Source organism: Cucumis melo, chromosome 2 (genome assembly GCF_025177605.1).
Source record: "Cucumis melo cultivar AY chromosome 2, USDA_Cmelo_AY_1.0, whole genome shotgun sequence".
Lineage (NCBI taxonomy): Eukaryota > Viridiplantae > Streptophyta > Magnoliopsida > Cucurbitales > Cucurbitaceae > Cucumis > Cucumis melo.
Genome location: NC_066858.1, coordinates 12,837,189 through 12,909,277, shown reverse-complemented (window position 1 = coordinate 12,909,277; position 72,089 = coordinate 12,837,189). Strand labels below are relative to the sequence as shown.

General features: G+C 32.8%; 2 protein-coding genes and 2 long non-coding RNA genes across 6 annotated transcripts; 2 read left to right on the top strand and 2 right to left on the bottom strand.

Moving 5' to 3' along the window:
* Nucleotides 1-7,299: 7,299 nt before the first annotated feature.
* On the top strand, nucleotides 7,300-9,556 carry LOC103487288 (exocyst complex component EXO70B1-like). Its single transcript, XM_008445561.3, has one exon. It carries the CDS (start codon nucleotides 7,407-7,409, stop codon nucleotides 9,363-9,365), a length of 1,959 nt encoding a protein of 652 aa, XP_008443783.1. The 5' UTR covers nucleotides 7,300-7,406; the 3' UTR covers nucleotides 9,366-9,556.
* An 18,045-nt stretch (nucleotides 9,557-27,601) lies between these two features.
* LOC103487287 (SNF1-related protein kinase regulatory subunit gamma-1-like) lies at nucleotides 27,602-30,137 on the bottom strand. The gene is made up of 6 exons (XM_008445560.3): nucleotides 29,794-30,137; nucleotides 29,507-29,679; nucleotides 29,028-29,198; nucleotides 28,671-28,946; nucleotides 28,436-28,596; nucleotides 27,602-28,232 (listed from the first exon to the last, which is right to left on the bottom strand). The coding sequence occupies exons 1-6, from the start codon at nucleotides 29,963-29,965 to the stop codon at nucleotides 27,935-27,937; spliced, it is 1,251 nt and encodes a 416-aa protein (XP_008443782.1). The 5' UTR covers nucleotides 29,966-30,137; the 3' UTR covers nucleotides 27,602-27,934.
* A 2,867-nt stretch (nucleotides 30,138-33,004) lies between these two features.
* Nucleotides 33,005-49,271, bottom strand: LOC107990651 (uncharacterized). The gene is made up of 3 exons (XR_007819052.1): nucleotides 49,109-49,271; nucleotides 47,848-47,941; nucleotides 33,005-33,323 (listed from the first exon to the last, which is right to left on the bottom strand). It is a non-coding gene; the product is annotated as an uncharacterized LOC107990651 (long non-coding RNA).
* LOC107992286 (uncharacterized) lies at nucleotides 36,368-39,928 on the top strand. 3 transcript variants are annotated; one of them, XR_007819051.1, is made up of 7 exons: nucleotides 36,368-36,814; nucleotides 36,894-37,102; nucleotides 38,014-38,184; nucleotides 38,273-38,474; nucleotides 38,567-38,669; nucleotides 39,327-39,461; nucleotides 39,626-39,928. It is a non-coding gene; the product is annotated as an uncharacterized LOC107992286 (long non-coding RNA). The 3 variants fall into 3 exon arrangements; XR_007819050.1 differs by having other exon boundaries at nucleotides 36,369-36,560; nucleotides 36,639-37,102; XR_007819049.1 differs by having other exon boundaries at nucleotides 36,378-37,102.
* Nucleotides 49,272-72,089: the final 22,818 nt, after the last annotated feature.

Genomic DNA, 72,089 nt, shown 5'->3' with positions numbered 1-72,089 from the left:
AATTTCAAAAGAACCACATAGAACGACGATCATAAAGGGAAAGCTCCATAAAATAAGATTTCAAACAATGGTGAAGAAATATGCTACCGATGGGACATCAATTTCTCTGGTGTTTTGGATGAAGTGTTGGACGATCAATATTTGATGGGACGATGTGTTTGGTTATTTAAGTGTAGGTGGTTTAACACCGATAACAACAAAAGCCAAAAAACACAAGTGGAATTAAGGTACAAATCAATCAACACGTCTCATTTTTGGTATGCCGAGAAACCGATCATTCTTGCAATGCAGGCACATCAAGTATTTTACCTAGAGGATCTAAAAAATGGTACCAATTGGAAAGTTGTCCAAGTGGTCTGGAATAAGTGTATATAAGATGTGTTTGAAGTAAAGGATGTTGAGAATGAGCAACTGAATGTACTGGAAATTGTTGTTAGACATCGTGTGATGAACCCATTGAGGATGTCACTCTGTGCAGGCTTGATGTTGATCCTACGGTGGTTGAAAGATTGATTGTGCGTCAAGTCGCTGATGACTTCATAGACGATGATGATGAACAATTGCCACACCAAAGCGGATCAAACGACGACAAATGATAATGGCGAATCACGTTCCCACATATTTCAATATTTTATACATTGAAATCGATCAGGTACTCGTATTTGTTTAATTAATGTTTGTTTTTATGTCCATAGATACTATGTCATCATTCCCGAGTGATTTCAAGGAGAAAGATGCTCTGTTTCTCAAGTTCGATGACAAGTTCAACAACATGGGAGAATCGTCCTCAGTGGGCGATAATTCAGGTGAGTCTCGGTACTTTGATGATAATTGCAAACATCTAGATTAGTTTTAATTTGTTTATGATAGTATTTTGTTTTCTTCAATAGATGGGCCTCAACCTTCTTTGACTCCTAGGAGACGTCAACAGTCTCAAAACTTGGAGTTAGAGAGGTACGTTTATAAGCATGGTAAGATTTTGATTACCATAGCCCCAAGAGCGGAGAAGCCAATATCTTCATATGCTGTTCGGTTCAGGAACACCATTTCTAGTCTGTTACCTTAAGTGGACTGATGTTGAATGAGAAAATATTGAGGTGGTCAAGGGAGTTCTACAGATAACTTCAATAAACAATTTGTTTTCATTTTAAACATACATAAGTATAAACCAAGCTAATGTGTGGGTTCTGTACTTTGCTGCACTATTTCGTGCTTGATTTCAACGATCAAGCACTTACTATATTTGTTGAGCATCAAATGCTCACATCTTTCAAGGAGTTTAGAGACAACTCTCATAAACATTTCAAAAAGTACAGTGACCCTGAACAAGCATGTGCCAACCTACCACACAGATTGGTGGGACGTTTGGAAGATTGACACTTCTTATGCGATCACTATTTGAGTCGTGCATTTCATATGAGATTTACATATTGCAATAATACATTATTTCATTTAATATTTTGTATGCGTGTATAACTTTAACAAATGTTTCCATGCAGGAGCAATCATGGTCGAACAAGGCTGCTATACAAAAGCAACCTTACAATCATAATAGCAGATCCAAGTCATTTCTACAACGATAGCATGAGGTCATTAAAGAACGAGGTCAGCCAGTCGACCATGCGGAGTTATTCAGAGAAACATATGCTTGGAGTGGTCGATTTGTTTCGAGGGCCTGCCGTAGATGCGCATGTAAATTTATGCGGTACTTTTGTCTTATTTTGTACTTTTATTTATGCCTTCATAACTTAATTACAAAATTTGTTAAAGAATTAAATTTTGGAACTCCAATCTGGCCCACCCCAAAGGATTCTTAGCCACTCTCTGGGGACGAGATATGTGAGATTGTTTTAAGTAGACGATCGAGATACTTAAAATGTCTTGGTTGGGGATTAAGCCCATATCCCGTAAGAGTTGTGCTAGCAGTTCTTAAACCTCATTTTCGCAATCTAGGGAGGTCGAAGAAGCTAAAGTCCGAATTAAGTAGCAAAGACTCGAGCTTGAAAAAGATGAACACATGATTCAAGAACAGAGAAGGACGTCAGAGCTGCATACATAACAAATGGAAGAAATGAAGAAGATGACTGGAGAAATGAGTCGGACACAGAGGAGATCGTGAGCACTTGGGGTACGTATTTTTCAACTTTAAGTTGTTTACTTTGCATTATTTACAAATATATATCTAAATTTACTTTTGTATCATTGCAGGTGTGGACTTGATGTAATATGGCGTGGGCGATCATTAGGAGATGAATGTACCTTTTCTTTTCTATGTAATATTTATTTGAAACATTCTTAGACAATTAATCATAATATATTTATTTTTGATTTGGTATTTTATATAGGGGTCATTTAAAAATATAACAAAGCAGCAAAATATTTACACTGTATAGATTACTTTCAAAAATGGAAAAAGCTCACAGGTCCATAAAGGAAAATATAAAAAATTGCCCCTGTCAACAATGCCGTCAACATGATCGTTTAGATTTGACTATTGTTTGATAGACAATTGTTTAGATTTGATCGTTTAGATTTGGACAGCCAAATTACGATTTTTTTTCAAGATTCTTTGTACATGATCGTTTAATTTGGTTACACGATCGTTTAGCTTTGGTACACGGTCGTTTAGATTTGGGTAGTCAAATCTAAACGATCTTTTTCAAGATTCTTTGGTGAATGATTGTTTAGATTTGATCATTTAGATTTGGACAGCCAAATCACGATTTTTTTTCAAGATTCTTTGTACACGATCGTTTAATTTGGTTACACGATTGTTTAGATTTGGTACACGATCGTTTCGATTTGGGTAGTCAAATCTAAACGATTTTTTTCAAGATTCTTTGGTGAATGATTGTTTAGATTTGGCTAAACAATTTTTTCAAGATTTTTTTGGTACACGATTATTTAGATTTGACTACATAATCATTTATTTTTTTGTACATGATCGTTTAGCTTTGGCTACCTAAATCTAAACGATTTTTTAAAGATTCTTCAGCACACGATCGTTTAGATTTGACTATTTTTGGTAAACGATCGTTTAGATTTGGCTACCAAAATCTAAACGACATTTTTTAAAGATCTTTTATATTTAATACACGATCTTAAACAACTAAATAACAGTTTGAAAAAAAAAAAACATATCTTTTATATTTGGTACAATTGAATCAAATAACAGTTTGGAAAAAAATAAAAAGAGATAGAGAAGAAAGACGAAGGAAAGACAAAAAGAGGAAGAGAGGAAAGACGATGGGAAGAAAAATATAGCAAGAAAGACGATGACAAGAAAGGGCAAACCTAAAATATTTAAAAAAATGATCACCTTCATGGGCTTTTTCATTTTGTTACATGGACCGTAAATATTTTATCGGTTTGTTATATTTATGAAAATTTCCCTTTTATATAATTATTTAGTAATTATTTGCTTATTTTTTACAATTTTATTCAATTTAATCGAATTGGAACAAAAAAAAATATAGATTGAAAAAAAAAGCAAAATTCAATAAATAAAAAAGATATATTTAAAATATCTACCAACGTACCCAAAGCGTCCGAATCGATGCCCTTCCCCCGACATGTTCTTGAATACGATGAGAGAAGCCTTTTCTCGACGCCTAAAGGGGACGTTGGCGGTTGCCTATTGCCGACGTATAGACGTCATGTTAGGGGTGAGGTTATGTCGATGTTTTATCATCGTCGGCAAAATCAATGTCGACAGAAGGGTTATCTTAATGCCTACTGGTTGCATGTCAGGAATGGGTCCCCCGACGCGTTTCTATCAACATTCTTCCCGACGTGATAATGTACGTTGGAAGAGCCTTCTCCGATGCTGTTTCTAATCTTCGTCGACGCATGCCGACATCAGGAAAACTCCGACTTGTTATAGTGAAACATCGAACACTCATGACATATGTCAAGCAAATATGGTCTCTTAGTGGCCATGTAATGCCACATCCTACTTGCCAAATTCCTATAAATAGTGGCATTTGGTGGAGTTGTAAGAAGTACATACATTGGAGAGAATTCCATGGAAGAGGAAGAAATTCCATGAAAGAGGAAGAAAGTAGGGAAATTTTAAAGATTTTCCTAATTTTCTTTAATTTCTAATTTATTAATTTATATGTTATATTTTATTATTTTAATATTAAATTTTCTCGATTTTCGTATTTCGGTTGGGTTTCGTTTTCAAAACATTAGTTACATATGTTTCGTTTTCACAACATTAGTTACCTAATAAATTTTTATATTTTGATTGTGCCTTATTTTTACAACATTAGTTGCATAGTAAATTTTTACTGAACTATCATTCAAGCTGCATAAACATTAGGGTTTAGGGTTTAGGGTTTAGGGAAAATAATAGAGATATTAAGGGTGAATATTTATCGGCGGTGGATGATATACTTCAGTTTTCTTTTCTTTCTTTTTCTTGGTGTAAAGTTTTCAAATCACATTCGTGTGGGTATAGTTAATGGAAACATAACTAATTGGTCTACTTTAAATTTCTCTTTTTGGTTAACCAACCACAATAATAATCAATAAAACTTTTTTTTTTATATCTTTTTATCTTTTCTTTTTTCTTTTGTAAAAGATTAGACAATAACTAAAGAGCCCCTTTTCACATCATAAATTTATATAGTGGTACACATATACCACTGTATTGTTCATGAATCACATGTAACTTTGTTTTTTTCTTTACAAAAGGAAAGTTTGATTGTTTGAATGCAATCCCCAATCTCCATATCCCTCCTATTAATCAACGCTACAATATTAATAATTAATAAAATCAGTATGTTTCAATTATGTTTCTATCCATTTATCTTTTATGAGAATTGATGTAAGATTCATGAAACTAAGAAACAATTCCACAAAATTCTAAAATTTTTTCTTTTCCGATAAAAAAACATTTCTTTTCATTTAAAATCTTATCGACTTACAAAAAAGTGCGGCTGCTTAATAATTATCAGTTATAGTCATAAGTTCGATAGAGACAAATAAAATATCAAAATAGTTAAAAAATTCGAAAATTTTCATTTTTTTTCCGGAAAAAAGACACATTTGTTTCATTTTGCTATACTTACCGACGGTTTCTTATAGTCAATAATTAATGACATAAAAACAATTGTCATGAATTGCAAAAAACACCGAAAGATGTTCATTTTTTCTGCCAAAAATGTATGAAATGAGTTTTTATAACTCATTTTTCACTTCACCAATATTGGCTAGTATTTATGGATCATGAAAGGTAAATTTTGCATTTTGCACCGAAAATAATAGAGATATTAAGGGTGCAAACAAAATATCTTCATTGATATTAGACATTTCGAAAGATTTAAAAAACAAAAGTCAATATGGTAGGTTTAGTTTAGTTTTTTTTTGTTATAATTTTAACCAAATCAAACCAAAGTGGATTTGATCTATTCATCCGTTTGAGGAATTTGTTGATAATTAATTAGTCTAAAGTTGATTTCATTTCATAACTAGTTATTATTAACCCACAAATCGAGGTATACAAATATAAAAGTTTTATGTTATATTCAAATTTGATAGTTTTTCAAATAATATTGACAAATAAAAAAAAATAAAATATTAGAGATTTATTAATTTAAATTGAATTAAAACTTGGTACAAAGTTACTGAGTATACAACCAAGTCTTATATTATTTCGATAAAGAAAACCCAACAGGCATATAACTGAAGGACAATATTTTTTACGATGCAAGAGATATTTTAGGTGAAAATTAAAGCAAAACTAATGCATACATATATCTAAAACGAACGAATATAAACTCTCTTACTCTAGACGACCTACCATCTTTATTATTAGGTAAATCTTGGTATTGATATTTACTGTTTTTGTTTTCTCACTTTCTTTATGTTTTATTTGCATAACAATTCCTAACAAATGGTATCATAGTTGTATCATGACTTAGGTATATTTTTTAATGCAAGAAGAGGATCAAACTTGCAACTTTTTAGAAAAATGTTATCTCAATTACCATTAAGCTAAACACATTTCTCTAGTGGAGATAAATTAAAGTAATTTTCTCTAAGTTTGAGATGTATAATATAATACGTTGATTTAGTCGTATCAAAATTCACAAATTATTAAAAAGGGACAAATCACTCATCTACTAATCATTTTTTTTAAAGTCATTTTAACAATTCAAAAGAAAAAACTATAAAAACTTTTCAAGGTCAAAGTGAATTTTTCTCAGTAAGGTGTACTTCTAAGTTTACAATGAAAATTACAACATCTTTAAATTTAAATTACATAATCAAAATGAGTGTAGTTCAACCATAATTAATATAACTTTTCTTTATAGAAGTTAGTCCAAATGAGTTTAATTCAACAATAATTAGAATAACTTTTTTCTATAGAACTTCGTGTTATTAAAAGTTCATACAAATTGTTTTTTTCATACAAATTTTGGTGTGGGTGAGTGAGTAAAGAATATTTCCCATATTTAGGGTGACCCTCTCATTTGTTTATGTTTTTGTGAATGAACCTTCCAATTTCCATAATAGGGAAGTGGTCAAAGAAAGAAAGAAAGTTCCCTCCCTATGAAGCAAAAGGATAGAATAATTAACAAACAATTTTGTTCAATTAATCAAGATACCAATCACTTTACTCGATTCATTCTTCTCCTACAAGTGGAATTAGAATTGAATTTGTCACCCTTTAAGTCAAATGGAATTATTATGGTCTTAACCATACTCGAATGGATAAAACATCTCCATATATCTATTAATTTAAGGTTGTGGTGCTTCACCATTAAAAAAAAAGAAGTAATTAAAGTTTCATTTAATAGTTATAATTTTATTCATATTTTTAAAATTTATGTTTATTTCCTAGTTTGTTTCTATGATTTAGACAATAGAGATACATAAAGGAAGGACTGAAAACAAATTGGACTATACTCAAAACCGATTATTTATTTATTTATTTTTTAAATGAAGAACATGGACACATATGTAATGATGGGAAAATAGTGATGGTAATGATGTGTAGAGTTACATCTCATAAATGTTGAGAACAATGGGCAAATCTACCTCATTTTTCCACTTGCCTTTTTCTATTTCTTTCATTTCACCATTTCTTGTTTCTCCTGGTTTATTTGTTTCTTATTTTGCCTTTTCACGTTTTCTCACAACTATTTCTCTCGTTGTCTCTATCTCTAATTCTCCTAATTTGATCCAAAAGTGGATTTTGCTATAACCTTTTTTTTTTTTTTTTTTATAAGATTTATATGGAAGAAGAAATTAAAGGTGAGAGAAGTTAAAGAAAATAAAAATAAATAAATGGATGACTAAGCAGGGAAAAGAGGAAAGAAACCCGAAAGGAAGATGCTTTGTCTCACTCCACAATTTTAGTATTTATCACTCCCAAACAACCTTCCTTTCCCCCAAAAATGGCTGCCACTAACACCAATGTCTCCGGCTACGACGAAGATCGGGTCTTGGCCACCGCTCAACAGATCGTTAAGAGCCTCAATACCCCTAAAGAAGTTCGTGAGGATATGCTCTTCATTCTCTCCACTTTTGATAATCGTCTTTCCAGTATTGGTACTATGATCAACAATGACGACTCCAACGTCAAGAACTCTAGGTTAGACGCCGCCGAGAAGGTGATTCTACGTTGGGACCCTAGTTCCGATCAGTCTAGACGGTCGTTTAATTGGGAAGATTCGCCGGAGGAGGCGGCTGAATATTTATCGGCGGTGGATGATATACTTCAGTTACTAGAAGAGCTTTCAATTGGTTCCGAATCAACCGACATCGTAGATCGAGCAGAAAATTTGATCCAAATGGCAATGTGCCAGCTCGAGAGCGAATTTCGCCATATCCTAATTCAGAGCACGATCCCTCTTGACGCCGAGCGGCTTTATGGTTCGATCCGAAGAGTTCATCTCTCATTTGCGTCTCATTACAGTGAAATTGACGACGAATTCGAGAGTTTTGGCGAGGAAACTCGTAGTTCCGGGCGATTTCATGAGCGAGGTGCGACAATTGGAGAAGATTCTTGGGTCGATTTGATCCATCCTGATGCCGCTGTTGATCTTTCGGAGATTGCGGATCGTATGATTCGCTCTGGCTACGAAAAGGAATGTGTTCAAGTCTATAGCACTGTTCGTCGTGATGCTTTAGATGAGTGCTTGATGATTCTTGGCGTCGAACGCCTCAGCATTGAGGAGGTTCAAAAAAGTGATTGGAAATTCTTAGATGAGAAGATGAAGAAATGGATTCAGGCTGTCAAGATTACAGTTCGGTTGATTTTGGAAGGTGAGAAGAGGCTGTATGATCAGATTTTCAATGGCGCCAATGAATCCAAGGAGGTTTGTTTTAATGAAACAGCAAAAGGGTGTGTAATGCAGTTGTTGACTTTTGGTGAGGCAGTGGCTATTGGGAAGAGGTCACCGGAGAAGTTGTTCCGAATCTTGGATATGTACGACGCTTTAGCCGGTGTTTTGCGCGACTTGGAAGCCATGGTTTCTGATGAGTTTTTGATCAGTGAAGCACATGGTGTATTGTGTGGACTGGGTGAAGCAGCCTTAGGGACATTTGTTGAGTTTGAGAATGCCATTGAAAGCGAAAATTCGAAGAAAGCAATGCAAAACGCCGAGATTCACCCACTTGTTCGATATGTAATGAATTACGTTAGATTGTTGGTTGATTACAGTAAGACAATGAACTCTCTTTTAGAAGATGAGGAAGTACAAGGCTCGCCAAACAAGAGGGATAACGTCGATAATCTGCAATTGGAAAGTACGTCGTCGCCTTTAGCTCGTAGATTATTAATGCTATTATCGTCTTTGGAATCAAATCTTATGGAAAAAGCCAAGCTCTATGAGGATGTTGCAATGCAGTTCATATTTCTAATGAACAATATACTGTACATAGTGAAAAAAGTGAAAGATTCTGAGCTTGCCCAACTGCTTGGCGATAACTGGCTTCGCAGGCATAGCGGCCAAATTCGCCAATACGAAACGAGTTACCTTAGGGCTTCTTGGAGCAAAGTTTTGTCATTCTTAAAAGATGAAGGTATTGGTGGCAGCACAAGCAATGCCTCAAAGGTAGCATTGAAGGAAAAGTTCAAGAATTTCAATGCAAGTTTTGAGGAAATATGTAGGGTTCAAACAGCTTGGAAGGTATCAGATGCTCAACTCCGCGATGAGCTGATAATATCCGTTTCGGAGAAGGTGATTCCAGCGTATCGCTCCTTCTTAGGAAGGTTTAAAAATCAATTAGAGAGCGGAAGGCATTCGGGGAAGTACATAAAGTACACGCCAGATGATTTAGAGAACTCTCTATCAGATTTGTTTGAAGGATCACCTGTTGTATCACATCATTTGAGAAGAAAGGGTACTTGAACTGAAAGAAATCCAGAACTTAAACTGTTTGATGGTGAGCTTTTGATATATATATTTTTTCTCTTTTACTAATGTTATAGGCTCATGATATTGTAAAGATGATGATCTTACTTACTTAATTTTGTTCATACACTGTATAATACATTACCGATGTTGTATACAATAGATTGTGTATCTTAATTTGAGTTCAAGTAATGTTATGGACATAATACCAACCAACTGGCTTGCTGGACGGTCTTTTCCCCAATTTTTTTCTCTTGTTTGAGCGGTTGTACGTCTTCCTCTTCTTTGGAAGAATTAGTATTTTGTTTTTGGGTTCCGATATTTCGGAGTAGATCTCCCCTGCTATAAATCATTGAGGAGAGGAGGGTGGTTGTAGTGATTACTGGTTAGTTGGTTTTACGAATTTTTTTTCTTTCAAAAACCCCTCCGCCACCCCGACTCGCCAAATCTATTACAAAGAAGAAGCAAGAGTCTAATCTATAAAGCTGTTGGCTGCAAAATAATGCAATACTTTTGTTATCATTTTTCTACTCAAGTTAGGGAGCATCTTGGCCCCTAAATTGGCAGAAAACTTGAATTTTCTCCATTGCAGCTGATAGGTTCATTGCATTATTGTTCGATCATGGCTTTGTCACAAGATTGGTACGATGTAGCGAACATGTGCTAGGACTTAGATTCAACCATCAGATTGTCTGTGTTTAAACTCTAAAGTAGTTTCTTCGTTTCTTCTTTATCAAAGAATCAGTGAAATTTTGGTAGGAGCTAAATCTAAAAAGTATATAATGTAGAAAGTTATTTTGTTTGGGTGAGGGTGAAAGTTTCTCCCAAGGTTTTTTAGGTGTTGCGAGTTCCATCCATATTTTGCTTGTGGTGGGCCTTTGATTTTCAACCCAACAACCGTCCAAGTTCCCCACTCCCATTAAGCTCGGGAACAAGTGAGTGCATTCAGTTACACACAACTAGCTAGCTAACAAGGCAATTCATTTGGTCAGATGAAGCATCAACAACTCTATTATTATTCAATGACAGGCTTTTCCAGTCCCATCATTTGATTTTGGAAGGTCAACTACCTCAGGTTTCTTTCAACATAATGTTCCTCTCATAACCCTTGACCTTGAATGTTAGGTGTGTGCATTGATCGGTCGACGTTGGTCTTGAAATGGTCGACAATGCAAATCGGCTGACAACATGGAAGGTGCCTGTGATTCGATCTTGTATTTTCGACGAACGAAAAAAAACAAGTGAAGAGGAGAATAGGGAAACGTGGAAAGGAAAATAAGGAGGGAAGAATGAAAACAAAACAAAACAATGAGATTGATAAGAAAACAATGAAGAAAAGGAAGAAAAAGAGATATAGTGAAATGAAAGAAGAAAAGAAAAGGAGAGAGAGAAGATGGAAAAAACGAAGTTTCATGAGATGGGAGAGAGGGGGAAATGAGAGACAGAAGGCAAAAAGGAAATAAATATTATTAATATAAACAATATAGACAAAACGAATATTAAAGGCGAAGTGCAAAACATAACTATTTAATTCACTACTATAAAAGGGCCTTTCTTGAAGTTTTTTTTTTTCTTAGAAAAAGATGTCAAGAAAAGGGTGATTTCAAAGATAAAATGTCGAGAATTTTTATGAAAAAGTGGAGGTAGGTCAATTTTCAGATTTCTTGATGTTTATTAAACATCAAGGAATATCTATTAAATTCTTGATGATTTAATGTTTATAAATTCGATGTTCTTGACATTTTCTAAACGTAAAGTAATATGTACTTTTTCGAATATCTTAAAAATTCTTGACGTTTTAAAACATCAAGAATTTTTATAAAAAGGTTGAAGGAAGTTATTTTTTCGAATTTCTTGATGTTTTTTAAATGTAAAGTAAGATCATTTTTCTTTACGTTTTAAAAACGTCAAGTGCTAGTAAATATATATATATATATATATATATAAAAGAAAATATTGGGTTAATTCCTTCAAAGCCCTAGACGTGTCTCTGCCCCGTTCAAAAACGTCAAGTTCCACCTCTTTGAAGATCCCTCACTTCTGCCGTGTTCACTGTCCGTCCGTCCACGTTCACGTTGCGTTCCACCTCTCTGAAAACACGTACCAGATCCTTCACTTTTCGTTCATCCATCCGCGTTCACCGCCGCCCTCTCCGACTCTCTCCCTGTCGCCGTCTTCGACTCTCTCCCTCTCACCCTGTCAACATCTCTCTCAGCTTCCTCTTAATTTTAATCTTTTGTAAAGTGTTGAACCTAGTTTGTAACTCTTGAAAACTATTATTGAGTTTTTATTAGGTCTTGCACCAATATCTAATTAATCTACTGTAGTGATTAAGCTACCAAGCAAGTAATTGATGTTTGGTTAGTGACAAGACTTGTTGTAATTTCGTTATTCGTGACAATACCTTGTTGTATTTAGTTCTTTTGTAAAAATATATTATGAAGGTTTAGTTTATATTTTGCTTGTATTTGTCCCTTTAGGAAAATTCGATTGATTTCGTGTTCTTAGTTTCTTTGTAAAAACGACGTTATCTATGTTATTGTTATATATGAAAGTACTTATTTATATGTGTACTAGTTTTGTGTTGAAATAGAACTAGTTGATGAAAATTATGTGTAACAACAAGTTCAATCGACAATATAAAAGTTTGTAATTTATTCTAATATGCAGGCATTAGTCTTTTTTTTATGAGGCATTTAAAAACCATCAAGAGTATGAGAGCACAATACAGGAACAAAAATATAATTGAATTACATTTAAAAAAAATTCGAAACATGCTTGACAATTTTTAAATGTCATAAAAAATATATTCTTGATGATTTTAAAATGTCATAAACAATTGCATTCTCGATGGTTTTTCAATGTCATAAACAATCAATTTTTTGACGGTTATTAAATGTCATGAACACTTATACTCTGACGGTTTTTAAATTTCATAAACACTCATATTTTTGACGATTTTTAAATGTCATGAACACTCATACTCTTGACGATTTTAAACTATCTTGAATACTCACTCTTGAAGGTTTTTAACTATCATGAAATTTTGTATACTTGACGTTTATAAAACCTCAACCTTCATTATTCTTGACTTTTTTTATCAACCGTCAAGAACTTCGACTTTCTTGAAACTAGCTTTAATGATGATTCTAAAACCGTCAAGAATAATAATTATTGACAGTTTAAAAACATCAAGAGAGTCTGTTTTTGTAGTAATTGCAAGAAAATCATTTGCCAAAATTTTGGTGTGAAGATCATTTGACATGTCTTGTCACGCCCTGTTCCAAGTTCGCTCTATGTGATGGAATGTAAACGCGACCGCCTAGATATTCTACTCAAGATTCCCCATGTTTAACAAAATAATCGCAAGAAACTTAACGTGAAATGAAGATTCATGAATTTTATTGATAATTCAAAGACAACCCATACTTTTAATACATCGGGCACAAAACTAATATACAAGACGCAACATGACTTGAACTTTTCTTGCCTAGCTACTACATGCTATGCGAGTAAACAATAGCCACTACCAAAACGATGTGATTGAGGAGGCACAGTAGGCAATCAAGACTGCAAGTTCAATGGGGGAGGGGGAAATAAGACAAAACATTTGAAGGATTAGACAAGCATGTCTAGTGAGTGTGATCTTTTCATCAAGAATTTTGAAATAATTGTTTGCTGAAACACGTGACGTGGTAAAATACAAAATAACCATTCTTCTGTTTATCACATTGTATGCCTTTCGCATACTAAGAGTAATCTCGCAGATTCATTCTGCACAATCAATTACGTTTTAGTGTACCCTCTCCTTGGCTCAAGCGTTCACCACATTTTTTTGCCAAGTTGTAGGCATGCGGAGAGGTCTCGATGCACCGACGAGTATCATCATTTCTTTCATGCATAATGCGTCTTCCTATGCCAGATCACACAACAAGCAATAGGGCATCCCACACCAAATCACACAGCAAGTGTGAGACATCTCATACCAGATCACATAGAAGGTATGAGACACATCCTATATCAAATCACATAGCAAGCATGAGGCATCCTATCAAAGATCACACAATATGAATAGAGCATTCTATTCCAGATCACATAGCAAGAATAGAGCATCTTATTTTAGATCACACAGCAAGAATAAGACATCTTATTCCATATCACACAGCAAGAATAAGGCATCGTATCACGAGGATCTTACTTTAATTTAACAGCTCTTGAGTATTTTTGTCAGTCATCATCGTTTCAAGTCATAACGTCAATATTAATTTCCATGCTTTTAAGAACATGCAACACAAAACTCCAAGATGATGCTTTATTTATGAGATTGTTCGCAACTACTTCTTTATCGTTCATAAATTACTTATGTTTTAAAAGTAGAAAAATAAGATGGAAATCATATGGTTCATGGTTTCAAAGAATATATGAGGAGTTCTAACATATTTTAGAAAATCCTTTTCTTTTGTTTGAAAACATTTGATAAAGAGAACCACTCACAGTCACAGTCACAGTTGGCCGGCTTCTTAGGCCAAAGTCTTCCGTACTCCTCTCAGAGTCTTTATCGGATATGATCTCGTTCCTCATCTTGCATTCGTGAAAACTTCCCTAGTTTCTTCTTTTACAATTTTAGGGTAAAAGCAGCTTCAAATGACCTGAGTTCCTTGATTTAAAGATCTCTTCGATGAGTTTTTTCATACCGAAATGATTTCTCTAACAGGCTACGGGGAGTGTCACAATCTCAAAATGTCACGTGCTTCTAACAACATCTTATCATGAACTCAGATTGGACGATTGGGTCAGATCAATCACCGACCTACTGACCTTTGAATCACATCACTAATATTCTCGTTGAAGTAGCTCAATCTATCTATTTGTTGGCCACGTAACCTTTTCTGCGTAGAGATCTTTTGTCACATAATCCTTCCTTAAGTCGTGGGGCCTTTATCGCATTGGGTTAGGCAATTAGGGTCTTACATGTCTATTGATGGTGAAAATAAAAAAGGAGTGATAACTATGTTATATACAATGTTATGACATTCTACAAAACAATTACTAGAAATAATGGAGTGATGAATGCACATATGAAATTGGTAACCCAGTTTATTGTAAATCACCTACATTTGGAGGCAATGTGCCTAGGAAAGATAACTTCACCAATAAAAAAGATATGTGATTACACAGTAATACTCATATGTAATGATTACACAATTATAGTGACTCCCAAACATCTCTATCACTTAACAACATATTTAAGCTCCCCTAAGTTTGAGACTCCATGTCTTGGTGACTTAGATCCTCTAAGACAGAGACACTCCCTCTCTAGAAGACTCAAGCTCCCTGCAAGTTGTGAGACTTGTTCATTCCCACTTGTATTGTATCTTTCTTTTTAAAAAGAAAGTACCCTTTACTCAATTAGCTTAGGTTCTCCATAAGCTTGAGAACCACTTCTCAAATAAAATTTGGTTAAAGAAGATGCAAGTAACTTCAAGTATATGTATTCGAACAAAACAACTCTTTCACCTTCCTCCAATAGTGATTGAACACTCAGAATAGTTATCACAAAGTTGCTGTTCAAAACATAACGACCAACCCTAGCTAAAGGCCTAAGTGTCTTTTAAATAAGCTCATGGAAGATATAACGAGCAAATCTAGCTTTGATAGCAATCACATACTAAATAGTTAAGAGACAACCAATAAGAAAAGTATTTTGGAGGATCAATATTTCTATATAACATTCTTATTTTAGAAACCACCAATTCAATGACATTTCTACTAACATCTAAAGAAGCAACGATAAATAGTGTCAATCTCATAATTTCTAACACCAATGATGTAGGTGTATTTCTTGAGGACATGTGGCAAAAAGGTGTGTTTAAAATTTTATTTAAAGAAATAACATCTAAAGCTTAGAAAATATAGTAGAAAAGGGAAGATAAAATTACAAAAAGGAAAGACAAGCCTGCAAGGATAATGAAAATCGTGGGTACTCGAGGAATGGAGGAAGATTGTTGAAGGAATATGTAGAAGAAATGGCTGAAATCTTGGTCAGTTTTCATGAAATTTTTCTTTAAAAAAAAGAAGAAAAAAAAGAAAGGTCCAAGAACATATATTAGGGATCTTCAGTTTGATTTGGAAATTTTCATGTGCTTGTAAAAGATTCTTGGTGTTTCAAGAATTGAGTTTTCATAGAACTTCCACTACAAGAAAAGTTACCTTCTATGACATTTCATTACAAGAAAAATGGAGAGGAGATAAGAAGCAATTGTCATAATATGTCAAAATGCGCGTTTTTGGCTGAAAAAGACGTTTTCAGAAATTATTTTCCGTGACAGTTATTTACTGTAATAAAAGGTTCTAGGTTTTATTAAATTAATTTATGAAAATAAAAATCCCCAAATCTATTAAATTAATTGATTAAAAATTAAAAATCCCTAATTTTTCAATTCCTTCCATTTGTGGCCGCGTCTTCCTCAACATATCATCTCCTTCCCAAATTAATCGCCTTCTTCGACGTCCGGCTTTCCTCAGTTCAATTTCTTTCACTCCGATTTTCTTCCTCTCCGTCCGATTTTCTTGCCCCCAGTTTATCTTCCGGCCTGATATTCTTCCGTCCCGATTTATCGTTGCCCACATTTGATTTCTCTTCTGCCCACGGTCGGACGGACTTCCGTTGATCGTCCATCTTCCGCTAACCGTGTGTCTTCCGCAAATGGTTCAACGTTTGCCAACTTTTCCGCCTCCGCCCATGCTTCAACGTCTGCTCAATCTTCTGCCAACAGCTGGTGAGTTTTCAACCCCTCCCACTCTATCTCACTAATGAAGTCATTTTACATTAGCATATTTAGGTATATTTTCTTTGAATTGTAAATTGTCAATGTCCGTTTAATTGTTGTTTGGGCTGAAAATTGACCATATTTGACCATTGAGATGCAAATTGTCAATGTCCTTCAAAGTGTGTAGTTTGTATGCAATATTTGACCATTGAGATGCAAAAAGAAAATGGAATTGCTTACGTTGAGATAACCATCCATATGATTTCACATCTTTTGTTCGAATGACTTTACTAACTTACCTTTTCTTTTCAAGTACAATTGATTTCACATCTTTTGTGGAATGACTTTACTAACTTATCTTGCTCTAAACAACCAAGCACAGGTCTCATTATCATTATCACTTATTATCTTTACGAATTTGGTTTGAAGATATATAGAATTTACATTAATTTGATATGTTGCCTATTAAATTTAGCTTATTTAAGGTCACTAAATTCCTCATAATGCAACATCATTATTAATGCAATCATTATTTTGTGTGCTCTTCTATCTTGTAGTGGGTTCTATATGAAAATTGTGTATAATAGGATGTGGTTATTGATACTCTTCCTTGAGTTGTCATCCATCTCTTTTGTAACCCAGGTTTGTTTAGAGGGCAATTATAGAAGATTTGGTGTGTAATATCTACAAAATGGACAAATCATGGATGATGGAAAATAGGATGTCTAGAGAATATGATGTAGGAGTTGAAAGTTTTATTCAATTTGGTTTGTCTCATGCCAAAGGTTCTAATTCGATAAGATGTCCATGTCTAAATTGCGGGAATCATTTACTTAAGGATGTCTCAATAGTTCGATATCATTTGTATGCCAATGGAATTGATAAAAGTTACAATATATGGTTCTGGCATGGTGAAGATTTGAACTCAGAGACCGTTAGCAGTAAAATAGAAAATAGAGTCGATGAAAAATATGAACACGATGATTTGTTTAATACAGTAAACATGTTTCAATCCACTCATGACGAATTTTGTAATAGATCCAATACATTTGATACTATGTTTGATGATGAAAAGAAACCTTTATATCCAGGATGTAAGAAATTCACGAAGTTGTCAGCTCTTGTGAGACTGTACAACTTAAAGGTTAGATATGGTTGGAGTAACACTAGCTTCTTTGAGTTGTTGTCCATAATAAGTGATCTCCTACCTAACAACAACGAAATACCAACTTCTTTATACGAAGCAAAGAAAACACTAAGTGCCTTAGGACTGAGTTACCAAAAAATTGATGCATGTCCTAATGATTGTTGTTTATATAGAAAAGAGTATGCAAACTCGACAAAATGTCTTAAGTGTGGTTTGTCAAGGTGGAAGATCAATAAAAACTCAACAAAGGAAAACGGTGAAGTGGCTGCCAAGTAGATGTGGTATTTTCCAATAGTTCCAAGATTTATAAGAATGTTTAAGAACTTAGAGAATGCTAAGAACTTGCGTTGTCATGTGATGGATAGAAAAGTCAATGGTATTATGAGACATCCGGTTGACACTCCATCATGGAGGTTGATAGATCACATGTGGCCAACATTTGGGTCAGAAGCAAGAAATCTTCGTTTAGGTTTGTCGACTGATGGAATTAACCCATTTGGAGATTTATCGTCGAACTATAGTTGTTGGTCAGTTATTACTACAATATACAATCTTCCACCATGGTTGTGTATGAGAAGGAAACATTTGATGTTGACAATGTTAATATCAGGTCCGAAGCAACCAGGATATGATATCAACACCTATTTAGCACCCTTAATTGATGATCTCAAAATTTAATGGGAAGAAGGGGTTCGGTGTTTTGATGCGTATAAAGAAGAATATTTCACTTTGCGAACCGTCTTATTGTGGACTGTCAATGATTTTTCTGCATACGGTAATTTATGTGGTTGTAGTGTCAAAGGTTTTAAGGCTTGTCCAATATGTAGAGAAGAGACTACTTCAATTAGACTACAACATGGAAAAAAATGTATATATGGGACACAAGAAATATTTGCCAAGACATCATCCTTATAGATTACAGAAAAAGAATTTTGATGGTAAGCAAGAACATGGAAATCCTCCACAGCCCTTGTCAGGAGATGCCATCTACTTTAAACTCAAAGAAATGATATTTTCCTGTGGGAAGAAGTGTGGCAAGATAATAACGAAGGTGGCAATGACTATTGGAAAAGAAGACCAGACTTATTCGAACTACCATATTGGAAGAACTTGCATGTACGACATTGTCAGGACGTAATGTATATTGAGAAGAATGTATGCATGAATATAGTAGAAACATTGCTTAATATACCAGACAAAAGTAAAGATGGGATGAATAGTAGACTTGATCTAGTGGAGATGAATATAAGACAAGAATTGACACAAATGGTGACAGGTAATAGAACTTACATACCTGCAACATGTTATATATTGTCAAGAGAAGAGAAGTATCGATTTTGTAAGACTTTGTCTGAAATTAAAGTTCTAGAAGGATATTTTGTCACATATTTTTGTGTTCGACCTACCATGGAAAATAAAGTGCTGGAGGAAAATACAGCTGTCATGTTCAATATCAATGAGGTAAGGTTATCTTAGAAATTACTAAAATGCAATTTTTGAAGTTCTTCAAATTATCTCCATTGATTTAATATCTGTAACTTGAATACACTTTTTGCTAAGATGAGACACTCTGTTTTACTTGCCATACGCTAAAAGTTGTTCTCAGCCTTCTACTTCAAATCCCAACACTTGATAATCCATTTTCATTTAAAAGGTTGGTTTTCTCTCCTTTTGTACTTTGTGCTAGTGCATCATTCGATCAATTTTTTTTACTTTTAGCTATTAATATTCTTGTAGGTGTTTTAGCTTTGAGTTTTGTTAAGTATGTGGGCTGAATTTGGTGTTTGCGATTATGTGTTCTTGAAGTGTGTATGTAATTAGATAAGTTTGTGGGCTGAATTTGGTGTTTGCGCTTATGTGTTGTTGAAGTGTGTATGTAATTTAGCTAAGTATATTGTTGATCATGAAGTGTTGTTAAAGTGTGTATGTAATTTAGCTTAGTTTGTGGGCTGAATTTAGTTAAGCTTAGAAGTTATTATTCTTAAAGTGTGTATGTGCTCTATGTTGTTGAAGTGTGTTGTTGATCATGAAGTGTTGTTGAAGTGTTTTGTTGAATTTGAAGTGTTGTTGATAAAAAAGTGTTGTTGAAGTGTGTACGTAATTTAGCTAAGTATGTGCTCTATGTTGTTGAAGTGTGTATGTAATTTAACTAAGTATGTGCTATATGTTGTTGAAGTGTGTTGTTGATCATGAAGTGTTGTTGAAGTGCGTTGTTGATAAAAAAGTGTTGTTGAAGTGTGTTGTTGAATTTGAAGTGTTCTTGAAAAGTGTTGTTGATAAAAAAGTGTTGTTGAAGTGTGTATGTAATTTAGCTAAGTATGTGCTCTATGTTGTTGAAGTGTGTTGTTGATCATGAAGTGTTGTTGAAAAGTGTTGTTGATAAAAAAGTGTTGTTCAAGTGTGTTGTTGATTATGAAGTGTTGTTAAAGTGTTTTGTTGATCATGAAGTGTTGTTCAAGTGTGTATGTAATTTATCTTAGTTTGTGGGATGAATTTAGTTAAGCTTAGAAGTTATTATTCTTGAAGTGTGTATGTGCTCTATGTTGTTGAAGTGTGTTGTTCATCATGAAGTGAATGTGATGTGTTTATGTGGGTGAATGCGTTGTCTTCTTCAATCATTTTTTTCCTTTTCTTATCTTATTAGGTTTTGCACAATCCATTGGAGCAATGAAGCCATATTTACGCCAATTCATTGATGTATAGGCTTTTTTGTAGGTTTTGGTAGGAATTTTTTTGTTTAAATGTAGTTATTTAAATAGTTTGTTCGTACCAAAACACATTTGTACCAACAATTAAAGCAATATTATAAAGTGTGTTTCTTTCTATTAAAGCGTTCACCGTTTTTCCATATGTGATTGTATTGGTTTGCAATGGTATGTGTAATGGTAGGGCGACAAGAAATACATGATTCAATAAAAAAGAGGGCTGTTGAAAACAGTGACTAAAAACACAAATATGACATTTAAATTGAAAAATAAAACTGTCATCGAAAAAGTTTTATTGACATTTAATTAATGTCATGGTAAGTTAAATAATGACAGTTAAAAAGTGTCATAAATCATAAATAATGACATTTAATATCAGTCATATAATATTAACAATGACAGTTATTCTCCGTTATAAAATGTAAACTATGATAGTTACCCTCCGTCATAAAATATAACCAATGATAGTTATTAACTGTCATCCAAAATAAATAATGACAGTTACAACCTGTCATAAAATGTAAACTGTGATAGTTATTAACTGTCATCGTAACTAAATAATGATAGTTATAATTTGTCATAAAATATTTCATTCGTGACATTTATTATATGTCATGAAAACCGCATTTCGTGACAGTTTTTTACAACTGTCATAAAATACTTTCCATGACTCCCACTTCAATGACTGTAAAAAACTGTCACGAAAACCTTTAATGACAGCATTTAACTGTCATTGTAGGCCCTTTTTCTACTAGTGTTCCAATGTTGGCTTGAGTTTCAAATTGTGAAAGAAAATGAAAGTTTTATCATTTTAGAAAGATTGGGTGTGTATAGGAGTTCAAAACGTTGATAGCAAAATTTAGACAAAAAGACTTATCTAACCTTCACGTGATTTTAACAGTAATTTGTAATTTAAAGAAAAAAATTATCTACAAGACAAAGAAGAAGAAAACACCGGTGTGGTACCGGCCATAAAATCTTTCACTAATACAAAAATGAGTTTACTTGATGATTTCTACATGTCAAGTATTAGTTTACTTGACGTTTTTCAATGCAACAAGTAATCTAATGTCAAGAATAAGATTTTTTTAATCGTTTTTAAGTGTCAAGTAAAAGTATACTTGACGTGCTTATAAACGTCAAGTATATAAGATTAGTTGACATGTTTTACGTGTCAAGAATTTGTTTATTCTTGACATGTTTTACGTGTCAAGAATTTGTTTATTCTTGACATGTATTATTTGTCAAGAATAATTAATTTTCGCAATTATTATTTGTCAAATGAAGACTTTCTTAAAGCTAAAAAATTGACAACTGAGTTAATTCTTGACATGTTTTGCATGTCAAGGTCTTTTTTTTCAAATGAAAAATTATATAATTTGAAACATTCATATAATTTTTATTGCACCTGTTTTGAAGTCCAACAATGATGAACATAAGTAAAGCAAGAGATAAATGTGCTAAACTACACATTAATTAAACAATTGAATCAACCAAAACTTTCTATCAAAGAACTAATATTTTAACAAATTGCATATATCAATGAACCATACATATATATACTTAATTACAATAGCCCAAACTTCTAACCATATAAGAAATTGTTCTACCTAGCTCTATGTCTAATATAAACAAAATATATGTTTAGCCCAAGGGTGTACCATATCAATATTGAGATTCACCTATATCCAATATCAACAAAATATACATGTCTAAGCTGTTGGACTGGTATGACAACCTTAGGGGGAGGTAAATAAGGTTTAATTAAACTTTTTAACAAATAAGCCTAAATTTTATGCCCAATCATGTAGGTTTGCTAAACGATCATTAGCATCTGTAAATGATAGTGCATTCCAAAAATCGATTAGTATACAATATAATTAGTGATCATTTAGACAATCCATACGATCACCAAACAAACAATCGTTAATCAATACTAAACGATCATATGTACTATAAACAATTGATTAGATGTCATGAACGACTGCTTAGAAGTTGTAAATGGTCAGTTAGATGTTGCCAAAGATCGTGTAGATATTATAACTTTTATATACTAACATATAATCGTATGTGTAGATCTTGGACCTCTTGATGATGCAAATGCACAAGAAGTTGCATTCCAGATGGGACCTATGTGTGAATTCACTGTCTTGAACACCTTATTCATGGTTAGTTATTGAAAAAAGAATTGATTACTTTTTTTCGTGCTTTAAAAAATAATATATTGATCTTAATTATTTTCTTTGTAGGATGCCATTCAAAATATGGAAGGTCCAGCTTCACGGTTGAGTTTCGAGGTAGTATTGGTGCAAAATGGCAATTTAGCCGGTTTGAAGGAATCAAATTGTAGATATGACTCTACTGGGATGAAAACCGATCCTTCCTCGATTACGTTCTTGGTAACCACAAGGAAACCTAAGTAGGCAGAAGTTAACTATATGTTCATGTTAGTCATTATCAAGCAACATTGGCTAATGGTTGCAACTGATGTAAGGAATAGCAAAATCCTTATGTTCGACTTCATGCCCAACTACATCAATAGTACCATAGTTGACAGAATTCTCAAACAATAGCAAGATGCATCCTCTCACTCATTATAATTATCGAACTTGACAAAGAATAATGATATTCAATTATGAACCGTGGACAATAAAGAGATCCAAAGAGATGTTACAACATAGAAAGTCTTTGGATTGTGTTATTTTCTATGGAAATTTTGTATAATGTTTTGTAACTAAAGTAGATAAGAGTTGTCTAAACCAAGACAATATAAAACTAGTTAGACAATAGTATGTTCTGAGTTCTGAGCAAATAAATTCTATCGATAATTTACATATACAATTGATAATATCTGTTTGCATTTTGTTTACAAACTATTTAATCATGTATGCTGAGCAAACAAAGAAAGTGACTATTACAAATTGTTTAAACAAAATTCACTGATAAAAAATGAAATATAAAACTATCGTGTAATAATATTAAATGATCAGGGAACAACTGTAATGATATGTTGGTGTAATAATATGATCGTCTAATAATTGTAAACGATCGTGCAATATACCTTAACGATCGTGCAATAAATCTAAAAGATTGTATAATACACCTAAACGATGAGCAATATAATTTTACATTTCACTTACCTTAGATGGTCTTGATCCTAGGGTTATCAGAGTATGTCTGCATATTTGTTTGTTATATCCTCTCATGTCACATCTAGAACATCTGTATATTTACATCTTTTCCTACTGATGATATTTGAATCATTTGGCATCGATTGATGTTCAATACCTTCTTTAGTGGAAGGATTTAGTTGTCAAAGTTTGGTCGTTGTCTCCATTCCTGTCTTTGACAATTGGATAGATTGGTTTAGCATAAGAAGCAAGGACACATTTAACAATGAACCATTTGGAGCATAGAGTCTGTATGTTGATGTTTCGAAGGACCATTGAAGTTATTGCATGTGAACAAGAGATTTGCAAGCGTTTGTACTCCATGCAAGTGCACATACGTGATGGAGGTCAACTTTTTCCCCTAAGTATCTAACTTCCACATTAATCGTGTACATGTCAACAAGAGAAGCTTTATATGTTCTAGACAACACTTCTGATTTCTTTATTAACGACATTGCGAAATTAGAAACAATTGTTGTGCAAGTCGTTGCTTGCGTCCATCGAATGTAGAACCAACCTTGTAGCATTCGTGGATGTGTTAAAAAAGCTTGGTTATTGGAAGTTTTCGTGCAACTTTTAATACTTTGTTTAGACATTCAACTATTTAGTAGTCATTTTATCATACTGACAATGAACTTGATATACCCGTGCCCATCATTGGAGTTCAATATCTTCGAGGCACACCATTACATCAGAATATCGATCAAGTTTAGCTCAATATATATATTTGAAACTCAGATATCCTATATGCCTTGGCAAAAAGATAAAAGTGTGGAATTATATCCGTGTTCTTGAACTTGTCTATTAGATTATTGTTTCGAATATGATATATAAATAGTGCATAGAATGATTCAAGGAAGGCTAGTGATATAGATTTTGCAATGGACAAAGACGATCAGATATAATAACCAAGTTTAGAATACTTCATATCGATGCCTTCAAATTGGTCATGAACCAAGACCAAGATGCATCATTCTTATTGTCTACAATGACAAACACAATCAGATGTATGTTGTTGTTCTCATCAATACAATTCGATATCAACGACATACCTTTGTACTTCTTGTGTAGATGTGTACCGTCAACAACGATATAGGGCGAATGCAATTCTCAAATCCCCATAGGCACAAACCCAATGCCATGAATAAATATTTAAAGTATTGATCGTCTTCAATCTCAACCTCAAATACCGTACCCAAATTTGCAAGCTTCAAGGCCTCTTCATATGATTTAGCAAGAGCATATGACCCTTCTAATGACCCTCGTGCAAACACTAGGGCATATTCTCTTTACACGTTAGGCTTTTTCATAAGTTATGTTTGCACCATAATCTTGTTGAATATTTTCAATTATATATCGTGGGCGGTATGTACGACCCACTTGTTCATATTTGGACTTTGTTAGATGACCAATAACCGAACATTTGACTTGACGTTGATTTTCCAATCTAATTTCAAGAATGTATGTATGCTCACTTAGATACTTCTTAACCTTAAATGAATCAATTCCATCCATTCAGTGGCACAAACTTGCCATTTGCATTTCTCGATCACACATCTTACAATCAGTATTCTTTTCATTGACTTCTTTACACGGTAATCGAAGTTCTCTCTTATAGCAAGTATTGATTACTTAACAGATATCATCATCATCATCATTCAAACAATTCTGAGGGATTGTGGTGACGTACAATTGAGACATAAAAGGAATACCATGTGATGAAATGGTTGGAATCATCCGATTGCACTGCTCATACATATAATTTGTATTAACCCTATCAATTTCTTTAGCTAATATTGATGTGTACAATGACATTCTGGATGCTTTGTTGTATTCTAAAAAAAATTGAGATCTTTATCATCAGTTATATGGGTTGGAGGGGTTGGAACATTTAGCTCGTAACAACACTTGATATGTATATCGAACATATATGCATATTGTTCGATATGAATTAATCTTTATATGAATTAATCTTTAGTCTTTTGTGTAGATAACTCACAAATTTGGAATAGGTAATATCATTCCTTACCTTCAATCCTTTTGTCTGACCCCCCACTTATTTTCTGAAGGACTAATCGCATTCTCCACCAAATTGTACAAATATTCGAAGCATGACCATTGATGTTATACAATCTTTGAATCCATCGAATGATTCAAACAAAAGTTAAAATCTAAGCGAGTCGATTAAATTATCCTGCACAATTGGCTATCATTGTATAAACGATCATTTGAACTTTGTTACATGGTCTATATAAAGATCACAATGATCATTTAGATTTTATTAAATGATTGTGTATAAAGATTACAATGATCATTTAAATGTTTATACACGATTGCGTAGGGTTGTATAAACGATACGTTTAGTTTTGGATGAAAAAAGAAATCAGTTGTCCTCTCACTTCTAGTTCGATCATTTGTTTTTGAAGACAGATCTGAGCAAATATGAAGGCGATGGACAAATCGAACTTTTACCTTTTGATATTTTGAGAGAGAATGATTGGAGAAGAATTCTTCAGTGAAGAGTACACAATTAGAATGAAATCCAATGTTTGAGAGAGAATTTTTTTCTCCGATTATTGATACAAAATCATTCAATGCTTATAGTAAAATGTTGGTCGAGAATAAATATTTTGGTAAAATGTTTGTGGAAGGTGCATTGAAGAAGTTGGTTGGAAACAGAGCAAATAAAAATAACATTAAGTTGAGTAGATCTGAATAGGGAAGACTAAAAATGTTAATTTACATGGCAAAGAGGTTATCTGTAATAATTTTTCTAGAAATAGGTAAGGGGTAGAAATGTTTTTAGTTTTTAGGTTAGTTTATGAAATTTTCCAAAAAAGAATGTAGCGCGGCCGAGGAGGAAGCGACCAAGAAAAAGAAAGACGTTGGACCAAATAGCCTAACTTTTCCACCTTGAGACTGAGGGAACTTGGGCCAAACAATTTTGCCTCCTTGCCCACAGAGGATGAGGCAAGTGGCTAATTTGTTAAGCCAAAATGACCCAACGTGTCTACCTTGGCTATGAAGGCTTAGAAAAGTGGCTTTATTGGGCCAAATGGCCCAATTCGCCCTTTCGAACTTGAGGTTGAGGCTAGCCTATTTCCATCTCTAAAGCCCCATCTCTTGTGAGCCATGATCCAAGATTCCTTGGACGACCCAAATTTTCATTCCCTAATTTCTTTTAAATTTGGAATCCTAGGTGAGGCATCACTCAAAGTAAGTACTTCTTTCTTGGTCTAGCTAGCTTACTCTAACCCTTTATCGAAATATTGATTTAAGCAACAGAGTTTCTATGGCAGGCACCATACCTGTGCTTATTCTTCTTTATCTTGTATGTTATCTTTCTTTCCCAAACTACAATTCTACCATTGTTGTCACGTAGAAGTCATGTGCATTTTCCTTAGGCTAAAATCTAGCATCAATAGTTGTCATCTCCTGTGGAAACAAGGGAGTTTACGACCTTACCAAATTCTTAAATTCTATTAGGTACTTAGTACGAGATATACAAATACAGTCATTATAATTATGATGACAAAAGGACAAACCCTAAAATAAGGGAACATTCAATGGATGGTTACTTTAAGTTTACCTTCAAAGGAAAAGGTGGAGACCTTTGAAACACACCTAAATCGTATGTTATTTGTCTCTACTTATTGGGTTTAATTAATGTGTTTCCCAGTGGTTACCAAAGAATTGTGATGAAAACAAACATTGAACGTTAAAAGAACCAAAATGCATGAATTAAATCCCGATAGAAAATGAAGAAAAATCAAGGAAAACCCTAAAACAAGCTAAGGCAGTGTTGTGACGCTAGGTCGCTTCAAATTTGAGGGTAACAAAAATTGAAAATTATTAGAGTTCTCTTTCATTGAATGTCGTTGCGTTGTGTCGTAGTGCAACACTGCACTTTGACAATGTTAGGGTAAAATCAAGGAGAACGTCATGACATTGATGTTTCCAAAAATAAAAAGTGTCAAATTTAGTTGGTATGTTCTTGGTGACCAAGTTTCAATCCTCTATATACTTGGAAGCTCTTAAGCACTAAATTCACAAATCTTAGCATAAAATTCAAATCTAAAATAGCAAAATTCAACTCTAAGAAATGAGACGACAGTGTGAAGAATTACTTTGGAAGTAGTGTGAAAAACCTTGTTTTTAATTTATTTTCTTATAAACTCTTACTTAGTAGACGTTTTACGTCATCATTTTTCTTAAAATCAATCTCTATTAGGTAACATTTTAAATTTGCATCATTGCCTATGTAATTAGCTTGCTTTTTTCTTTTGGATTGTGACTAGAATGACTAGCCTTGGTTTCAAATAACTTTTAAATGTAAATTCCGAATGTTTTCTCTTATTCATTAAGTTTTTACGATGTAGTTGAAACGTTGTGATTTGAATTATTTTATTAAAGAGTGTATAGAGGTATACTTGATGATCGATTAAAAGGAAATTAGGGGTGTTTATAGAATTTTCTTGTACACGTGGTCTATTCAAGAAACTTCCAACGAAATTTTTTAATAGATTTAGAAGGAAAGCATTTGCTATCAACTTCTTTAGAAAAATGTTTGTAGAGTTTGACAATCAATTTCATAGTTTAATTGGAATCTATTGTTGTCATATCACGTCCTAATTATTTTGCAAGGTGTGAACCATAGAAAAACAAGTACAGAGAACATACGGAACACAAAACTAAATTTGGAGAGCCAAAATGCTAATCCTAAGTAATTGACCGCAACATCATGTTGATGCTTGGGTTGGGTAGCATTTCACTCTCAAACTCGACAATCCTGAGGCACCGGCAGAACACCATCGAAGAAATCGCCAAAATAACCGCGAGGTTCATGGACTAACCTCGAGATGATATCTCTAAGGGTGATAACTCCTTCCAGATTGCCATCATTGTCTACCACATACACACGGTGGATCTTCTTCGAATCGAGCATCAAAATCAGATCCTTTACCGTGTTGTCCTTCTTGCACGTAACCATGTTGCTCGACATTGTAGAGAACTCTTCATGCTTCTCTAAATAGTTTCTAACCGCAGTCAGAAAGTTTTTTGCCGTTATGGATCTGTCAGAAGCAAACGATGGTTCGTGTTATTTGATGATAAACATAGATCACTTTGGTGCCTTAAAAATCGTGACCACAACTATGTCGACTAAAATTTTACAATTCGAAGCCATAAATGTTTCATTTTATTTAACCAAAAATGGAGAAGTACTTCACGTGCCAATCAACAGAGACCAAAAAGGACAAAATTATTGATCACAAACCTGTAATCATGGTAGATTTCTGGTGCAGTGAGCAAGAAATGAATATCTTTTAAACTAATGTGTCCCACTGCCCTACCACTTTTTTGAATAACAGGTACACCTCCTACCCTTTTCTTCCTCATAAGTTTGAATGCTTGTAGAACGGGCTCCTCCTCGTGCACCTGCGATAAAAGCAGCACGACATTGAGTAAAGATAAACAACAAATAATAGATAATGACTATCCGAAAAATATACCTTGACAATAGAAGCTGGTGACATCATTGGAAGACCGAGGTCGGAGAGCGTCTTTGTTCCCCATCTTTCAAACCATTGAAGGCCTGCACATTCTGCTAACATGTGAATCACAGATGATTGTGTTATGATATTCTCAATCTTTCCTTCCCCTAAGTCCACCACTGGTATGCTCTTCATTTTGTACTTTGATAAAAGTAGGAGCATGGTCAAAAAGGAATTTGACGTCTGCAATGCAAGAAATGGTGCCCAACGGAATGATCCCGAGATATCTCGCACCTGCACATATAGAAGATTTTGATGAACTACATATAGCAAAGCCACATTCATCAGCTACAATGCAAACAAAGGAGATCAAACCTGTGTGTTCTTGTACAACTCAGAGGAAGTTAAGGATTCGAAAAAGCTTCCCGAGGTCGCTGCAGCGGATTCTGGGCCTAGTACCTCCTGTTCTAAAGGAGATATCACCCCATTTGCTGCAGCAGCCACAGCACTTCCATCACTCGGACTTCTCGGGGATGGAGGTTCCGACTGCAAAATAAATCACCAGTTTAAGATCTCTTATACGTATATGGTGGTTGAATGAAAAACAGGAACCAAGAATCTATTTTCCCCATATATATCATGAAAATGGATTGATAATTAATCCCTGCCCAATAGTGTGGTTCAAAAGAGAACGAAGAGAGAAATGGTGTAATTCCAAAAGACAATGTTAATTAACATGAAGAATCAAATTCAAAAGATATATATAATTAAAAAGAAGCAATGTAATTAATTTCATTGATAAGACTTGTGATATTAATTATGGTTAAAGAAGAAAAAGAAAGGAAAATGGAAACCTGTTGAAGGATCCAAACAACAATTCCAGCAAACTCAACAATACCAATGTATCTATCAATCCAACTTGCATGATCAGGTGCATCAACGTCCACCACAGGTGCACTCAGGATCTTATGCTCAGCCAATATTTGAACCGCTTCACCTAAACTGCAGTCCGATTTTATCTCAACTCCTAAATAAATAGAAAAGAAAAACACACACGTGCGCACACACAAATTAAAACATATAATCCTTTATTCCATAATTATATCATATAACATGTACATCTCCAAATGAGATGAAATACCTTGATGAAGAGGGGCAGGTGGAAAAGCAGAAACAGGTATGCTTTCAAAGCAAGCATTAAGCTTTTCAGTTGGACTGAGCTGTGGTTCTTGAATATCCCATAAATCTTCCACTTGCATTCCCAATTTCGCCTCTGGGCTTCTTGGACTCTCTTCTCTTCTTTCCATCACCATTTTTCTTTTCCCTTCTAACAAAATTTTGCATGCAATAACTGTACCGAATCGGACCAATAATGAATTAATTAAATACACGTGGAAGATTTAATTAGGTGAGGAGAATGCAAATGGTCAACGTAGATCTGCGTTTTTTACGTACAACACAACAATAAACCCAATTTCCCTATCACATTTGTCCGATTGCTAATAAACGAAAACCACCTTTCTTATTTCTTCTCGTCCTATGTTTACGGCCGGAAACACCACGTCCCACTCTATTTACCATTTTATTTATATATTCTTTTAAATACCAACCATACATTTAAACTAATTTTCTTCATTCCTTCTTCTTCTTCTTTTTTATCCCTCATCTTTTATTTATATATTTTTTTTCATTTTCTCTCTCCGTGGTCATTTAAAAGAAATGAAATAAATATCTTCAATATACTGAGTTTGAATATATTGAGTTTGAACAAACGAGATTTTGCATTGAACAATAATCTATGGACTTACGTCTCGTTTGGGTTGTCGTAGCTTTTTAGATATTGATGATTAACTTTGCTTTTTGAAAAGTTTAGTTCCAAAATAAAGTTAATTAGTGTTTTGTTAAATTTTAATTTGAAATTAGAAAAACTAGTTATGGTGTTAGATAAACTAGTGCATTAAATTGGTCTAATTTAATTATATGAAGTAAAGTAAATTTATTGTTTTAATTATTTTTACAATGACAATTAATATATAATTTATAATAATCTATAGTTCTTAACATTTTACATGATTTGAAATTTTAACTAATTTTGTTTAATGTAAGTTATTTGATAAAACTTTAAGAAAAATAGTTTGTTGACAATTTCAATTGACAAAAAATTGAAAATATATGCGAAAAGTGTAGCAATATGAACATTATTTTAATACATTTATTTAAGGATCATTTGCTCATGTAGCAAAAACTTTTAGTAAAAATAAATTCACAGACCATGGTTTATGATTTTGCAAGAATGACAAAATCCTTAAGCTCAACCCAGTTAATTAAAATGTCCAAATTACCAAAATGGCTCTCACAGTTAAAAATGTTTGATTATATTTCTTACTATGCAATTGTCATCTGATTATCATTATATTTACCAATGGTACACATTTCTATCAGTTATTATCTGATTTCTATTAAATTGATAATGATAGTAATTGAAATTTGATTGTTATTTGATATTGATCGTAATATATTGTGTTAATGATACTCATTTTTCTATATCTAATTACTGTATAATAGTATTGGTTGCCAATAATACTGATTTTTATCTAAAACTAATTGTTAATGTTATCTAATGTTATCTTATTGTTGTTTTATTAATATCTAAAATGAGTTGTCAATTATACTGGTTGTTATCTTATTGTTGTCAAATTGCTGTTTGATATATCGATTGTTATTTGATGATAATGTATGTTGATTTGTTATCTAAGTTTTATTTGATTACTATTTGATATTGGTTTTTACATGGCTGCCAATAATACTAAGGGTGTGTTTGGGGGTTGATTTATTGAAGGGTAAGTGTTAGTTTTATCATAACTCTTGTTTGGAGGAAGAGTTTAGAAAGATAGTTTTATGATAAGAGGTGTTTGGGGGAAGAGTTATGATAGTGTTATGAATAAGATGTGTTTGGAGGAAGAGTTATGTGGAAAGGGCTATAGGGATTTTATGATAAGATGTGTTTGGGAGAAAGGTTAGGTGGATAATTTTATGAGAAATTTATGATAAGATGCGTTTGGGGGGAAGGGTTAGGTGGATAGGTTTACGTGAAATTTATGATAAAATTTATTTGGGGAAAATGTCGTATGGGTTGGGTTAATAATTTTTTTTATGTAGTATAATATTTTTTAATTGAGATTGTAAATATGATTAAAAAAACTTCTTATTGCATACTTTTTTACGAAAGTGTCGAACCCGTCTTATTGCAATAATTTATTGTATGTGTAATGTTATTAAATTAGTAAAGACAGTTGTCCAATTTGGAATTAATTTCTGAACATATTGTGAAAATTTTATTAAAATTCATTTTTTTAGAAAGACAAATTAATTATTTCTTATTTGTAATTGACGGTAGCAATGTCCCCTTATTTTGAACATATATAATTACCTGGTAAACGCCTAGGTGATTTTTATTATTTTTTGAATTTTAAATAAACATTATGAACGGAAAAAAATAGTTGTCTACAATAGCAAAGCATAAACAATCAAAATATCATACAGAAAAAAAAGTAAGCAAATAAGAAGCAACCCAGGTCAGTACAAAAACATAAACAATCTCGTCATGTCTCGTAGGAGGACTCTACAAAATTTCTCCCTCTCATCTTCAGACAGTACAAAACCTCGAAGGTCGTCCATACGAGACAGAAGATGCCTTTGCAATAACGCCCTATCCAAACTCGTTAGTTCCAGCATATCACGCAATATGCGGAAGAATTTCGTGTGCACATGGTTGTCATTGGCAAGGGTGCGTGCATGCCACTCCGCAATCATCCTAAGTTTCTCTTTTGTTTGTTTGAGTGCCAGATGTATGCCTTCAACATCCACCTCTCGCTGACTTCCTCTCTTCCTCTTGGATCCACTCGATTCGGTCCTACCCTCTGAAGCAAGAGAATGTCGTGATGCACGTACATCGTCCTGCGACATGTCAATCCCCTACCTGTACACGGACGGGAACTCCTCGTTTCCATTCGTAATTTTTCTTTATATTATTAATGTTATATTAAGAGAGCTAACAAGCTTTAGAGAAATTAAAAGGTCTCCATGTAACATTAGGGTTGTTAAAGAGCTTCTTTTGCAAAAGTTCTTCGGTGATACTCTTGGGAAGTAAGAAAGGTAGCGGATGAATGTGAGTGGATCATATTATCTTTTCCTTTTTTTTCTTCTTCTTTTGTTTAGTACATAACCAACAATAATTTCATAATATAGAAATTAAGGGCAAAAAACAAAACTTTGTGACTTTATTTGTTTTGACTATAGACACAAATAATATAATGCAGTCGAAATTTAATAAACCAATTTGACAGTTAATGTGATGGGTACTTCCTTTCTTATTATTGATATTTATTAACCAAAACATAATTTATGGAAGAGCAACGTCATGCACTTGAAATATTGAAATATAATGAAGGTGAAAGAAAGGTTGCATAGATGTGAAATATATTCAACAATAACAATGGCATATATGGTTATTTGGCTTGCAGAATCCTCCTTTTACACAGCCAGAAGAGCATAAACTCCAACACTTTCCATCGTCACCACTATTATCATGTCTGTCGTCTATTCCAGGTATGCAACTCCCCAGTTCAGGATGTTCATTGCAACACAGCTGAGCTCTTGTTATCGAACTTCCTACAATTCCATCAATTAATTAAGTGCTGCTAATAAGATGAATATTAATATAGTCACTTTATTTTAGAAATTATTACAAAAATGAGATCTTGTTTTAAATATAACAAATAATCCTTTTGTCGTTTCAAAATTCACTTCAAAATATTAAAATACTTTGGATCATTCAAAATCCATTTTAATATGGGCAATTTTTTTAAAATAGTAAAATAAACTAAAATATTTGCAATATATAGCAAAATTGTGGATTCTATCAACGACAGACATTGATAGATCTATTACTATCTATCAATATGAATGATAGAAACATTTGAGATAGTCTATCATTGACAAAATTTTAAATTTTGTTAAATATTTTAAATATTTTGTTAAATTTGTCATTTTTTACGATTTCCTTTTTAATATCATAAAAATGTGTTTGAAAGTCTAAAATTAAACATTAAATTCAGTTTGAGTGAATAAATTAAATTTGTTGTTTAAAGCAGTTGTAAACATAAAATAAATTAAAAGTATCTACTTTCCAAGAAAGCACTTAATTAGGTTTTCATCCACCTATATCATTTTCACACAAAAGTCAGTTTAGAAAAAAAGAAAAAAGTCAGAGATATGACCTGAATACAAGACGAGAAAGATAATTAGAATGCAAGAAATAAATCCAACTTTAGCCATTTACTTCTATTGTAATGTAGAAAGGATATTGGAATGCAATGGAGTTTAGTAATAGCAAGTAATCTATTTTTATAGTGAAGCCTTGTGAAGTTATAATTTATTTATTTATTTTCATATATGGAAAGGGTTACTCATCATATTTAAGACAACACAATTCTTTTAAAATCTAGCAACCTTCTCATGCTTCCATTTTTGGTTTTGTCTCCATTCAAATTTTAATTGGAAATGTTGTCAATAACAATAAAAAATAATGTTACAAACCTTTTTTTTCTTTTCTCATTATTTGGGGTAAATGATTACAAGTTTAGCATCTAAATCTTAATTCACTTATTATGAAGAATCGTTTTTAGTTTAAAAGGATGAACAGAGTTTATTACATAAAATACTATGTACAACTTTTTATCCTTTTCTTTTTGTTTATATTTCAACCTTTTACGCCTAAAATTTAAAATTGAAAACATTTAAAATATAGAGTAAAATGCATTTTTAGTGTCTGAAATTTGAAGTTGATGTCTATTTAATCCTTGAAGTTTTAAAATAAATAATTTAGTCATCGAGATTTGATAAATTGTTCTAAATGTTCCCTAAAATTGCATAGACTGTTGGTTGTCTAACGGTGTGGATACTTAACAATGAGTTGTAAACTTTTATTAATTTAATATTATAAAATTTTTAATTATGTGAAATTTCTTTTGTTTCCATCTCCTCCAACATCTTCTTCAACCTTCTGCCAATGCTCTCAATAAATCTTCTTCTCAAAACCGTTGGCTTTTCTTTAATGCAAGTTTATCAACGCCAATTTCTATTGTTACTCAAAGTTATGGTTATAATGGTAATTTGGAAATTATGGAAATTTGGGGATTTGATGATGAAATAGTGGAAGAGAGAGTAAATAGAAAGGAGGGGTTAGGTTTGGAAGAAATTGCAACACGTGAAGAAGCGGATAATTTATTTAAATATATTATGATAATAATGTTATTCTAAAACAATTTACTAAAATACTTCTTTTTTTTTTTTCCTTTTTTTAATCCTTCCAGTAGAGCGAGTTCCTAAAACTTGCCCAATTTAATTTTTTTTTTAAAAATAAGAAAACACAAAGGGGTTGTTTGGTGTCCAGGTTCAGAATCAAATGCTTGGGAATTAAATGCCTGTGGACTTATCTGATGGGCTTTTGATGTCTTGGAATTAGAAATGATTGTGTTTGGAGTGCAGGATTTGAAAATCTGGGTGTGTGCTGGATTTGTAAATTAAATCTTGTTTTCGTTTGGATGTTGGTTTTACATTCCTGGGTTTAACTTGCTTAGTTTTTTTTTTTGCGAATTATACATCCTAAAATTTATCATGTATCAATTATTAAATTGAAATATTTTTTATTTTAAATTATATACCTTTAATTCAATTTCTTTACTCTACTGATTTTTCATGACAATAATATGAAAACGAGAAATTTTAACATTCAATAATAATAATTTTGATCTAAATTGCACTAACATGATTGCTCTAATTAGGAATATTACAATCCATCTACAAAATATACCAAGTCATTTAATTTGATGGGGTTTACAAAAGTTATAGTTAAGCAAGGGGTCTAGTTTGTTTCAAAAGTAAGCAACCAAAGGCTCAAACAAAAGTGAAAGTTAAGTAAATTAGTTACTTTAGTTATGGTTATGGTTGTCTTTCTAAGATACACATGCATTTTCTATACTTCCATTCTGCTGGGTAGTCAAGGAATGCGTGCAACATCGTGGGATCAGGTATTAGAGACTCGGCTACAATTAAACAATCATCCACGTCCATTCCAGGAATAGTCTGTAATTTAGCATATAATCGTTTGTGTAGGGATGATTCTATTTCCATTTTTTCTCTCTGCCATGCAGCAATCTTTCCAATTTCCTTGGAAGTTTCTCGCATACTTGCACGAAATGTGTCCATGAGGTCCCCTGAATATGACCGTCTTTTCTTACTTGACCTAGATGATCCCGCATCATGTGCCATACTTGTTGGAGTGGATGACATGTCCTCCCCTTAAGGTGGCTCGAGTCCATGTGGATTTGGAATATCAAAGTCTTCAAGATTAATGTCCATGTCATCTTCCTCAGTATCTCTTGCAGTTTGTGAGTGCATTTCAATAGGTGTCTTACATCTACCACTAGAAGAAATCTAGTCTTTAATGTCGGGTGAAAAAAATGAAAAATGGGCTTTAATGTCGTTTTTCAAAAGGCGGATGTTTAATGTCGGTTTTAAACCGACATTAAAGATAGAGCTTTAATGTCGGTTTAAAACCGACATTAAACACCCTGCTTTTTTAGAACTGACATTAAAGCCCATTTTTATTTTATTTTTATTTTTATTTTTTAATTTTGTAAAAATTCAACTTTCTCTCTCTTACTTTACTCTTTTCTCAAACCCTCCCCACACTATTTTTCATCTTTCTCAAATTTCTTTCACCCTTCTCAATCTCGATCACTTTCTTCCCTCTCTTCTTCGATAGCTGCTCAATCTCATCACTTTCCGACCGGCTCTACCACTTACTTGAACTACTTGACCACCGCAACCACCGGCACAGCCCATGTCGAACTTCCGTCTTCACTATCGCTTCTTTTCAGTTACTCTTTATCTTCTTCTCCTTTCATTTTCTCTCTCTTTCAGCCATTCGCAGGACGTTGATGATGAATCCGATCAAGATTCTCTGGTCTCTCGCTTTCAATGCTACCTCAGAATCTAAACCGCACATCCAGATCCCGATTACGCCTCCGCCGTCGCCTTCCTCAGATCTCAAGCACAAGAAATCGGTCTCCATACGCAGGCACTCGAGTTTGGTCCAGGTAAGCCTCTTCTTCTTGTGACTTGGTATGGGTCATACGCAGGCACAGAAGTCGCCTCCGCTAATCCTCCATCTCCCAGACCTGTAGCAGCCAACCGCGCGCAGCCATCTGAGCCGATTGTTGTGACGAAGGTGGATACTGAAATACAGCTGGTGCGGAAGGTGGAAGAGGTTAGCGATAGTGATGGCGATGGCGATGTAGAGAGTGCCGATGGCAGTAAGGTTGGGCGAGGACGGAAGTTGATGGAGAGAGTATGATTTTGGTTATGGCGGTATATTATGCATTGAGGTTAGAAAGTATCAACCCCTTTTGGTTAATCAGAATTTTCTACCGTGTTCCTTGTAAATTCTTTATGGTTCATTATTTTTTCCACTCAGCTATTACTGTTTAGAAGTTTCAACTTACCCCCTTATATTTTTACTGTTTTCAGTTTAGTCCCTTACTTTTGAAGACTGTTAGAACTAGCTGAGATAACCCTACAACCCATTGTACTTGGTACTAAATGGGCAAAAATTTTGAGGAGGAATAATCTCATCTAAGAAAGGAATTTTCCCCCTCCAAATTTACAAGAAATCGGTCTAAGTTTTGAGTTTTCTCTCTTAGATACCTTTAAATTTTCACAAATTTAATGACTATTTACCACTTGAATATAATTCAATTGGTTAAAGTATAAAAAGGTTAAAGTCATCAAATAAAAGTTTGTTGTCAATTAATTTTAACATTGACTAACGTGAGAGAAAATGTTAAATGAAAAAATATTCAAAAGCCAAACTTTTTAAAACTGAACACTATTCTGAATAAAAATTGAAAATTCCAATTTGGGTCTTGTGTGCAAAAACTCTCCAATGGAGTGGGACTGATTCTGTTTTGTTTTGTGTAACTATTAACTAATTGATTTGGAAAATTGTTGTAAGATCTGACTACTCTATAATCTTCCTTCATAGATTGTTGTACATAGGCCATCATTTATTTATTCATTTCTTTGTTCTCTTGTTTACCAATTTTAGGGTAATTGTGATTGGTACCAACTTGTAAAAAAAATTGCAAATTTAACAAGTTTATATTTAGTTGATAGATATTGCTATATTTATAATTTTTTTTATAATATTGATTCTTAATTTTTAAGAGTTTGAATTATTGCTATATTTATTAGTGGATTCTTCCTATATTTTCTATTTACTAACTTATGTTCTACTTAGGTGGTCTGTACATCCATGAAAAGTAAGGAACTATCATTATTTTATGTTGTTCCATTGTTAGCCGAGCACATCTATGGAGGAACTCTGTTAGCCATGTGTACCAATGATTTTATATGTTTCTATGATTGGGCAGAGGGCAGACTGATCCGCCGTATTGATGTAAATGTGAAGGTTGGTACATTTTGCATTTGTTAGCTGGTTTTCCATTTCTTTTACAATATGGTTCTAATTCCTTTTATGATTAATTGACTATTTCCAGAACCTTTATTGGGCTGATAGTGGTGATTTGGTGGCAATAGCCAGTGATACATCATTTTATATCCTGAAGTACAATGTAAGAATACTTGTTAAATAACATCATAATTTCAGGTAACCACAATGTTCCATTTGGATCGACCCATGTATTTGCTTGGATATCTTGCCAGCCAAAGTCGGGTCTATTTGATAGACAAAGAGTTCAAGTATGGAAACTGTAGTCCTTTTCGTAGAGTCATGGAATCTTGATTCGATATGAGCTGTGTTCAGAAGTTTGATGGTATTTATTGTGATGCAGTGTCGTTGGATACACATTGAAGTGTTAAGACCCTTGTAATGCGTGGGGACTATGAAAGAGCCAACGAAATCTTACCTTCAATTCCCAAGGAGCATCGTAACAGGTAATAGTCCAAAGAGTTTAAAGTTTTTCATTGAAGTGTTGAGAATATTTTGCTGTTCAATAATATTTTCTTTCTAGCCTAGCTTGTACATGATAAGCTAGGATTGTTTGGATATGAAGGTACTGCCCCATTATTTGTTTCCATGGTTGTGGATGGTTCCTGCAAGTTCTGATGCAGTCTGAGATTCATTTGTGTTGTTTGTTTCCTTTTCCCTTTCTGTGTTTTGTTTCTTCAGTTTCCCCCTTGAATGTTTAATTCAACACCCAACATTTGACAATATTTCAAATGGAAAATCTTATAGTATTTAACCATATGGAAATTTATGGGATATCTGTACCTGAAATATTTTGAATCGATGGGCCCTCATACCCTAGGTTGTCTCTTAAAAGAACTTATTTTATTTTTTCTTTTTTGTTTCGTTTTTTTTTTGCTTCTTGGGTATTTACTATCTCCTTACGTGCTAAAATATTCTGAATATCCAAGGGCTCTTGTTGTCATACTCAAACTTTTTGCTTCTTGGGGATTTCTCTATCTTTTGCGTGGTATGTATATTCCAAAGTCTTGGAGTGGGAGTTTGTTCTTGGTTGTGCCCGATGGATTTCAACTTTTCTTTCTAGTAAAGTTTGGTGTATGATAATTGATCCTGTTCTTTGCTAGTGTGGCCCGTTTCTTGGAAGCACGAGGTATGATAGAGGAAGCTCTGGAAGTAGCTACTGATCCAGAGGAGTATCCTAATTTGTTTAATGATTGGCAAGTTGCACTTTCTGTTGAATCTAGAGCTGCACAAGACAGGTAAAAGTTTGTTTTCTTCTGTTTAGGGTTGCATTTGTTTTTCACATCATTATGTGCACCTGCCAACGGAAGTGCACAAATGCATGTGCAAAACAAAACAACAAATTTATAATTCATTCGAAGTTTTGGATTACAAGGTTTTTCTGTTTTGATGTCTTTTACAGGGAGTTATCACTAAAAAAATGACTGCAATAGAAGAAATGGTTGCAAGTGAGTAAAATTAGCCAGACCCTCATCTTTGTGACAAGATCTTGAAGTTAGTCATTTGTGAAGCGTTCTAGTTTGCTATTAGTTGCAGTTTTAGTTATTGCTCTCTCAATATATTCTTTTTCTTTTTTTTTTTCAAAGGATGATCGGTGTAATAATTAAGCTTCATAATTTCTGTGTTTGGATCCAAGTTGTATATAAATGTACACATTATTAAGATTTCATTTTGTATATGTACAAGTAAAAGATTTCATTTTTAACTATTTGGTGTCATACAAAATGGACAATAATGCAAGGATTTAATAAAAATAAATTTGAAAAAACGACATTAAAGACATCATTAATGTCGGTTTCAAAACGACATTAAAGACAACTTTAATGTCGGTTAAAAAAAGTTAAAGACATCTTTAATGTCGGTGGAAAAACGACATTAAAGATGAACCGACATTAAAGGCCTTCAATAACACCTTCAAAGATGTCGGTTTATAACCGACATTGAAAGCCTTTAATGTCGGTTCATAACCGACATTAAAGATGTCTTTAATGTCGGTTATAAACCGACATTAAAACCCAACCGACATTAAAGCCCTTTAATAACGCTCGCAAAGATGTCGGTCGCCAAGTGACATTAAAGGCCTTTAATGTCAAACATTAAAGGCCAGATTTCTTGTAGTGTACCACCAGTAGCCCTATCTCTACCAAACACAACTTCCAAGTCATGGAAGTAAGGAAATGGTTTATTTAGTAGGGCTTGAGCATTGGGGTGTCCTTACATGGAGTTAACATATGTAAGTATATTATATTTTACTTTTATAGAAAGTATGAATTATATTCATCTTCTTACCTTAACCTAATCATCGAACACGGATTTCTCTGCCTCGATGCACTTTCGTTTCTCATTCTAGCCAAACCCACTACAAGCTGGCCCCATCATCTCTGCTATGGCAGTGTACTGCTTCTTTAAAATTTTCTCTCGATTCTAGATTTAGAGTCACTTGTATGTTGCTTTCAGGAATTTTTTCTGTCATTAGTTTTGTACTTGTACCAAATATCCCAGTTTGAATGTTCCATTATCAGCCCTCCAGCCACATTCCTCTACTAGTTGTAGTAAGCACTCAACTAACGCCTCATCCTCAATGGTTGTCCATCGATGCTTAGTGGCTTTTGAATTTGTCGATGCCATATAAATTAGCACATGAATATTATAAAAGTCAATGGATACAAAATTTATAGATTGACATATAAACAACTTAGTTCTCATAATTTAGAGGAAACTCTATGTATTTCTGACTCCAATTACACAAAAAAAAAAAAAAAGTTCAAGTACAGATCATGTGATAAAACAACAAAATTATATAGAAAACTAAACTACATATATTAGTCATACATTATTCCAATCCTCAAACATTTCGTTTGCAAGATTATCCCTCCATTCAGTCCAGACATTAGTCGTTTCCACGAAGTTTATATTCTCAATGTTCATCTCGCTTGAATCACCTTCACCAAGATGTGGCTCCTCAAATGTTGCTTCTGAACCTATTCTCTATGTATCAAGTTATGTAAGAGGCAACATGTTGTTATTATTTTACATTGTATGTCAACGAGGTAATAGGATCTCCCTCATAGAATGGCCCACCGACCCTTCAATGATCTAAATGCTCTTTCAATAACATTTCTAGCAGAGGAATGCCTCATGTTAAGTAGCTCTTTCGGGCATTTTGGTGGGTTTCCTCCATGCCATTCAGTTAGATGGTAACGTTGACCTCAGTATGGAGTGAGGAGTCCTTTAACATTTGGATAACCAACATCACAGAAGTAGTAGTAACCTGCCCATGTTGCACCCATAATGAATTATTAGGGTACACCATATTAAATGAGCATATGATTTAACACCACTGTGTGGGGAGAAGAGAATGCATCATCTTACCCTTTAGGACTTTTAGACCAGTAGGTCGTGACACTGCATCTCTAAGTACTCTCGAATCGGATCTAGACCCTTTCCATCCAAGCATGACAAATATGAACTCACCATTTTGCGAACACACACCAAGTACATTTGTGGTAATGTCACCCTTTCTAGACCTATACCTTGGGCGATCACTCATACTTACATTCACTTTGGTGTGTGTCGTACCATCTAATGCACCTAGACAATTCTGTCAAATGGCAAAAGACATTTATTCGTCAATTCATAGAAGCACATATCCACTATAAAGTAGTGGCGGGCCGATTATATACCTGAAACCATGATCGCCACTTCTCGTGCGAACATGAATGGGTCACTGGATCAGGTTGCTTAAGAAGGATTTCATGGAGTCTAAGAACTGGGTTAAGAAGAACATTGAAGTGTCTTGACAATGTTTCACCAGACCTTGCAAAATGTCATCGAGCTACCTTATTCTTAACATCATGTGCTACAATATGCAAAAAAATCGCAACCATCTCTTCAACATCCACATATTGAGTGGCTTCTAATCCCCCTCTTATTCTTAACATAGTACACAAGATAGTAAAACATCTTCGATCCATCCGTGTACTCTCTCGACGAGCTATATCACTTTCATGAATTAGACGAAAAAAGTTAAGTTGCCTAATCTGGTGTCTTAGGTGTGGTGATTGGTTTTCTATTCTTCTATCTCCAAGTCTCATTATCATATTGAACATTAGCATCCATTGTTGTTGTGTTATGCAAATGATAGTAAGTATTGCAATCAACTCGTTTGGTTCTATGTCCATGCTATTTTAGTACTTTAATTAACGATAAGTTCCTGACAAAACAAACACAATTGAGTTCCTGGTACACGAGGTTCTTTTGTTTTTTTATTAATTATGTAAAAAAAATTGTGAGACTTACTTGATTTTAATTTAGCATTGCTTTTTAAAAATAATACAAGATTATCTTCTTTTACAATTTTTTTCTTCAAAACAAAAGTTTTAAAAAATTGTTTTTGTTTTTTTTAATTATGTAACTTTTTGTTCTATGTAATTTCGTTATGAAGTTTAAAAATTTTCTTGATTTAGTTTTAATTTTAGAAAAGACAATGGTGTCTTAATTGATTTTAATTTAGCATTGCTTTTTAAAAGTACCACATTATCTTTACAAATTTTTTTCTTAAAAACAAAATTTTTTAAAAATTATTTTTGCTTTTTAATTATGTAACTCATTATCTATATAATTTAGCTATGAAGTTTAAAAATTTTCTTGATTTAGTTTTGATTTTAAAAAGACAATGATGTCTTTTAAAAAAAATTGTGAGACTTACTTAATTTTAATTTAAAATTGCTTTAAAAAATACTAGATTATCTTCTTTTACGATTATTTTCTTAAAAACAAAAGTTTTAAGAAATTGTTTTCGTTTTCTCAATTTATGTAACTCAATTTAGTTATAAAGTAAAACAAGTTTTTTTTTATTTAGTTTTGATTTTAGAAAAGACAATGATATCTTTAAAAAAGAAAAAAAAAAACTTGCTTTGTAGATTATCTTTTTTAATAATTTACAAAAAAAAGTTTTAACATATTGCTTTGTTACAAATTTACCAATGTTTTAGAAGTTAATAATAAGTTATTAATTTATCTTTCGTTTTAAAATCCAAAATAACAAAAATCATAGTAAGAATTTTGCTTTCTTCTTTAATCTTTTTTATGACATATCAGTTTTCTAAAATTAAATATTTAATTTTATATGAAATTTAAATTTTATAATTTAATTTTGTTTTATAAAATAGGTTAAAGCCAATCATTCTTAAAATTCAATTTTGTAACGCCCCAAAATTTCGAGGTAAATTTTTTTTTTCGTTTTGTGCAAAATTTTTTTCGGAAATTTAAAATTTTGGTGTAAATTCTCGATTTCCTTCGAAGAGGGTAGAAAAAGAAATTTCGGGATACGATTTTCCTTAAATTTAATAATTGGGTAAATTGATATAATAATAATATAATATTAATTATATTATTATTATTATTATTATTTATTATTATTATTTATTCTTATTATTGTAATTTAATGTTAATATTATTATTATTATTTAATATTAATAATAATAATATTATTTAATAGTAATATTATTATTATAAATTAATAACATAATTATTATCTAATATTAATTTTATTATTATTATTCAATATTATTATTATTTTATATTATTAATAATAATAATTATTATCATTATTTAATATTAATATTAATATTATTATTATTATTATTATTATTATTAAATATTATTATTATAATTATTATTTAATTTAATATATATATATATATATAAATAATTTCTTTTTTTTAAAAACCCTAAAGGCGCGACCCCCAGCCCAGCCGCCTCATCTTCTTCCTCTCCTTCATCGTCTTCGGCGTTTCACAAGCCGCCGCCGCGTCTCTCCATCTTTCTCTTCCGCACGCGTCTCCATCTTCCGCTCACGCCGCCGCCTCCATCCCCGTCTCCGACTTCATCTCCGTTTCCATCTCTGGGGTTGTCGCCCGTCGTCGTCTCCGTCTACGCAATTGAACGGCCATCGCGATGCCCCATTTCTGATATCCCTCTCGGCCTCACGTAACCGGACGCCGCCGTGCGTCCTTCATTCGACCGTATCCGCCGTTGAGCCGTCGCCCTCCGCCGCGTGGAAGTAGGGCTAGTCGTCGGACAAGCTGCGAATCATCCCGGTCGTCGAACGCCGAAATCCGTCGCTCGTGGTTGCTCCGGTTTCAATCTGACCCGACCCGAATTGCAAATCCAAGCCCACCCGAACCGGAGATCGAGCTGAGCTGCGCCACGAGCCGCGCCACAAGCCGCGCCACGAGTTGAGCCACGAGCCGAATTAAGCCGAAGACCGAGCCGAGCCGCAAGCCGAGTTGAGCCGAGCCGCGAGTTGAGTTGAGCCGAGCCGAGAGCCGAGTTGAGCCGAGCCGCGAGCCGAGTTGAGCCGAGTTGAGCCGAGCCGCGAGCCGAGTTGAGCCAAGCCGAGGCCAAGCCGAGCCGAGCCGAGTTGAGCCGAGTCAAGGCCAAGCCGAGCTGAGCCGAGTTGAGCCGAGCCGAGGCCAAGCCGAGCCGAGCCGAGGGTGAGCCGAGCCGAGGCCAAGCCGAGCAGAGCCGAGGGTGAGCCGAGCCGAGGCCAAGCCGAGCCGAGCCGAGGGTGAGCCGAGCCGAGCCGAGCCGAGCCGAGGGTGAGCTGAGCCGAGCCGAGCTCCCTGTTCATCGAGCCACCTAAGCCTTCCTTCCTCCACTCCGGGTCACGGTGAGTTTTCGGTAAGGATTGTTTTGATGATTTTCCATATGTTGCTATATCCGATTCGAGTTGGATATTGGAATAAGCTTTGGTCCTATCTTCCATCTCTTGAAGGTATTAAGGAGTTGACGTTTAAGTTCTCGGATTTCCGCGGCAGGCTTGGTTGGAGATAGCTTTCTTTTCTTTGGGTAAGTCAACGGGTGTCGCTTCGGACCTTTTAAAACGACTTCTACTAGAGTCATCAACTAAAACCTTTGTGTTTTCGTTTAGGTTGATCCGCTGAGCGTGGATTCGATCGAGGGGCATAACCGAGTATCAGGTAAGGGTTTTCCTACTACTGGACCTCGGATCGAGGCTGGAAACGTAGTAATCCACAGGGGATTATGCGTTAGTGACTGTACTGAATAACTGTGTGTGTGTTGACTGTTAAGCACTGTTATTATATTTTGTCTGATGTAAAGGTACTGTGACTACTAATTGTATATGGGGATTTTATGTTGATGGACCTGGAAGTTACGGTTCAGTATGTAGTAATCATTGGTCTGGAAGTTGATCATGGAATTTGGACGGGGAAGGACAGTGAGTCCGGTTTTGGTTGGTTAGTTGATTGGTTCTAGGGTTTTCCCTAATAGTGTGCGAATTGGTGACGCGTATAGCAACTGAGGGTGTAGTTGTTTAAACCTATACTATCTGACTGACAAAGCCTATGGCAGAACTGTAATATGAACGCCGTTGAGGTGTGACTGTTGTAGACGGTTTAGTATGGACTGAGGGGTAACGGTTATCTTCATCTATGGGGTAGTGTGCCTTACGGATATGTGCATCCTCCGGGAGCACTAGACTAGACTGATGTGTGCATCCTTCGGGAGCACTAGACTGATGTGTGCATCCTTCGGGAGCACTAGACTGATAGGTGCATCCTTCAAGAGCACTAGACTGATGTGTGCATCCTTCGGGAGCACTAGACTGATGTGTGCATCCTTCGGGAGCACTAGACTGATATGTGCATCCTTCGAGAGCACTAGACTGATATGTGCGTTCTACGGAACCACTAGACTGTTATGTAGGGTACCCCCGAATAGGAAGTTAACTGTTGTCCCCTAACGGGCCCAGTAGTGGGTCCCTTACTGGGTATGTTTATACTCACCCTTTTCTTTTCTTTAACTTTTCAGGTAAGGGCACAGCGAGGGGCAGACCGACGAGAGGCAGGAAGGATGCGTGAAGGCCATATGGACGCGTCTAGTTTCCTTATTGCTTCCGCTGATGTTTTTTTTTTTGTGTTAGAATATGTGGTTTTGTGATTTTGAGTTGATGACCTGAGTTTTTATTTGAAACTTTTGTGACTTTGATTTAAAATAGGGCCCGATACTGTTTTTTTGTAATATTTCTAACGTTTTAAGAAATCGTAACCGGTCCGTTATGAATTTTATGTTGTGTGGTCGAGTTTTGGTAGTGAGTAGTGACCTCAGCTTAGTCCAGAAAGTTGGGTCGTTACAAATTTTGTACAAATCTTTATATAACAATCCAATATCGCATCAACCATTTGTTTAGGTTAAGAAAAAGTTTAGTAATACTCATCCCATTTATTTTTATAAAACAATCAGAATTATTGTTATTTACAAACAGAGGTTTCAAGTGACTTTTTTGTTTATAAAAAAACATGTGTAACGCTCATGTTTTATCATAACAAGTGAACAATATAAATTAAATTAAAAAGGAAAAAAATAATATTACAAATTAAATTTCACAGTATTCTCAAAAGTTAAACTAAATAATTTGACAAATATAACACAATCATAATATACAAAACATGAATGTAGTAACAAAGAAATTAAAAAACACAAAAGTCCATATAAATGTAGGAAAGAAAAGAGCATATTACGTAATGGTGTGACTATGCAAGGCAAGGCTAAGTGGAACTAATATAATTGAGCTTACTTCTTGATAGTTGGAAAACAAAGAAAAATCCACATTAACAAAGTAAAATATACATACCCAAACAAAATATCAAAGAACAATGGAAAAAGAAGGAAAATAATAGTATAAAAAAAAGATAATAATATATATAAAACAAAGTCTATATAAAATAAATGTAAAAAAGATATGGGAGCATGTTATGACCTCAACCTCAAAGAAAGTAAATTTTAGAAACAAACCAAGGAGGTTGTGTGTTTAGAAATGAAGGAGTACTCTATTTAAAACAAATGGGTGTGTGAACTAATAAATTTTTCCTTTCAAATCACTCAACCACCATTGATAAATGAAAAAAAATAATAATTACTATGTATTATATACAAATAAAATAGAATTAAGATTTTCAAAAATTAAATGCCTCAACTACCAAAAGTTAACATTAATTTTTTTTAATACAAATACAACTACCCCATATATAAATAAAATAAGATTTATAAATTTAAATCTCTCTCAACTATTATCCACTATCAAATTAGTTTTGTCAAATTTAAATTTATCAACTACCAAATAAACAAATCAAGGTACCAAAATATTTTAAAACTCAAACACTAAGACTACACAAACTTATTTACAAACTTTGATTTAGAAAAGTAATCAAAATATCAAAACTTAATGTTTTAAAACAAACAAATAACCAAAATGTTCCACAATTGCAAATAAATAAAAAAATTAAAGTTTGATGTTTTAAAATAAATGGTTAATGAGCATCTAAGCTTCACATAACTAAAAATTCAGGATCAATATAATGTTAATGCAATGCACACATGAAATATAATGTTAATGCAATGCACACATGAAGAACCTAAGATCATTATTATTAGATTCGTAAGTAAAAAATGGGTAACTGAGGAGCATTGTTTTTGTGCCTTAACTAAAATTGTGATGTATTTTCAAAGAGTAGACACAAAAAAAGAAAAACATCACAAAATTAAGTTAGTCGTGAAAAAAAAATTCCAAAAGAGAAACTAAGTGCAGATATAACTTACACTTGTATTGATCACCTCCAAGCTCCAACTTCTCTTTCTTGAAGTAGATACCATCAAGGAACTTCTATATATCCTTGTTCTTGACATGATATTTCTACAAAATAAGGCAAAAAAGGATACGCCACTGCATGATTTGCAATATCATTTCCATCAAAAACTTTTTCAGATCTGGTGATAGAAAAAAAAATGAATTAAACAGAATAGTATCTCCAATTCTAATTGTCTCTATTCAGTAAAATTAAAAAAAAAACAAAATTGTATTTACAAAACAAGAAAAAGGGAAAAAAGACAGATAAAAAAAAGAACTTAGAAATGCATGAAAACACATGAAAAAAAACCTTACAACAAAGATAAAGACCTTACAAAAAAACCTTACAAAAAAAAAAAAAACAAATGCATGTAGAACACAAAAAAGAACCTTAGTAGAACATATAAGATTGAACAAACAACCCAAATGGAAAGAACAAAAAATAATTAGAACAAACAAAGGATTAAAAAATTACACAAAAAACGCACAGATCCGCCAATAAAACCTTATAACAAAGATAAAGACCTTATAACAAAGATAAAGATGAATGAAAAAACACACAAAAAAAGAACTTTAGCAGAGATTCAACAAAAAAAAAAAAAAGAACAAAGGATTGAACAAAAAAGAAAAAAAGAACAACAAAGATTCAACAAAAAAAAAATAGAACAAAGGATTCAACAAAAAAAACAAAAAGAACAGCAAAGATTCAACAAAAAAATGAAACAAATGATTAAACAAAGAAAAAGAACAGCAAAGATTCAACAAAAAAAATGGAACAAAGAATTCAACAAAAAAAAAATGGAACAGGAAAGATTCAACAAAAAAATGGAACAAATGATTCAACAAAAAAAAAATGGAACAACAAATCTTCAACAAAAAAATTGGAACAAATGATTGAACAAAAAAAAAAAAAACAACAAAGATTCAACAAAAAAAAAAAAAGGAACAAAGGATTGAATAAAAAAAGAACAGCAAAGATTCAACAAAAAAAATGGAACAAAGGATTCAACAAAAAAAAAATAAAACAATAAAGATTCAACAGAAAAAAAATGGAACAAAGGATTCAACAAAAAAAAAAAGATAGAACAACAAAGATTCAACAAAAAAAATGGAACAAAGGATTGAACAAAAAAAGAACAACAAAGATTCAACAAAAAGGAATGGAACAAAGGAAAAAAAATAGAACAAATAAAGTATTAAAAAGTTACAAAAAAAAAGTTGATTTCCTCTTACCTTACTTCTTTGTATGAGAAAAAGAAAAAGAGATAGAAGAGAAATTAGAGGAGATGAAGAGCGGAGGAGGCTAGGGTTTGATGCGCGAAGAAGAAGAGATGGGAGAGAGACGGTGAAAGATTGAGAAGAAATTAAGAGGAGAGAGGGTTTTATTTTATTTTGTAAAAATATTAAACCGCCCATTTACCCCCTTTCTTAATCCCATTGTTTTAGACCGTGGGCCAAACGATCCCAAAAGGGTGAAGAGATGGACTCGCCCTCTTCCAACTTTTTCTTTTCTTTTCTATCATTTAAAAAAACTTTTTAAATATTTTCTTTTCTATTATTCTCTTAATTATTTACTTTTGAAAAAAAATATAAAATCTAATTTTTAATCAGGGGTCTTTCAAAGAATATAAAAAAACGGCAAAATATTTACAATTTATAGAACAATTCCAAAAACGGAAAAAATCCAGAGGCCACCGTGTAAAATACCGAAAATGCCTCGTCAACCACGCCGTCAATAACGCACGCGTAATATATTTGCAATCGTTTAGATATTGCTACAATTTATACGTGATCGTTTAGATATGGTTCAATATATACGCCATCGTTTAGATATGGCTACAATTTATACGCGATCGTTTAGATATGACTACAAGGCAATCGTTTAGATATGATTATAATTTATACGCGATCGTTTAGATATGACTATAATTTATACGCGAACGTTTAGATATAGCTACAAGGCGATCGTTTAGATATGGTTATAACTTATACACGATCGTTTAGATATGGGTACAACGCGATCGTTTAGATATGGCTACAATTTATCTTTTTAATTCCATCCTTTAATTTTGTTACACGATCGTTTAGATTTTGGGACCCAAATCTAAATGATTTTTTTTTTAATTCTTTTGTACACGATCGTTTAGATTTCTTTACACAATTATTTACTTTTTTTACACGATCGTTTACATTTGGCTACTCCAATCCAAATGATTTTTTTTCAAGATTTTTTATACACGATCGTTTACTTTTTTAAATGATCGTTTACATTTGGCTACTCCAATCTAAATGATTTTTTTTCAAGATTCTTTATATACAATCTTTTATTTTTTTTACACGATCATTTACATTTGGCTACTCCAATATAAATGATTTTTTTTCAAGATTCTTTGTCTTATACACAGTTAAAAAAAAGATGATGGAAAGAATTAGAAAAGAAGATGTAAATATTAAATGATGTAAAAAAGAATAAAAAAAAGAAGAAAGACGGTCAAAAGAAATCACAAAATCAAAAAAGAAGAAATACGATGGAAAGAAATCGTAATGAAAAAAAAAAAAGAAATACGTTGAAAAGATTTAATGACGTAAAAAAACAATTGAAAAATAAGAAAGATGATGGAAAGTAATTGCAGAAAAAAAAAAGAGGAAAAGAAGAAAGACGATGAAAGAAATCGAAGAAGAAGACGATGAAAGAAATCACAAAGAAGAGAAGAGAAAACCTGAAATATTTAAAAAAATGACTAACTTTATGGGTTTTATTACACGGACCGTAAATAGTTTGGTGTTTTGTTACATTTATGTAAGTTTTCCTTTTAATTATTATATATATATATATATATGTATGTATATATATATGTATGTATGTATGTATGTATGTATTTTTTAAATAATTCTTTTAAAAACTTGATTTTAACTATTTTAGAATCATTATTAATATTAATATAGTTGAGAGAGAAAATAAAGCCACAAAGTAAAGATAATTTCAAATTTGATCATAGCCTACTAGATATTAGGAAATTCATATCCTAATTGAGGTAGGATAAAAATATCCTACTAAAATCTCGTATAACGATTCTATATGAGTTATCTAAGAATTTCTTAATTCTTTTTTAATATTCAATTTCCTTACTAACTTAGACACTATTAATGTAATGTGAGGGTACGAAATCTAAATGATCTTGCAAAACGATCGTTTAAAATTGTAGTGAAAGAATAAGTTAAAGAGAATCATGCAATACCTGACGATGAAAAAAGAATAAGGAGATGATGGCACCAAAGATAAGAAGTGACAAAGAAGAAAAAATTTATGGAAGAGGAGATGAAGAAACCACCAAAAGAAATGAGAATATGAAGAAGTACTAATATGAAGAAATGAACATGTATTCAACAAGAAATTCAAAACCAACAAGAAAATGACACGAAAATTTATTTTTGTCTCTAACAAAAAACCTATTTTTTATGAAAAATTTGGTTCAATTTTATTGTTAATGAAACTTATTAAAAGAAGTGTATTCTTTGTATTTGTATTTTTATATTGATAAAATTTCTTTTAACTTTTTTTTTTTAAATTTTCAATTTATATTTACATTAATTTTCCAAAAACTATTTATCAAATTAGTGCTCTTTCAAAACTATTTATTGAAATAATTTAGTTTTTATTCTTCCTGCTTCGTCGAGTCTTGATTATATTTCTTTTCAGTTTTTTTCTCCATCTTTATAGTTTAATTTTTTAATTTAATTAAAATGTGAATAGGTTAAAATGTGAGGAAAGACTTTTAAGGAATTAGTTAAAATGTAACCGGTGGAGCTTAAATGTGTTGAATAAAAAAAGTTTAAAAGGTGTTAAATTAAGAATTTAAATAAAAAGAAAGTAATTGAATTAAAAATGTTCTCTTATACATAAATAAATAAGAATTATTTTAACTAATTTAATCTTCTTTCACATTTTAATTAATTTCTATTTCTTAAATTTAATACTAATTTGTTTTTCTTCCTCTTACGAAAAAGCACAAATCCTCTCTCATTTTAACTAATTTATTTTTCTCCCTCTTTCGACTTCTTACATCGAATGACCCACTTTGTCGATGTTGACTCTACTACTTCATATGATGCGTGACTTTTAATAGCAAAACACTTGACCATATATTGTAGCATTATTTGTCTACACAAATCATTTCCTTATACAATTTCGTATTGTCAATTAGCACCTGAACTAAATTGGATCTTGTTCCTAAACGCTATCTACTCATTCATGTCCACCTCACTGAATGAATTTGAGAGAAATTCATGTTCACGACCATCGAAGTCCGTCTCTTCGAATTCATCATTAGTCTATGTTTTAAAGTCTATATTTATCATAAGCTAACATTTTTGTATGATCGAACACCGGTTCTCCATTTTATGCCAAATTAGATCATATATTTCATTAAAGTTTTCACGTGGAGGTTGGTCATAATCAACCCATCGACACTATCTATCATATAACCATTTGTAAATAACATAAATGTCACATATTTGTCTGTCATTTTCTTGTTGGTTTTGAATTTCTCATTGAACACATGCGCATCTTCTTCATATTAGTACTTCTCCTTCTTCATATTCTCATTTATTCTTATGATTTCTTCATATCTTGTTCCATTATTTTTTTTCTCTGTCATTTCTCATATTCTTTCACTACAAATCTAAACGATCGTTTAACAAGATCATTTAGGTTTTGTACCCTCACATTACATAAATAGTGTCTAAGTTAGTAAGAAAATTGAATATTAAATAAGAAGTAAGAAAATATTAGATAACTCATATGGAACCATTATACGAGATTCTAGTAGAATTTATTTTTATCCTACCTCAATTAGGATATGAATTTCCTAATATCTAGTAGGTTATGATCAAATTTTAAATTATCTTTACTTTGTGGCCTTATTTTCTCTCTCAATCATATTAATATTAATAATGATTATAAAATAGTTAAAATCAAAGTTTTTAGAAGAATTATTTAAAAGCATATATAATAATTAAAAATTAGGTTTTACATTTTTCTTAAAAGTAAATAATTAAGAGAACAATAGAAAAGAAAAATATTTAAATAAGTTTTTTAAGCGATAGAAAATAGAAATATTAAAATAAGTTTTTTTAAACGATAGAAAATAGAAATATTTAATTAATGAAGTTTTTTAAAGGATAGAAAAGAAAAAGAAAGTTGGATTTCTTTCTTTTCTTTCTTTTTTTTTTTTAATTAACTTGGGCGAGTTTTAAACTCGCCTTCCAGGAACGGATTAAAGAAAAGAGAAGAAAAAAACATAGAATAGCAGTATTTTAGTAAATTGTTTTAGAATAACATTATTTTTACAATAAGTTTTAAAAACATCCTTATTTTAATAAATTATTCGAAAGAAGCGGAAGTTAGGGTCTTGGACTTTGGAAGCCATGTTTGATAAGAAATTTGAAGAGTAAACCTACCGTCTCCATTTGCGTGTGGCCTAACTTCCATTCTACCATAATTTCCAATGATTGGCGTTAACTGTGACGACTCAAAGAAAGTAAATCACGGCTGGTTCTTCCCTTGGATATACATAAAAACTGGCAGATAACCTTAGTCATGAAATTTCCCAAAATTGATACCCTAAAAATGCATATGAACAAAAGGCCTAAAAGGGATTGATTACTCAACACCCTCTGAATAATATATTATTTATATATAAAACACTTAGAACAACAAAATTACAAAATCACACAATCTCAATCCAACTTATGAAATTCAATCTAACACAATAAATGTATAAAATTTCACTCCCCGTCATTGGCCACTTCATGCGACTAGAAGGAAGTGTGCCACCTATACACCCAATGTGGTGTGCCACCTATACACCCAATGTGTACCTCTCTACAAGATAACGAGTGAATGCCTAATAAGCAAAACTTATCAAACCAATCTCCAATGTAGAGTTCCAACTTTGGATTTAGGAGATCATTACAACTCGAAGCAGCGGAAAACACTTAACCAACTAAGCTTAATCGGCTAGCCTTCAACACTTTAACTCTTTACCTACCAAGGGATAAGTACAACATATCGAAAAATAGAAAACATAGTTTTGCTTTTTATTACTTGATTCAATACTTTAATTCTTTACCTACCAAGGGATAAGTACAACACAACGAAAAATAGAAAACATAGCTTTGCTTTTTATTACTTGATTCAATACTTTTACAATTACATCTCTTTTCTCTCAAAGCACAAAAATAATAAAACTTAAGCTTTAAGCTCCACATCTTCCTTTATCCACTAGATTGCTACTCTTCGGGTCAATGTGTTCAAGAGTATAAGAACCTCTTTCTTATCCTTCTCCTTGATCGCCTAGCAACCCATATCAAAGACAAGACTCATCCCACACACAAAACTGGGATGCAACCTCCCTGTATGTAATAACTTTAAACCATCCGAAGACGGATAACTTGATCATGAACTTTCCTGCATCACAATCCATCTTACCTTTCCTAACTTGGCCTCAATGTATCAACACCTAGGAAAGAAAAACTTAAACGTGTAAGTCAAATACTTAGTGAATGAAGTTTTGAAAAACTTTTTTGGGAATACAAGTCAAGCACAAATTCATTTTCATTTCTCAAATGCTACTAGAAAAAATGACTTTCTTGACGGTTGTGGTTTTTATTTCTTGACTTTTCTGAAAAAGCGTCAAGAAAAGGGTGATTGGAAGGATAAACCGTCAAGAATTTTTATGAAAAGTGGAGGTAGGCCAATTTTCAGAATTTTTGACGTTTTTTAAACATCAAGAAATATGTATTTTTTCTTGACGTTTTTAAAACATCAAGGATTATCTATTAAATTCTTGACATTTTTTAAAACGTCAAGAATATTTATAAATTGAACATTCTTGACATTTTGTAAACATCAAGTAATATGTACTTTTTCTTGACATTTTAAAAACATCAAGTCATATCAATTAAATTCTTGACGTTTTAAAACGTCAAGAATTTTTACAAAAAAGCGGAGGGAGTCACTTAACGTTTTAAAAATGTCAAGATTTACTAAGTAATTAAAATAAATAAAATGTTAAAATTTCCATTAATTAAAGAAATTAAAAGCCCTAAATTTTCTTTACGCATGTTTTACTTCCACACATGATCGCCCCGTGCAAACCCTTGTTTTCACCGTCTCCGTTAATTTTGTCGTGTTGTGTTTTCACCATGTTTCTGTCGACCGTCGCTTGCGTGGTGTGGTTGTGTCGTGTTTCCGTCAAACATCGCGTGTGGTGTGGTTTTCATTGAATGTCTTTTGTTTCTGCCATGTGGTGTGGTTTCTGTCGAACGTCCTGTGTTTTCATCGAATGTCCCCTATTTTCGTCGAAGGTTCCGTGTGGTGTTGTTTCCATCGTTTAGTGGTTGCACCGTGTTTCTGTTGAACGTCACGTGTGGTATGGTGTGGTTTCCACCGAACTTCTCTTCGTCTTCCTCGTTTAGTGAAAGTTCTCTGTCGTTTCTACCAAGCACCCAACTTCGTCTTCGTCGAAAAACGGTTTCTTCACCTAACATGGTTTCTTCACCGTTTCTTCATCCAACACGATCAAGTTTCTTCACTGGAAAATATCAAGAAGGAGCCTAACATCAAGTTTCTTCACCCGTAAGATAGAAAATTTCTTCAAATTTCTTATCTCTTTAATATTTTCGAAGTGTTTCAAAACCATGTCTAAACCTTATATGGAAATTGTGTGGTTTGTATGAGATTTGGAGTTTATAATGCTTATTTTGGATTTGGAAAACCAAAGAAAGTGGAGATTGTGTCATCTGAATCACCATATGTTTTTTCTTCGATTGATAGTAGAAGTGGATATGCGATAATGGAGATTAGTGTTGTTAAGGAAAGGGATGAAATGGAAGCTTTTGTTGCTATATTTAATCAAGGCTTTGAATCTATTTGAAATGAACATCATAGGGATAATTGTTTCTAAAGATTTTGTAGTCATGTTGAGTTTTGCTACATTTTTTATAATAGTGCTTAATTTAATAGGTTAAAGTACTATTCCATTTTTTATAGTGATTGTAGGGGGTGTGTGGTGTGGGGTTTTAACTTTTACAAAGAAAATGAGTTGAATTAATAATAAGAATTATAATAGGTCATAATTGAAGTAGCTAAAGGATATGGGTTCAAATGTTAGCGGAAAGAAGCATATGGGTCTTCAATGGTTGTAGCTCTCACAAAGTGTTTGTTTTAACATCTCAATGAAAATGAACCTTATTTTCTTTATTTCTTTCATTAGGGGGAAATTTGTGATGGGAGCTTGAAGAAACCTAATGTTGTGTAGGAATTTATTTTCTTTATTTGGTTGGTTGGGGGAAAATTTAGTCTTATTAAGCAAATGTTTGTTCAATCTCCATATTTGTTTTCTTTTCAATAATCTCAACAAGACTTTTTCAACTAATTTCATTTATTTTATTTCTAACCTGATTTACAATTATGGATAAATCATGGATGCACAAAAGTAGATTATCCAAAGAATATGAGTTGGGTGTGGAAAATTTCATCAAATTTGGATTTTCAAATACAACCTCCTACATTCGTTGTCCTTTTTGAAATGTGAGAATTGTGAAAAGCATAGTAGAAAGGGTGTTAGAGATCATTTATATGTTAATGGTATTGATGAAAATTAAAATTTGATTTTGGCATAGTGAAGAACTTTCTAACTCATCTTTCTATGGAGAATCTTCAAAGTTTGACACACATACAAGTGAAGAGAATGATGTTGGAAGTGTAAAAGAAATGATTGTAGTTGCTCACGAGGAGTATTCAAAAGACCCAGATGGATTTGAAAAGTTTCTTATTGATGCTAAAAAACCATTGTACGAAGGATGCAAAAAGTACACCAAGTTGTCTACTCTAGTTAAATTGTATAATTAAAAAGTTAGGTATGGATGAAGTGATACCAATTTTTACGAATTACTTAAACTTGGAAGGAAATTCTGCCAACTACCAATGATCTCCTAAATTCATTGTACAAAGCAAAGAAAACATTAGGTGCATTAGGAATGGAATACGAAAAGATTCATGCATGCCCTAATAATTATTCTCTATAGGAAAGAATTTGCTAATACAACCGAATGTCCTGAATGTGGTCAATCAAGGTGGGAAAACGTTAAGAATACAAATGAAGAGAGAAAGCAAATTCTCTCAAAAGTGATATGGTACTTCCCACCCATTCCACAATTCAAAAGACTATTTAAAAGTATTGAATATGCTGAAGACCTAACTTGGCATACTAGTGAAAGAATTGAGGATGGTAAGTTACGACATCCAGCAGACTCTCCAGCATGGAAGTTAGTAAACTTTAAATTGCTAGACTTTGGTTCTGAACCTAGAAATCTTCGTTTAGCATTGTCAGCCAATGGAGTTAATTCTCATAGTGACATGAGTTCTAAATACAGTTTTTGGCCGATAGTGATGGTTATTTATAGTATTCCACCATGGTTTTGTATTAAAAGAAAGTACATGATGCTATCAATGCTAATTTCAAGGCCAAAACAACCGGGGATGATATAGGCATATACTTAGCACTGCTAATTGAAGACTTAAACATTTTATGGGAAAATGGTGTTGAATGTTATGATGCTTATCGAGAAGAACTATTCAACTTAAGGTCAGTTTTGTGTGGACAATCAATGATTTTCCTGCATATGGTAACCTCAATTGATGTTGTGTTAAAGGGAATAAGGCATACCCAATTTGTGAAGATAATACAAATTCTATAAGGTTAAGACATGGAAAGAAAATAGCATACCTAGGATATCGAAGATTTTTAGCATGCGATCTTCCGTATCGACGACAAAAAAAAAGTCATTTAACGGTAAAAAAAGAACTTGGTACAATTCTAGAACCACTTTTTGGGGAGGTTGTGTACTTGAAATTGAAAAATCTTGAATTTCCTAGAGGAAAAAAGAACCATAAGAAGCTGTCGATAAACAAAAGTGAAAAGATTTGTTGGAATAGGTTATCTTCCTTTTTTTGGTAGCCATACTGGAAAGATCTTCATGTTAGACATTATTTAGATGCGATGCACATCAAAAAGAAATGTTTGCATGAATATCTTATGTACGCTTCTTAATATTCCTAGTAAAAGTAAGGATGGGTTGAATGCTAGAGAGATTTAGTTGATCTAAAACTTTGACTCGAGCTTGCCCCTATTAGTAGTGAAAAGAAAATATTCATTCCTCCTGCATGTTATACTCTTACAAAGGAAGAAAAACGATGTGTTTTGAAGACTTTATCCAAAATAAAGTTTCCCGAAGGTTACTCTTCCAATATTAGAAACCTTGATGACAGATTTAAAACTTAATAGTTTAAAATCTCATGATTGTCATGTGCTCATACAATAGTTGTTTCTAATTACGATAAGATCGGTGCTACCAAAATATGTTCTTTATGCTATAACTAGGTTGTGCATCTTTTTCAATTATGTATGCAACAAAGTATTAGATGCGCAACTATTAGACAAGTTAGAAGAAGATATTGTGGTATCATTGTGTTTATTTGAAAAGTATTTTCCCCCTTCATTCTTCACAATCATGATTCATCTCACAGTACACATAGTTAGGGAAGTCAAACTTTGAAGCCCTATATATGTTTGATGGATGTATCCCTCTGAAAGATTTATGAAAGTCATCAAAAACTCTGTGAAGAATAGATATTGTTCAGAAGGTTGTATTGCTGAAAGTTATTTAATAGAAGAAGCTATTGAATTTTATTCTAATTTTTTTTCTAGAGTAGATCCCATGGGGCTTAGGACTTGCAAGTCATAAGACCATTTAGACACTTCAAACACTGGTAGGCTGTTGTCCATGGGAGTTCCATTCAAACCTAAATAAGAACTTCTACATTAAGCTCATCGATATGTCTTGATAAATACAATTAATGTCCAACTATATACGGAGTAAGTTTATTCATTGCTTTCTTGATTGTTTCATTGACTTTTATATAATTAATCTAACTATATTACAATGTTTGAATGATGACTACAAAAAAAAAACATATGAAGGCTCTGTAACTATAATTTTGGAACAAGTCTAAAAATCAGAAATGGCTTCAAGAGGAACATAATCGAACTTTTATACATTGGCTACGAGAAGAGGTATAGTGTTGAACCTAGTAATTAAGTTACACATGTTATTTGTTGAACTTGAAATAAGAATTCTCGTGGTAGGTATCAACTGAGCTTGAAGCTGAAAATACTAGAATTTCAGATAACTTAAGGTGGATGGCTCATGGTCATCATCTTTTTGTTATTACATATAGTGGCTATGCAATAAACGGATGTCGCTATCACACAAAATCTTATGAGAATGATCAAAGTGCACAAAACAGTGAAGTTAGGTTAGTTGCAAAAACAAGGCAAGTGTCTAGTTCTAAAGATAAAAATTTCGTCATTGGAGATATGTCATTCTATGGAGTGATACAAGAGATATGGGAACTCAATTATAATATATTTAATGTTCCTGTGTTTAAATATGATTGGATTCAGAATAGTGTTGGTGTTCGGAGTGATGAACTTGGTTATGTTTTAGTTGATTTAAATAGAGCATGATCCTTCATACGAGCAAGCCAAGCAAAACAAGTGTTTTATGTTGAGAATCCAAGTGATGTTAAATGGTTGTTGTACTCACTCCACCACAAAGAGACTTTGAAGATAGATATAATGATGATGAACTTAGTGATATAATACTAAACTGTCAAGGAATACCCAATGATATGTCAGATGCCAATTTAAATAATAACCTGGATGACAACATCTCAACGTACGTAAGATCAGGTTGCGAAGGCACATGGATACCTACATAATATTATAGTGGTATGTTTTCAAAATTTCAGACAACTAGACCATAAGTTTATCATGTTCATTTATCTCATTTCATTATTTATGTTTAAAACTTGTATATCATGCTAATTGTTTCTTGATTTTGATTGACAGCCTTCGCATACCATGGACAGCCATATGGACGATTTTAATGAAGAACTTGGTGTTGGTGAGTTGAACGCAACATTTGGAATTGAGGATGAGGAAAAAAAGATTGGTATTGGAAATGAAACCCCAAACAGATGAAGAGACCACAAGGACCTACTATTATGTTTGATGTAACTCGCATTAGAAGTTTAGGAGAGAAGAAGGTAGTGAGGTACAATGAAGACGGAGCACCTATTAGTGAGAATTGAGCCAAGTAAAAGTATTTCATAGGGTCTGCAACACATTATCATGTCCCTATCATATATACATCTTGGAAAAGTGTGCCTGCAAAACTGAAAGATAAGATATTCACTATAGTTGAGGTATATATAATTTTCTTGTGCTTATATTGATAATGTTCTTAATGTACGGAAACTTTACTAAGTACTTTTAATTATTTAAGCTGCATTCGTCCTTGATTCAAGATCTAAGTAAAACATTGTCCAAACTGCAAGTATTTCGTTTCGTTAGTTTAAGAATTGGCTAACAACGAAATACATCATGCCACATAAAGATGAATTGCAACTCCTTCAAGTTCCACCAAAAAAGTATTTCTTCATTGATCAAAATCATTGGGAAGAATTTGTAAGGTCAAGGTTATGCGAGACTTTTCAGGTATGAATAACATTTATACATCAAAATCATTAGGAAGAATATTTGTTACTTTCTCATTAACAAATATATTTGGATATAGGAAAAAAGACAATTGCAACAAGATCAACGATCGAAGAACAACTATAACCATAGAATCTCGAGAAAAGGTTATGCCAATTTAAGGAGGAAATTGTGAGAATTAACTTATGTTCTTACAATTATTAAGTTTATCAAAGTTTATCAAAGGTTATGTCAACTTATTGAGGAAATAAAATGTAGAAGGAGGGTTCAAATCAAGTTAATTTTGATTGAGCCAACATGTGGAAGAAAGCTCGAGTTAACAAACAAGGAGAGTACGACAACGATGATGTTCAGCAAGTCGTCCATAGAATAGTGAGACATTACTTGTAGATTACACATTTCAAGTATCCATACATAAGCATTTCTATAACTTAGATTTGTTTTGCTATCTATTTAGGATGAGATCTCAATGAATACAAATTCATCGTCTCTCAATGGACACTATTCAAATGATGTCTTAACTCAAGCATTGGGGTTGAATGAGCACGATGGTCGTGTGCGTGGGGTTGGTGGATATGTTACTCCGACAATCTATTTTCATTCAGTTAAGAAAACATCAAAACACAAGGGGGATATTCTACTTGAGAATAAAGAACTCCAAAGGCAAGTTAGTGAATTAAAGGCACAAATTCACTCAAATTTGTCTACACCATTGTCTGCACACGAGAGTTGTTCAAAGCTAAATATCTTAGAGGGGATTGAGTCGAAAAAGCTTATGAAAGAGAAGAGTAAGTTGAAAGTTGAAGAGAAGAGTAAGAGAATAGAAATGGAATCGATGGACAAACCAAAAGAGAATGAAATGGAAGGGAAAGAGATGGAGCAGATCAACATGAATGTCAATGAAACAGAGTTTAACTTCTTCAAGGTGCGTAATCCACTATTAAATCAGAATGTCTAATATGTAGGTCTTATTGAATATGGATGTTCTTGAATTAGAAGAGAGCTTTAATAAAAATACCTACGTAAAGAGAAGTTGTATGTGAGTCGACATCAATTTTGCTAATAATGTTGAAGTTGATTCTCAGATACGCTGAGAAGGTAATGGAGAAAGAATCTAGTATCACTATTCCACTACCTGCTGTCATTTTTGGTATTAGTCGAAAGAGTTCTATGCTCCGAGAGGATATCATTGACCTTTGTAACATGAATGAATTCAAAACATTTACATTGATGGCCTATATGGCATAAATCAATTTCATTTCTTTACATCTAAATTTATTTATCTCGTTTACGAGTTTATATATTTTGTAAGTACTTGTATTCATTTGTTCTTGGTTCGAAAGAAAATGTGCAGTACGTCTTTGTAGATCCGTCCCTCATCTCTTTTGGAAACACACAAGAATCTCGAATTCAAAACTTGTGTAGTAGATTGATGGTGTCAAGAGAAAACTAAGTAGTTCTTGCTTCTTTTAATTTTGGGTAAGTTAAGTTAGTTTATTAGTTGCATTGACAATAAAATAGTACTTATATTTTTGTATAATTAGGGGTCATTGGGCACTGCTTTCCATAAATGCGTATGACGATAAAATATTTTACCTTGACTCGCTAAGGACAACATCCAAATCAACTACAAGATATGTAACCGACATGTAAGTTAATCTTCTATGTCATGTAGTACTGTTAATTCTAATGCGTGTACAATATTCTAAAATATATGCAATCTTATCTTGACAAAACAGAGCAATAGTGATGTTTCACTCACAAAAGAACACTAATAAAAGTCGGAAACAAACTTTATGGCAAACAGTAAAGGCAAATATAAATATTTAAATTCATTGTATTTTGTAAACAAACTTTATAGCGAACAGTAAAGACTAATTTGTTGTTTTTATAGTGTCCTCTACAAGTCGAGAGCACCGAGTATGAATACTACGTCATGAGGTTCATGAGAGAAATTGTGACTAAGGGAAGCATTGTCATCTCAGATTCGGTATGTTATATACCAAACTATTTCTTTTATGAGTATAATAATTTTCATGAATACTAATTCATTTATTTTGCATGTTTACAAATTGATACACGAAAATCATACTCACGGGCCGAGTTAGACGAGGTGCGAGTTGAGTTAGCTGATTTTTTAGGTTCGTACATATGATTGCGACTAATTTGTGATTCTGAAGCAGGAAATTTTTTGTTGTGGTTTCCATTCTGAAACTTTATCTATATATATAATATAGGTGAATTTTTTGAATTTTTCATATGAAGTGGGGGGGAGGGGTTGATTGGTATATTTTTTAGATTAGATTTATTATAGATAGATATACTTTTGGGCTAAGTTAGTTAATTAGAGGATGTTAAGTTGAATTCTTGGCGATCTGATGAAATTATTTATATTGGTCTTGTAAATGATCTGCAATATTCGTATATGTAAAATTTTGAAAATGATATGGTGAAAGGTTTTATATATTTATATATGTTCGAGTTTTAAAACTATACTTTGGTCTTTGCCCCTTGCTATATGAGCTCCTTCAAGGTCTCCATTAATATTTTTACTTCTCCACATAAATTTTTAGTTTTTCCTTCTGCGTAGAAAGTCTCGTATTAATTTGGGCGGCACTTTTCATGATTTCTGCCCTTTTTATATATATATTGAAAATTACACTATATCTACATATGGAAATTAATTGGTTTTGTTTTATTTTCTTATGTGTCCACAGCCTTTTAGACTCACAATCAAGGTACACTTTACGAACTATTTTAATTAATCAGATTTCTTACTGGATTTATATGTTGATTATGATTTAATTCTTTTATATTTTCTTCTTTTTAAAAGAATATGTTATGTTGAATAAAGTCTGCGGACTTGCAAAATAGGCTAAAGCTCTATTGTTTGTTTAGCTCAAAGGTCGAAAAGAGTAAAGTCTGTGGACTTGCATCGAATAGAGCCATGGTAAATTTTATTTTCTAGATATATTACACCCTTCAAGGTGTCTAGTATTTCAAAAACAACTTGGAAGAGTTAGTAAAATATGTTGTGGAAAGGAAACTGCTTCAATTGGATTGAGTACATAATTTTTAGTACTTTAATTGAAGATAATAGTCGTGATGTTTGATTATAGCAACGTAAGGTGTTTTGCTACATGAGTCTCGTGCTCTTGTGTTGTAATTATCAAAGCTCCATTTGACAAGCATGTATTTTTTTAGTTTTTGATTGTTGAAGATTAAGCTTATAAATTCTTATAAAGAAAATAAATTAAAATTAAGCTTATGAACACAACTCTACTTCCATATATACATGTATGTTTTTGTTATCTATTTCCTACCAAGCTCAGGTTTGAAACTCGTTTTTGTTTTTTGAATTTGACTCTGAACTTAAATGTTTGTGAGAGTTTAGAGTACAATTTTCTTGTGAAGGATTGTATTATGGGAAAAAGAGGTTAGAGTACAATTTTCTTGTGAAGGATTTGTGAGAGTTTTAAGACATACTTCCATGATCACATGCTTTTGATGTTAGATTTATTTATTGCCTTCTTTTATAACCACAGCTGCAAGACATGAATAAACACACCTTATCTTTGAATTCTAAAACTTGTCTGGCTTTAAAGTCTCATTTGTTACCTAGTCATGGATCATCTTAATTCTGTTTATTTGAATGTGTTTTCTTAATTCAGAAGGTACTTCCACTTCTTCTAGTGGCATTATTTTTGTATGAAGTCTTCGGTCGCTTATTGGCTTCTTGAATTTGTTAATCGTTTTAAGTCAACTCCAAGTACGTCCTCTTTCTTTTTTTCTCTCTTTGTCTTTAACCATTTCTGAGCAAGAGTCTAAGCATCGATGGTTCATAGACAGTCTTTGCGTCATTACAAGTGTTTGTTTCAAATGGAAGACGTATTTAATAGTATGTTATTTGTTATTGTTTGTGGCATATTTATTCAGTTCTTTGGAGCGTCGTATTATAGTGTGCATTGAAATACGACGTATAACATTGCCCTAAATTTATGTTATTGGGTTTTAACGTTTTAGTTGAATTTAATTAGGTTTTTGGATTCATGGGTTTGGATAAAATGCTTCTTGGGGTATTGGGACATTCGAATCTTTGATGTAGAAAGTTTGGACATTAGTTGTGAAAAGTGGTAAAAGTTTATGTTGTTTTGGGTAGTTTTGGGTTGCTATCATTGATGTATAGGCATTTTTGTAGGTTTGGTAGGAAAATTTCTGGTTTAAATGTAGTTATTTAGATAGCTTGTTCGTAACAAACCATATATGTACCAACACTTAAAGCGATATTATAAAGTGTATGTTTCTTTATATTAAAGCGTTCACTGTTTCTTTCCATATGTGATTGTATTGGTTTGTGTAATGGTATGTGTAATGGTAGGGCAACATGAAAAATAGGATTCAATAAAAAATAGTGACTAAAAACAAAATTATGACATTTAAATGTAAAGAAAAACCGTCATCGAAAAAGTTTTATTGACAGTTAATTAATGTCATATAAAGTTAAATGATGACAGTTAATAAGTGTCATAAAAGATAAATAATGACATTTAATATATGTCATACAATATTAACAATGACAGTTATTCGCTGTCATAAAATGGAAACAATGACAGTTATCCGATGTCATAAAATATAAACAATGATAGTTATTAACTGTCATCGAAAATGAATAATGACAGTTATAATCTGTCATAAGATATTGAATTCGTGACATTTATTCTATGTCATGAAAAACCCCATTTCGTGACAGTTTGGAGAACTGTCATAAAATACTTTCCATGACTGTCACATCAATACCTGCAAAAAACTGTAACGAAAGATTTTAATGCAAGCATCATTTTTTATTTATTATTGGTTGACTTTAAATGAATGTTAGATAATACGTTCGATTGATGGATGGTATGTTTAACCAGACTTTGTTATGCATGAAGATTTTCCTTTTAAATAATTTTAAAATAGTATTAATAAAAGATTTAAAAATTTTAAAAGTGGTAAATTAAGAATTGAAATCAATTTTGATGGAAAGGTTACGTAGGAAAATTATTGTAAATAGCCAAACTACTAAAAGTATTTACAAAATATAATAAAATTTCAGTTTCTATTAATGATAGATTTTTATTAATATCCATGTCTTTTAATGTCTATTAAAGTCTATCATTGATAGAATTCAAGATTTTGTTATAATTTATAAATATTTTTTGTTTATTTTACTATATTTGAAAATGTCCCTTAAGCAGAAAAATATATTTTAAGAAATATAATGTGTTTTTTTTAATATAACAAACCGGTAAAATATTTATACCGTATAGAATAATTTATAAAATAGAAAAAACCCACAAACCCACACTGGAAAGCATAAAAACTAACCCAGTCAACAAGTAATTAATCGGTCACAACCACTCGCGAGTAATCTTTTTCTAGATCTAAACAATCGTGTACTACAATATCTAAACAAATAATCTACGATCGATTAGATCATGATACACGATCGTATAGTTCTTTTAAACGATGGAAAAAAATGCTTCAAATTTAAACGATCATGTTGACCATAGCAAACAATCGTGCTGATTATGGTAAGTGACTGTATTGATTATGGTTAGCAATCATGTAGTCCAAAATAAATGATCCTTAAAAACTTCAAATCTAATTATTGGGTTGACCATGGTAAACAATCATGTTGATTATAGTAAGCGATTGTTTAGATCATGATACACAATCTCGTAGTTCTTTTTAAACAATAGGGAAAAAAGACTTCAAATTTAAATGATCATGTTGACCATTGTGAATAATCGTGTTGATCATTTAAAACGATATCTAAATGATCTTGATATTCTCAAATATGAGGAAGAAAAAAAGAATGTTGAAATAATCATGAAATAACATCAAGGAATCTTGCTGAAAATGATAAAGATAAAATAGGAGAAAGAAAATCTATAAGAGGAGAGGAAGAAATTGCAAAGAAAAAGAAAAAAAAGAAGTGATGATTCATCCGATAATATTCAAGGGCAAATATGAAATTTATGAAAATGACGATGGTTTCATAGGCTTATTTTTCGTTACACGTGTCATAAATATTTATGTGTTCTATTACATTTGTGTGAATTATCCAAATATAATCATAAATTAAATAAACATAAAGAAGAAACATCTTAAAATATTTAGTAAAAATATGTAAGAGATTGATCTACGTCATATTCAAAGAATCAGACTCCTCACCTAGAAAAATTCTGTACTCCAGAGTTTCTAGATTTCATATGTTAAAGTTAACAAGGGTTTATTATTCCAATTATTAATTTCTGGTATCTTTTCCTTATTTGTTGTTTTCTTTTTATTACTATTATTATATTAGTTTCATCACCTCGATTTGAGTCATGACATTCAAATTTGTTTGGTTTCGAGGTTTTAGTGTGGTCCAGTTTGGTTCACTCCTTAGTTGATTTTGCATTGTAGTAAGTTGAAGTCTCTACCTTATTTTTAGATTTTCTAGGGAACTATGTTCCGTTTTCAAATGCAGTTCATGAGTTCTGTTTTAGATCTCTTTATATGGATATCTGTAATTTTCATTCATAAGTTTTCTGTGTTTAAGATCTTTATGAGTCTCTACTTCCAACCAGATCTACGGTGATTAGATTGGGGAGTTTTCTTTAGTTTTTGTCATCAATTTTTGGCCACTTCACATACTTAAATTGGAAGTTGGAAGTTACTCTACCAACTTGAATTTGAAGGAGGGTCTAAAAGTTAATTATGGTTTATTCCAATTATTAATAATTTCTTTATCTTTTCCTGGTTCTTTGTTTCTTTTCGTTGCCTCTTTCTCTATTTGATTATTGGTGTTTATTTATTCTCTAATTCATTGTACGTATTTCAAGTAGGCAAACTATTTCAGTAATATGTACAAAATCCACATTGCATCAATTGTTTTAAGAACAGCTAGTTTAAGGTCAAAAGGTTGAAAACCCTTTTGAATAAACTTTAAAAGTATCTACTTTTGAAGAATGCACTCAACCAGGTTTTATCATCGATCCTATAATATCATTTTCAAATGAAAGTAATTTCAAACACAGTTGAAAGAAAGGAAAACAACAAGGACCCAACAGACGACTCCAACTTTAGAAATGGTTTTGGAATGTATAGAATTAAGCAAGTTATCTGTTTTTATAGCAAAAACATAATTTATCTATTTATTTTCATATATATGGAAAGGGTGGCTGGCATAAAATTATTTTTCCTGTATTAAGAAAAGTTAAACAACTAGACTTTGGCCTTATACTTCAACTTTTGTCTTTACACAATTGATCTTTTAAGATGGAGCAACCATCTTATGCTTCCATTTTTGTTTTTGTTCCATTCATATTCTAATTAGACATGTTATCGATGACAATAGTTTATGCGGAGGAAGTTGTATAAACTTTTTACCTTATTATTTACGATAAATTATAATTCTAGTCTCGAATTGCATAATTCTATCCAACTGGTCAATGATAAATTAGGGTCCTATTCCATAAAAAGATGAAAATTTTCTAGATCGATTAGCAACTTTTGAAAAGTGAAGGATGTCAGTTGCACACAAATTTAATATTTAGGAAACCAATATAATATTAGGGACATTTGCAAAAATAGCAAAACATTTTATGATAATAAGATCCATGTAACTACTTTTCATAAATTACAAAAGTAGCAAATTTAAATCCAGATAGCAGTCTAATAGGCTTTTGATAGTCGTTGATAGCTATTTGATAGACCTCTGATAGTCGTCTAGTATATCTAATTACTTGTCATAATTGTCATATTTGTAATATGCAAAAAAACAGGTGCTATGGGCTATTTTTTTCTAAATTTTTTTGGCATCTGATGCAATTTTTCATAATAGTATTTGATTGGCAACTTGATGCTTCTAAAAAAGCATCGAAGGTTGTCGTCGTTGTGCTAAGTTGTTGAGCCTCTAGGGGTATTTTGGTCACTTTTGCTTCTTTAAAGTATGGTTGCTCTTTTTAGCTCCTAATTTCTTTAAATTAACCCCAAAGAGTCCGTAATGGTTGACTCTACTTTGTACGTGCTTGATACCCAGTAAAATCATCAACTTAACAAATTAAACATAATAATACAACCTTGAACTAAGCAATGCGAAATAACTATGAGACTCGAGTTTTGGAAATAACAAAGGCGTCTTAAAAAGAAGAGTTTTTGAAAGAAAGTATTTTGAAGGCTAGGTGTTTTAAGAGTATGTATCGAAGTTGGTAACGTGAAGAAGAAGTACGCGTCCAAAATCTATAGACGCAAAGGAAGTAGGCATTTTGGTCTTGTGACTCGAAAAGAAAGGCAAGTGAAGAGTGTCATGCCCTGCCCCAATAGCCACTTCATGCAACCAGAAGGAGGCGCGCCGCCTAGACAATCAACGCGTACCTCTCTGCAAAATAACGAGTTGGATGCCTACTAAGTGGGACTTCTTACACCATGTCTCCAACGCAGAGTTCCAACTTTGAATTCAGGAGATCTTTACAACTCAATGCAGCAAAAAACACTTAAACAACCAACAACTTAGTTTAATTACCTAGCATTCAACACTTTAGCTACTAAGCGATAAACACCATAAAGATACATAAACACAACAAAGCGGAAAATAGGAAACACAACTCTGCTTTTATTACTTGATCCAATACTTTTACAATTACAACTTTTTTCTATCAAGGCACAAAAATAATAAAACTTAAGCTCTAAGCTCCACACCTTCCTTCATCCACTGAATTGTGTTCAAGAGTATATGAACCTTTTTCTTATCCTTCTCTTTGATCGCCTAGCAACCCATCACAAAGACAAGACTTATCGCACACACATAACTGGGATGCAACCCTCTCTAAACATAACAACTTCAAATCATCCGAAGACGGATAACTTGATCAGCTTTCCCGCGTCACAATCCATATTACCTTTCCTTACTTGGGCTAAACACCTGAACACCTGGGGAAGGGAAACTTAAACACGTAAGTCCAATACTAAGTGAAGATTTTAGAGAAAACCTTTTTAGGAATACAAGTCAAGCACAATCTATTTTTATTTCTCAAACGCATCTTCAAACACTCATTTCATAAATCACATAAATCTCATATTAGCTTCTCTTATTCCTTTCCACCAAGAACATGAATCCTTTCCCTCGCCAAGCCTACTACGATTGACTCTCGCTAGAATCTTGCAATTGAGCTACTTTGATGTTCACTCCATCAATAACATCTAGGAAATTTCCTAATTCATTTCTTGTTGCATTGCTCGTGCATTCACATTATTTGCACACCACATAATCACTACTCACTTGATAAGAATAAGGCTAATGTTTTGTAAAAAAATAATGTAAGATAATCAAATAAACCTTCAGTTAATCCACAAGTAAATAACTATTGTAATAACTAGAGGGACAGTAGAAGAGAATAACACAAGAAACTTTAGTAACCCAGTTCGACCAATGTTGCCTCTCTAGGGAGTTGCGCACAACCCTAATGAGTAATATTATTATGATTCACACTTAGTCAATATACATCGATACAACATATAACATCTGTTCAACTATATGATTATTTAACATGCACATTAGCTTCAAACGTTAGGCTCCCCCTGAATAAATGAGTAAACCTTCTCAATGATGTCTGACTTTAGACTCCCCCTAAATGCATGAGTGAATCTCTTCGACAATATCTTCATCCTCTTCTGAAGTTTTCTGTGACCACTTGAATCACTACTATGTCGTATGCCTTACTCATCATAATAATCATCTCAGATCAACACGTTGAGGCCATAGATAGATAATCACACTACCTTCTTCCGCTCATAGTTATTGCAATGCAGATTCGACTAACACCTCCAAAAACTTTCTTTGTTCTTCAATCGTACCCGAACCCATAAGTTCCGTAGTGTATATATATATATATATATTTTTTTCAAGGATAATCTCAAAAAGATAATAATAATATATGATTCCTAAAATAAAGGAGGGTTTTTTATCTTTTTGGAATTAAATAACTCATTAATAAAAGATAATCTCATAAAATCTTTTTAACAAAATCCCAACAGTTTGTGCAAATTCATCACAATCAACATATAAAAAGCGGTAGTTTTCTCTTTTCGAGCAACAACAAAGGTAATAACACAAAGAGATACAAAACGCATTATGCATAACTTAAACTAAAAAAGAATCTCTTAAGGAAACATTTATAAAACATTTAAGTACAGAAATCACTCACGTAGAAGTGCTTAGTTTAAGAAAGTCACTCACGTATGTGTTTAGTTTAAGAAGGTCACTCACACAAATGTCTGGTCCCCTTGTTCCCCCAAAAGCCTCTACTTGCCTAGTACTCCCTCAGAAGCAACTCAACTCCTTCCACTCTCTCAACAAAGCCTCCAAATAACAGCACTTCTCTTAAGGCCTTCACCACTATTTATACTAATCCTTTGGATCGGTTAATTTCTTTATCTGTCAGTTTTGAATTACAACTTTTCACGAGTTGCATTATCGCCTTATCGTACAATGCGGCCAAATCCAAGTTTGACACATAAGCCAATGGTCAACTTAATACTAGATATTCCCTTGAGACGTTAACCTAATCTTCTCAGGAAGCTAAACTTTTTCTCGCTTTCTTCTTCTCAAGAAACTAAACTCTTTATCCCACCTTATTTTTCCTTGCCTTTTCTTTCTCATGATAAACCTCAATCGTCTACTTCTTTTCTAACTTCGCTTCGTGTTACTTCACCAGACCGTCTAACTCTTCTTGCAATAGAACTCCTTTGCCGCAAGAACTCTCCCTCAATCGCCTTCTCTCAAATGCAACTTCCTTCCCTTTGAACTTTATCTTTAGAGTAATCATTCTTTTCATTTTAGAAGGATCATTTTCACTTCTCGACACCTCTCTTCTTCAATAGGACTCCCTTTTCCGGATCTAGGCCTCACAAAGAGATTTATGGTGTGTTTGGATTACATTTTAAAGTGTTTAATTTAAAAAATAAGTTATTTTGAAAAAAAAAAACTAATGTGTTTGGAAGCCACTCAAAATAGATTTTTAAGTGTATTTGAACTATTTTTTAGGAAAATGATTTTAAACAAAAATGAGTTTCTTGAAAAATATTTTTTTCTTAAGTCAATCCAAACGAACCCTTAGGTTGCGGAGAAAATGATTTTGCAAGGAAATGGTTTCTATGAAATTTATGAATCGCCTAATGCGTACTTATCTATATCAGATGGACTAAATGTATTGATGAAAAACCTCACTCACTATACTCTTTTGTCTAATCTTCAAATGTTTGTTCTCTTCCCTCCCCCTCCCCTCCCCAAGGTAGTGAAGGACATCTAGCATTTGATTTGTTGTATAGATCGCCTACTATGCCATAAACATGTCATATCATCTTGTTAGTATTCATCAATCAACTATCATAACATGTAAAGTTAGGCGAGAAGAGCAAAATGTTGTTTTGAGGCTTGTATTTAGTTATTCCAAAATGAGTTCTCATTTCGTTTTTAAATGGTCACTGTGTTATTTCGCATACTAGGCGTTCAGCGTGTTGTCTGACGGAGAGAAATACGTTGAGTGCCTAGGCAGTCACACCTC

Coding starts and splice junctions, on each gene's coding strand:
- LOC103487287 (XM_008445560.3), bottom strand. CDS start 29,965: ATGGTGATGGAAAGAAGAGAAGAGAGTCCAAGAAGCCCAGAGGCGAAA. Junction 29,680..29,793: donor ACCTGCCCCTCTTCATCAAG/GTATTTCATCTC, acceptor CTATTTATTTAG/GAGTTGAGATAAAATCGGAC. Junction 28,947..29,027: donor AGTTGTACAAGAACACACAG/GTTTGATCTCCT, acceptor CTATATGTGCAG/GTGCGAGATATCTCGGGATC.
- LOC103487288 (XM_008445561.3), top strand. CDS start 7,407: ATGGCTGCCACTAACACCAATGTCTCCGGCTACGACGAAGATCGGGTC.